This window comes from Desmodus rotundus, chromosome 12 (genome assembly GCF_022682495.2).
Source record: "Desmodus rotundus isolate HL8 chromosome 12, HLdesRot8A.1, whole genome shotgun sequence".
NCBI lineage: Eukaryota > Metazoa > Chordata > Mammalia > Chiroptera > Phyllostomidae > Desmodus > Desmodus rotundus.
This window is the reverse complement of record NC_071398.1, coordinates 43,443,909-43,515,111: the sequence shown is the minus strand read 5'-3', so window position 1 is coordinate 43,515,111 and position 71,203 is coordinate 43,443,909. Positions and strand designations below refer to the sequence as shown.

The window sequence follows — 71,203 nt, the reverse complement described above, 5'->3', positions numbered from 1 at the left end:
CACAGGAGAGGTGGTTGAAGAGACCCACAGGGGCCTAGAGTGTGCACAAGCCCACCTACCCACTCGGGAATCAGCACCAGAGGGGCCCAATTTGATTGTGGGTGGTGGAGGGAGTGACTGAAATCCAGCATAGAGTGGATCAGTCGCCATTGCTCCCTCTTGGCCCATCCCCCACGTACAGCGTCACAGTGTTACCCCACCCAGGTGAACACCTAAGGCTTCACCCCTTTATGGAACAGGCGTGCCAGGTCAAAAAAAAAAAAAAAAAAAAAGCCCAAATGAAAGAACAGATCAAAGCTCCAGAAAAAATACAACTAAGCAGCGAACAGATAGCCAATCTATCAGATGCACAGTTCAAAACACTAGTAATTAGGATGCTCACAGAATTGGTTGAATTTGGTCGCAAATTAGATGAAAAAATGAAGGCCATGCTAAGAGAAACAAAGGAAAATGTACAGGGAACAGGGAACCAACAGTGATGGGAAGGAAACTGGGACTCAAATCAATGGTGTGGACCAGAAGAAAGAAAGAAACATCCAACCAGAAAAGAATGAAGAAACAAGAATTCAAAGAAATGAGGAGAGGCTTAGGAACCTCCAGGACATCTTTAAACGTTCCAACATCCGAATTATAGGGGTGCCAGAAGAAGAGGAAGAACAACAAATTGAAAACTTATTTGAAGAAATAATGAAGGAGAACTTCCCCAGTCTGGCAAAGGAAATAGACTTCCAGGAAGTCCAGGAAGCTCAGAGAGTCCCAAAGAAGCTGGACCCAAGGAGGAACACACCAAGGCACATCATAATTACATTAGCCAAGATGAAACAGAAGGAGAGAATCTTAGAAGCAGCAAGAGAAAAGGACACAGTTACCTACAAAGGAGTTCCCATAAGACTGTCAGCTGATTTCTCCAAAGAGACCTTACAGGCAAGAAGGGGCTGGCAAGAAGTATTCAAAGTCATGAAAAGCAAGGACCTACATCCAAGATTGCTCTATGCAGCAAAGCTATCATTTAGAATGGAAGGGAAAATAAAGTGCCTCTCAGATAAGGTCAAGTTAAAGGAGTTCATCATCACCAAGCCCTTATTATATGAAATGTTAAAGGGATTTATCTAAGAAAAAGAAGATAAAAAATATGAACAGTAAAAATGACAGCAAACTCACACTTATTAACAACCACACCTAAAACAAAAACAAAAGTAAACTAAACAAACAACTAGAACAGGAACAGAACCACAGAAATGGAGATCACATGGAGGGTTATCAACAGGGGAGTGGGAGGGGGAGAGAGGGGGGAAAGGTACAGAGAATAAATAGCATAAATGGTAGGTGGAAAATAGACAGGGGGAGGGTAATAATAGCATAGGAATTGTAGAAGCCAAAGAAGTTATATGTATGGCCCATGGACATGAACTATAGGGCGCGGGGAATGTGGGAGGGAGGGGGTGGGAAGGATGGAATGGAGTGAAGGGGGGAAATGGGACAACTGTAATAGCATAATCAATAAACATACTTAAAAAAATTTATGGAAGAACCCAGACCTATCTAAATTACAAATTTCTAAAACTAAAATTTTAGATCATAGCGCTGAATGGGACAAACATTTATAAAACTCTAAGCAATGACTGAACGGGCCCTGCATCTGCTGCCACACGTCCTGGCACAGGGAGCCTCAGTCATCAGCTGCACCCACCAGGCAAAACAGAGACAAAATGGGAGACGCAAAAGCATCCCCCGACATTCCCCCCACCCTAGGGTGTCTCCTTGACAATTGGTCCAACCTAAGGGTGATGATCAAGAGAAAAAAATGCCTTATTTTCCTTTACAATGTCACTGGCCTCAATATAAACTCAAGTTCAGAAAAGTCGGGTCTGTAATTGGATCTCTGAATTGTAACTCTATTCTCCAACTAGATTTGTTTTGCAAAAATGAAGAAAAATGGAATGAAATACTTGTCTTCAGATGTTCATGTCCCTTTACCAAAGTAGGAATTTAATAAAGTCTTGTAGCCCTGGCTGGCTTTGCTGAGTGGGTGGCTTGCTAGCCTGTGAATGGAAAGGTCGCTGGTTCGACCCCAGGTCAGGGCACATGCCTGGGTTGTAGGCCACGTCCCCAGTTAGGGGTGTACCTCTCACACGTGATATTTTTACAGTGGAATGAGCAGCTAGAAGGGAAATAAAGGCAGGGCCCTCACCATTATAATCTAATAAAAAACTTAATACAGTAGGCCAGAAGCAAAAGCTCACCCGTTGACCCAATAATGCTGAGCCTGGTCTGACAAGGCTCAAACAAGTGAAGCTATGATAGTGTAGGGGGTGGGGAAGCCCTTGAAAGTCTGTGTGTATCATCTCCACTAGCTGGGAAAAGGAAAACCTTGAGACTGTACATTCATCCCAAGGCCTGGGAGGGAGACAGGGAGGTGGTCCACAGTGCCCAAAGAAAAAAGCCTTAAAACAACTTTGGTTAACTGCCTGCCTCCTGTCATGTATGCAAAATGAACAAATAGAATCTGGAGCAAGATAAAGACTTGGGCTAACAGACACCCACCTATACCTACATTTGGGTAGTCATGTCTCCCCCGGAAAGCTGACACCACCTTTACCCGCCAATCAAAATGTAACTTCTTCACCCCTACTCCACCAACTATATAAGTCCTCAGAACAGAGGATTTTTCTCTCTTGGCCTTATGGCTCTCTTGCCACACAGGGGACCCCTGGCCACCTCTTTTGGCCACCTGAGTGCTGGCACCCTGTCTTTTGCCACCCCTGCTCCAGCCACTCTTGCTTTGCTCTGCCATTAGAACTTAGCACTAATGAACTTTGCTTGCAGGCTAGTAGGCTCTCTGGCCTGTAATTCTTTACTGTGTCGGTGAGAAGAACTGAGTTTCTGGGAGTTTCTCTGTAATAAATGGTGCCGATACTCGGAGAGTAACTCGATCTCACCCTTTGTCTCCAGTTCTTTGGAACGCAGGGAGTCTGGGGTAAAGGAGATGCTGCACTAGGGGGGTGGGTCATTCAAATGTGCTGTGCCTGTGTTTGGAGGTAGAAACAAGGTAGAAACAATGGAATCTGGAATGAGTGTTCAGGCTCTGCTGGGGCTCCGAAGACAAAAAAAAAAAAAAAGGCACTTCCTCCCTCCAGCCCAATTTCCCTGGGGTCCCTACTTAAGCGGGGGCCTTGTGGAGTTGTTTGGGGTCAATTCCTAACACGTACAGTGGTCTCATAATGAACTCCCATCATCCGCCACCATTAACCTTTTCTGCCTCTAAACCTGGCCAGAAAAGTCAGTTTAGATCATTGGCCTGTTATCCGCTTGCAGCATCTCTCTCCCCCAATTGTCTTCTTCCAGCATCTCCTCTCTAGCACTTCAATTTATATCCAAATACTCCTTGCAGGGTTTGCAGGGAGGGACATGTTACTTTTGCCAGGTGAAGGTCTTGTTCTCTCTCTCTCCATACCCTGTGGGCACAGGTCAAGTGTTTGCCTCAACAAAGACACCTGTGAGAGGAAAAGCTGGGACGTGTCCTGAACAGAATGCTAGATTCCCACTACCAGCCCTGTGGTGCATTCCCCACTTAGGTTTAGTTCTCCAGAGGAGAAAGCAGGATTTTAGCCCTCAGTGGGAAATGCTGGCTTTTCCAGGTTCTCTTCTCCTAACTAGGCTTTTCTTTGCTCACATTTGCATCATTCATAAATTTCTCCCTCTTCAACCGGGGTTCTGGGGTTTTCCCACGTAACAATATTTCTCTTCCTCTCTCTCCCACCCTTTCTTCTCTCTAAAAATAAATTAATAAATTATTTTCTTAAAAAGCTTCACATGAGGCACTTTATCACAACAAATAAACAAAGTGAGTTGTGTCCATACAAGGGAACATTATTTTCACTAAAAAGAAGTGGAACTCGGAACAAGGTACAACACAGATGAGCCCTGAAAACCTTACAGGAAATGAAAGACACAAATGACCACATATGGTGTGATTCCATTTATAGGAAATGTCCAGAAGAGGCAAATGCATACAGACAGACAGAAAGCAGATCAGTGGGTGTGAAGGGTTGGGGAAAAGGGAATCAGGGTTACTGCTAGTAGGTGCGGGCTTTCTCATTGGGCTCATGGAAATGTTTTAATGGTGAGTCTTGCACATTATAAACATATATTATATTAAATCAGAAATTCTATGTTAAGGAAATTTTAATTTAAAATAGTAATAAACAACACTTAAAGCTAAGCACTGAAAAAAGAACAGCCATCGATGTATTGCTACATGGCTGTCGTCCAAGTACCACGCAGTCAGGCAGCCTCCACACTTTGCTGGCCCTTAAAAAATCCTGAGGCTCCAGGAGCTCAGCAGCACACATTTTAAAAACTGGGCTAATGATCTAGGCAGTTTGCATCCTAGGGCTTTTTTCTTTAACATTATGTTGTGAACATTTTCCATGTCATTTGAAAGTCTTTGAAATATATTTGAAGAATCAAAAGATGTTGGATTTAAAACTCTTGATACATTCAGACGCTGCACCCATTTTCTGCTGAGAGAGTTTGAGATGAATCTATGGGTCTTCACACCAAAATAGTTCTAACCTTTTTCTTATGTTAAAAAGGCAAAATAATAAAAATTGTTTATACATGTCAGTTAAAACAGAGAAGAAAACAGTTTTTTTTTTCAACATGCACTGACATGTTTAATTTATTCCAGGCACTGTTTTAAATCCTCTACACATATTGACTCATTTTACCTGGTTTCCATCATCATTTTACAGACAAGGAAACCGAGGCACAGAGGCCATCATCACTCCCAGAACAACACAGTGAGTAGCAGGTCAGGGTCTCACCCGGGCCCTGCAGCTGCAGAGTTCCTGCTCCCCCAGCACCTGCTGCCTCCATCGTGTCTGTGCAGACATGCACAGAACCTTCTGGAAGGTCACATTGACACTGTCCATAGTGTGCTTTGGAGCTGAGGATGACAAGGGCTGAGGATGGGGAGGAGCTTTGCCTTTTGTTCGACCTGCATGCATAGGCTTCTGCAAAGTGGTAGGTGTGGGTTTAGTGACACAAAGTAGAGACAAAGGTCCGACTGGACAATCCCCAGGGCACTGGGCCTCCTCCTCAGAAGAGGGACTGACTCTCAGGACCACCCTCAGCCAGTGGCGGTGGCCGGGGGACCGAACAACACGGGGAAGGTTGAACCTTCAACCAAAGGCCATTTCAGCTCAGGCCCCTCAGTCTGGGCTGCACTCACAACACCAGCATTTTTGGAAGGTTTGTGACACCAGCTGGGAGTGGGAAGGGGCCTGCTCATGAGACCCTACTACAGTGACTCTGAAGTCCCTGCCTTTTCTGTACAATTTTCATATGATTGTTTAAATAAAAACTAATACATAAAAGTAGTTTTAACTTCTTCCACAATTTAAAAAGTGTCTGGAGAGGACAGGAGGCATTTGCAACATCTAACCTGTCCCATGGCCCTGTGTTATCTGCAGACCCCTCTTCCTTGAACCCGGTCCCTCTTTCGGGAAGTTCTGCCTCAAGTGTGACCGCGGCTCCCTCCCGTGCATTGTAGTCAGAGAGTCCAGGACGTGGGAAGGAGTTTGTGCCCTCAGTTTAGGGTGAAAGTAGAAAATTAGAAATGCTGACACCTCTTTGGTTTATTCCAAAACAATGTTTTTGGAGGCAAGTAAATTCTTCCTGTCTGAGAGTCCCTACCTCCCACACAAATTACTGGCTTGCTGGGACAAGTGGAGTGTCCAGCCCTGGGATGGGTTGCAGGAGTGGTGCACCTTCTGTACTCAGCGCTGGGGTCTCCAGGCTGGTCCACACTCAGAGCAGCCTTCCTTCCCTGCGCACCCTGCCCTGTGCCTACCTCCAGGCACATGCCAGGGGGCGAAGCCGCCATGACCTCCCTCCCCTGGGGCCAGACAGGTGGGAGGGGGCAATCAGTTTCAGCGCAAAAGAGGCCTCCCTCCCAGTGGATCACATCCCCTCCCTGTCCCAAGCCCTGCTGAGGTTGAAACAAGAACCAGAGCCCTGTGATTGGGGTCAAATTTTTATTAGTGAAACAAGCAGATCATAGTGAAATTTGCATATATTTGGCAAAAGTGGACATACCTTGTGACCTCTGGAAGCTACAGAAGGGACCCCTATCTACCATTTATGCCCCTTCCCAACCGTTCACAAGCCAGGGCAGTATGTGTACAATTGCAAAGTTTTTATAGTGCCTTGTGTTTTGCAGCAGGCAGAGAAAATGGCCTAAGGTAATGAATAAACTGCCTCAGAGAAGGGGCCCCAGTGCCTGGGGATTCTGCTCTGTCAGACCGGCTCTAGGTTTCCGGACCCTCCAACAGCAAAGCAATCTCTCCAGGTTGGCCAGAAGCATAGAGAGAGGACCAGCCACCAGCGTAGGACAGGGTTAGTGTTAAAGGAGAAAGAATAAGACGAGCGATTGAAGCTGAGTGTCTCCTGTCGCCAAACATCTGTTCTACGTCCCAGACCTCTGTCTGCACCAGGGCCCTGTGTCCCGGCTCATCCGGCAAGTAGAACCCAGCAGCCAGCTGGTCACCAGGTCCTCTGTCAGCTGACACTGCAGAGAGAGAGGGCCAGAAATGGAGGGACGGACAGAACATGGGCAGAGGGGTGGAAAAGAGACACGAGAAGGACAGCAAAGAGGGTGAGAGAGGAATCAAAGCAGAAGGAGAGAGAAAGGGACAGGTAGATGAATAGAGCAGGTGGACGGGGACAGGGGGACACTGAGAAGAGGGCAGAGAAGTGGTATCATGGACAGACAGACCCACATCCAGACCCTCCCTGGCCCCTCCATGCCCTATTCCTGTGAAGGGGACAGGACCTTACCTGGAACAAAGCCTGTCGTCTGAGGACTGGGCCAAGGAACACTCCTGGCCTCTCACTTTGACCACAAAGGTATCCTGGCGGATGGGTGGCCAGACACAGCACTGCTCGAAGCAGACCCTGAAGGTGCAGTTCCCGCACTTTTGGGTCCTGCCCAAGGGCACCACAGCGTCGACATAGCAACAGTGCTGCTGGGGGTCGTAGAACTTGTCCCCACACCTTGTGTGTGACTGGCACAGCAGCAGGTGAGCGCCCGTGGGAGACACTGGAGGAGACAGAGCTGGTGAGGCCCCGATGGCAGGGCAGTCAGGGCCCAGCCTGGGGCTCTCTGGGAGTCACAGCCGACCCCCACATGTCCCTGTCCCTCCTGGGCTCACCTGGGGCTCCCTGTGAGCAGAGGAGGGTGACTATGCAGACAGCAGCCAAGACAGCTGTGGGAGAGGATATGGGTGAGTGAGGCTGAAGGGGAGCCATGGGCCCACCTCGGGGAGCCCAGCCTGAGCGGGGGAAGGTCTGAGGGGGTCTCTGTGCTGCCTGAGGCTCAGGGGAAGGTTTGGAGCAGTCCAGGGTGGGACCAAGTCACCTGTGTTCAGCTGTCTAGGGATTATGGACCTGTGGAGGGTGAAGGGTGCGGGCAGGACTCTTGCGAGAAGTGGGTGTAGGGCTCTGGGGAAGGTGGGTGTTCCCTGGGCAGTGGCTGAGAGCAGGAGGCTCATGGGCTGTCAGGCTCTCAGGGGGCTGAGCTGGTGGCTTGTTGTGGGGAGGACCCCCGTGAAAAATTAGAGGATTGGGTTGTTGGGGGGGAGGAAGAGGGATACGGGTGGCATTGGGCATGAGCTTCGGAACTGAATCAGAGATGTGGGTGGAGATGACACTGGGGATGTGGATCAGCTAAGCCCTGGCGCTAGGAGGAGGACGAGGCCGAAGGAGGGATGGGGTGGATGGGGTGAGTTTGGAGTGAGATCTGAGGGAATTGGGGTTGGGTCCCCCTTACCGAGGATGTAGCTTTGAGGAGTCATGGCTCTGGGTTTGCTCCGTCAACACCTGCAGAATCAAGGAAAGGTGTACAGTCTCTACAAGGTGCTTTTATTTGATAAGGGGGTGATGTCATCCAGTTGTCTGACCCTGTCCAGGCCTGCAGAGACACGCTGAGACCTGGGATCAGATCAGGAGGATCCAAATTTTGTCCTGGCACTGCGCATCCTTTGGCAGCAGAAGAGAACGGATGCCCTGCTCACCCGCCATGATTTGCCCTCAAAGTGCCTCCCACTCATGCCCAGCACCACAGCCTTGTCTACAAGCAGGATGGCACAGGGCATGCTTCACAGCCATTCCCTCTTCCAGAATGAATCCACCAGATAGCTTTTTATCGCACCCTATGAGCCTCTTCCTTTCCCCACTTTCTCTTGTGCATTGCCCACCTCTTACACCATCCGGGCCTGGGGGTGTCAGCCCCCGACCAGGCAGTGCTCACTAAGCCACAGCTCAGTGTCCAGGTGAAAGAGAGTAGTTTTCCCATATTTGGAAATTCCAGTTTGAACAAGGTCGTGGGAAGGAGGAGATATGTGGGGAGGCCCTAGAGGAGCCCTGGGGCTCACTCTCCCCTGGGTGCTCTTCCCTGTCTCCCGACAGTCTCCTCATCACCATCATTCATTCAGGAGCTCATGTCCACTTAGCACCTTACAGGGCCCAGGTTTGTTTCAGACAAGGGAGAGGGGCAAGCAGCCCATTCACAAGTCCCAGTTTACATGGAGTTCATGAGAGGGAGGCTGGGAGGCCGGGAGAGAATGAATTTCAGTTTGGTTGCTGTGGTCAATGTTATTATCACTCTTACTTGTCTGTAAAGTTGTGTGAGAGAAATTCCAACACTGTCAATAGATTTTCCAAGGCTTTGATCCTTAACGTGTATGTTTGAGGGAGAAGGATGTGAGATTTCCCCTGAAAAGAGAGCCACATTGGGGTCAGGATGTAAGGACAGAAGGGGAAGGATGGCTCCCCTGAGGGACACTGGGGGCTCAGCTCTGTGAGTTCAGGTCCCCACCCCATGCAGTGTGGACTAGGAGGCCCCTCCCCCAGCTCCTGCAGGAAACCATCCTCAGGGACACCCCAGCACATTCCAGCATGAACAAGGTTCTCTTCGGGGACACAGGAAAGGTGACCTGCACTCTCATAGGAGGCCGTGCCCTTCTACACCTCCTTCCTGCCTTTGAAAGTTCCTGCCTTCCATGTCTCTGCTTGCCCAAGAGAACTGCCAGCCTCACTCTCCCAGACGCCCCTCCCCTTGGAGCTCAAACTCAGCCAGAGGCTCCTCCATGAGGTGCACCCATTTCACACAGAAACCTGGGTGAGTGGATGGTGAGACACAAGTTTCCCAGGACATCGCCAGGAAGCTGGGACCTAGGCTTGATTGCCTCTGCCAAAATCTGGGGTGCCAGCAGGGTGAGGGGGAAAACACACTCCCCAGGGAATGGTTGAGGTTGTGCCTGAACAGAAACAGCCCTGCTCACAGCCCCGGTCACACGGCTGAGTGACAGCATGGTGGAGGGAAATCAGGACAGGGCAGGGGTTTGGGAGGCTGGGTTGATGAGACAGCTGGTTCTGAGATCTGTGGACACTGAGAGCCATTAACCCAACAGCGTGGAGGCTTTGGGGTGAGACACTCTGGGATTTGCATCCTGACGGTATCAGTGAAGCCTTTGCATGTAGCCCTGTCCAAGTCCACCACCAGCTCCCTCAGGCACCCCCTTCCCGTTGTGTCCACTGTGGAACACAAGCCATCTGGGGACAGCTCTGTCTCCTGCATGGGAGCCCCCATCTGGGATACAGGATTGGGCCTGTCTTGGTTGAAGCCATGGTTGGTTGTTGGAATTCTGCCTCTACTAATGGCTAGAAAAGGTGCTGGCTCTGTTGGCAGTAAGTGCAAGATCCTGACCTCAAACAGTCACTGGTTTTATTCTCTCATCCTGCCCCCTGAATCCAAGCAGGACACCGACCCATGGTCATACTGGTCAGTGACACAGTGTGGAACACAACCCTGGACTCCTGCATCCCAGTCCAGGAACCTCCATTCTCCCCTGGCCCAGCACCTCTGGGAAGGACAGGCAGACACCCTGCTCACAGACACCCCTGGACAAGCCCTGGGGTGATGTTCTGGGAGGCCTGGTTGAGACTGACAGAGCCAGGCTCCTGGGTATGAAACCAGGACACTGGCATTTCCAGACTTTTTCCTGGCATTCCTCCTGGCATTCCTCCTGGCATTCCTCCTGGCATTCCCTTGCCCAGGGATTCATTGAAAATATCCCTCCCGTCAGTCGGCATCTGAGTGGTATTTCCATCTGGCCCAGAAAGCTGCCTTTCAGCAACATGCAGGAATGTGGTAGTTTCAGGTGTATAGAAAGAAAGTCAGGTATGCAGGAGGCAGGGCTGGGGCTCCCCAGGGACAGGAAGTCCTCCTCCTTTGGTTGGTGAGGAAGATGTGTCACTCCTTAGCTTTAATCACATCATTAGTATTTTAGTAACTGACCCTCTCCCTGCCAAGGGACATCTGGTGACCAAAGAATGGATGGAAGAATGAATGGTCCCTCCCCACCCCAGCCCTGGTTTGATCCTACAGGTAAAACAGTGAGTTAAGAGCTCATTCGTCATAGACAGGGCTGGAGGGGTAGGCTCTAGACTGTGATCCCAGAATGGCACTGCTGATGGGACTCAGAATCTGGATGTCACTTCTGCAGCCCCAGCAGCCTCGGGCACGCCAGAGCTATTGCCTGCACCTGCAGTGGCTGCTGGGGAAACACCTGGTGGAGCTCTGTGCTGCCCAGAGCTTCACATGCATCCCAGCTGCAAGGCCACCTGGGAAAGGCAGTCTGAGGCAGCCTTTCCTCTAGAGACAGGGAGCCCCTGAGTGGTTGGGAAGGATGCCAACTGCCCTGCACACCTTTCACGGGTCCCCATCAGTGCAACCCAAAATGTTCCCCATGGCTCAGCCCCCATGTCCCACAGCTGTAACCTCACCACTCTCTCCCCACTTTCTGTTTCTCACCAGTGTGTTCCAGGGTCCAGGCCTGATGGTTCTCGTCTGTGTCCCTTCTCTCTTCACCTGCATGCTATTCATTCTCCAGCTTCTGGTTTCAATGCCACCCTCCACAACAGCTCTGAACCCAGAGTTTCAGGGAGTCACCCCATTATATTCTAGATGGCACTTTGGACATCTTCTTCTGCCAAGCACTTCTTACACCTCTTTGTCCCTTTGCCATCAAGGAAGACACTTGAGAATCAGGAGCAGTTGTTGTTTTTGATCATCGGTGAGAAGGTAATGACGGGTTTCAGGGACAAATTAGATCATGGGCTTTAGGTTTGGTTGAACCAGCCCAGCCTCCACTCTGCACAAGCAGGTGGGAATCAGAATCAATCGCACTGTGAAGTATAGATCCTCTGGGGACGTGTCATTCCAGCACCAGAAACAATGATGAATGCGTATGGTCAGCACCAGAGGTGTGGACAGTTCTGCCTGGTCTCTGGACACACACTGCACTCAACACTTTTCCTTTCCTTTCTATGTGTGGTCAAATGCACATATGGTACATTTACCATTTGAACCACTGTAAGTTCAGTGGCATTTAGGGCATTCAAGATGCTGTGTAACCATCACCAGAATATTTCCATTACCTCAAAAGAAAACCCTTTGCTAAGAATGAAAGAGAAATTTTCATACTCATTGAGCAATCACTGCTCACTCCATCTTCCCCCCAGTGCCTAGAAACCACGGAATCTGCTTTCTGTCTCCATGTATTTGCTTATTTCATACAGATAGCAAGTTACAATATATGTACTGTGTCTGGCTTTTTTCACTTATCACAATGTCTCCAAAATTCATCCGTGTTGTCGCATGTATCAGTGCTTCATTTCTTATGAGAAGTAGTTTTTCATTATATGGATATACCACCTTCAGTTTATCCATTTATCAACTGGTGGACATTTGTGATGTTTCCACCCTGTGACTCTTATGAATAATGTTACCGTGAACATTTGTGTACAGGTGATTGTTTGAACATCTGTTTAGGTTATTTTAGTTATATATCAGGAGTAGAATTGCTGCTTCACTTGGTATTTTTATGTTTAATTTTTTTGAGGAACATTTTCCAGGGTGGTTGTACCATTTTACATTCACACTAGCGAAGTATGAGGTTTGCAGTTTTTCCACACCCTTACCAACAGTTTATCCATTTAAAAAATAATGCTCATTCTAGTGAATGTGAAGTTGTAAGTCCTAGGAGTCCTGAATTGATTTTCCCTTTAAAGAATAACTTTGAAGACAGCAGTTCAAGATGGTGGTACAGAGGGGTCCTCACTTACCTCCTCCCATGGGCACAACCATCAGTTAAGAAGTATAGACACTCAGACAAAATATCAAACAGTAAAAACGTTAAACAAGGGGTGGGGAACTTTCAAATGTGTTCGATCTTAACTTGCTGTATACTGAAAATAGCTGGTGTACATATAGGTTGATAGATGTGAGCCTCATGATAACCACGAAGCAAAAATCTACAGCAGAGACACAAGAGATAGTAAGAAGGGAATCTAAACATAATACTAAAAAAGTTATTAAATCAGAAGAAAAGAGAAAAGGAAACAGAGAAGACCTAAAAAACAACCACAAGGCAATAAACAAAATGGCAAAAGGTACATACCTAAGGGGTTGATACCTTCTAACCCCCAGTAACAAAGCCACTTCAGTAAAGGAGGGCTCTTGGAGCCATCCTCGCTTTCTCAAATTGAAACAGCAAACCATGTTTTATCCACGTGACCCCTCAAGTCTTCTACTTTCCCCACATTCTCTTGTAAATTCAAACTCTCCTGAGACAGCTGCCAGCACCGTGACCCACCTCTCATGCCCAGCACAGACCAGAGTGTAGCGCTGCTCACCTAGCCCCAGCTGGTGCTATTCAGTTGAAAGAGACTGTGAGAGACAGTGACCTTTCATGTATAGGTCTGGAAACTCTAGTTCGGATAAATGGGCAAAATGGGAAATTTCTAGTTTGCTGGGGTCACTCCTGAAACCAAGACAGGAGCTCAAATGCCTAAAGGAAACTACGTCCACTTCTGGGTTTTGGGGGGTTTTTTTTAGCTTTTATTCAGTGACACAAAACTTCTACACCTCAGGCGCAGTTGCTCACTCTGAAATTCACACTCAGGCTGCCCTGCAAAAGTGACTGTTTTCATTTGGTTCCTGGAGAGGGAAAGAGAGGAGGGAGGGGGAGGGAAGGAAGAGGAGAGGAGTACATGGAGGGGAGAAGGGAGAAGTTGTGTGGGACACTTGTTAAGTGATTGATGACTTGAAAGGTGATTGATGTAACCAATGTCCTCGTCATACTTACTTGTTTCACTGATGATCTGGACAAACAGTCCAAAGACTCTCCATAGGTCTTTGTGAAGGAAACAAGGGAAAACCTTTCACTCCCCCTCTGAGAGTTGGGACAAGAGGGGGAGTGAAAGGTTTTCCCTTGTTTCCTTCACAATTATTCCTCCTGTTTGTGCCTGAATATGCTTGATCAGTGGGAGAGGCCACAGTTCTCTCTGAGAGATGCCCCGTGGGATCAGAAGGTGAAGGTGCTGACTCCCTGAGGGAGGCTGACCATGCACTTCTCGGTCTGTTTTCCTTTTCACTTTCTTTTGCAACTGCACGCAAGCTGCCTAATGATGCAATACCTGTTTTTTCCAGTAGATGCAGCCAAATCAGTAATATCAATAATTAGTAACATTACTAATGAAGAAGGCTCTGAGCCCTGGCCCAGCTCACTCACTCCAGGAAGGGCCTGGATGTTGGGAGTCTGGATTGGGTCCCACGTGTGTGGCAGTGGGGAGCAGTGGCGAGGAGGCTGGGAGGGAAGTTCCTCTGCAGAGAGGGGCCCTCAGGTCTTCCCATCCCAGGAGATCCAGGGTCCAGATGAACACAAGCACTGCAGGGAGGACAGGGAGGCTGCCTGGAGAGGTTCAGGCTCCAGTTCTCAGAGAGTCCGTATGTCAGGACAGACACACCCTGAACACAGAGCTTTTTTTTTTTTTACATATATACATGGAATATTTATTTCTTTTTTAAAATCATTTTTATTGTTATTCTATTAGAGTTGTTGTATTCTCCCCCCTTTGGCCTCCTCCACCCATCCCACCCCCCGCTCTCACAGTCAATTCCCACATGTTGTCCATGTCCGTGGGTCATTCATACATGTTCTTTGACTCTTTCCTTCCCTTTCTTTCCCCCATTAGCCTGCTCCCCCCTCCCTTCTGGTAACTGTCCTTTGGTTCCTTATTCCTGTGTCTCTCATTCATTTTCCTGGCTTGTTTGTTTTATTGATTAGGTCCCACTTACAGGTGAGATCATATGGTATGTGTCTTTCACTGACTGCCTTTTTTCACTTAGCACAATGATCTCCAGTTCCATCCACGCTGTTGTGAAGCATAGGAGCTCCTTCTTTCTTTCTGCTGCAAACTTTCCATTGTGCAAATGTACCATAGTTTCTTGATCCACTCATCTACTGATGGGCACTTAGGCTGTTTCCAGTGCTTGGCTATTGTAAATTGTGCTGCTATGAACATTGGGGTGCATAGGTTCTTTTGAATTGGTGCTTTGGAATTCTTAGGGTAAATTCCCAGCAGCAGGTTCTCTGGGTCAAAAGGCAGTTCCATTTTTAGTTTTTTGAGGAAATTCCATACTGTTTCCCACAGTGGCTGCACCAGTCTCCCTTCCCACCAGCAGTGCACTGGGGTTCCCTCCCACCCCTTCCTTTATTCATTCAGTCAGTCTTCCATTCACTCATTGAATATTCCCCGAGCACTTACTGTGTCTGTCATCAGCTTTGTTCTAGTTGATACTGCAGATGCAAGGTGACCTAGGGTCAGGCCCTGTCCTCCTGGTTCTGACGTCCAGTGGAGAGCACAGACCACCCCAGACAATGGTGACACAGAGTTCATATGGCTGGAAGGAGGACCAAGGGCATGAGGGGTGACTTCCTGGAAGAGGGGCTCTCTGAGGGTGATCTTAAGAATGAGCAAGAACTCTGACTATTTCAGTGGGCTTCAGCCCTGGGAGGCCAGAGGGTAGGGTAGGGCCAGTCTCCCCGTGGGACTCCATCTGAGTGCACTGGGACCCCCAGTGGGTCCTAAGCAGGGGACGAAAGTGGTAAGGTTTGCATCTGTGGAAGATCCCAATGTGTGTCTCCTGTGAGGAGGGGACAGGGGGTTGAGCAGGAGGCAGGAGAGCAGGGAGGAGGCTTCTGAGAGCAGAAATAATCGTGCAATAGCAGAGCCCCAAGGGCACGGGACAGCACGCTCCTCTCTCTGCTCTTCAGGCCTCCCCTCTCTTACAGCCACAGGGCAGAGAGGCACCCTCCAAACTGGGATCATGACCGTCTTTCCACTTGTGTAGCCAGTGAGTTTGTCTAAATGGATACTTCAAACATTATGAGGGTTTATTGAAAACAGAATACTGCACACTTCTAGAATGTTGACCATTACTGGTAATTCAAGGTGCCTTTGAACTGTGTGCAGCCTGCATAACGATATGGTATGTTTTCTAGTGGGTCACGTACACATATGTAATCAACATGGGAGTGGGAAGGCTCCAGGCACAAACTTGAATCTCCTTTCCGGACAAACTGCCTCATCACGTCTTCTAAAAAAGTGGGTTTGGCTCTCACATCCTCTGCCCCAGGTGTTTCCTGGGGAGACCGAAGGTGGGCCCTGCACGCAGCTCAGTGTCTCTGTCAGTCCCAGAGGTAAACAGGATCCCTGGGGCAGAGTTGAGGTTGGCATCTGTGAGGAGGGAGGAGCCCTTCCGCCCTCCTGGCTTGGATCCTAGTCTCTGTAGCTGTCTCAATCAGGACTTGGCTGGGAAAGGGAGAGAGGTGTGGGTAGGGTAGGGGCGTCTCAGTGGCTGCACATGTTAAATGGGCCCTGAGGGCCAGTCTGCAGACACTGAGAGCCCTGACTGCACAGTGATGAGGGCTCAGGGCCAGACAGTCCTGAGTTAGAATCTTTACACTTTCTCAAAGGACCTATACGCTATTCTCCAGTAGCTCTGTTCATCTCCATGTATAAGAGGAAGATTTGATTTTCCGTGTTCGATTCTGACAGCCTTGAGCCCCACTTCCCTCACTCCCACCACACATCGGAGCTGATCACATATACTTTCCTTAGTGACAGAACAAAAGTCCAACCTTCTACTGTAGCCTGCATATAAGAACTGAACCCTGGCCCAAGGTCTTAGGCCAAAAAAATAAAAAATAAAAATAAAAATAAAGAAGACAATGTCCACATTCACAGTCGTTTCACACTGGAATGAACCTGAACCCAACTCCTCAGGGGAGTCCCGTTACTGTGTCCTGGGCCAAGATAAGCATGATTTCATATTCAGTGGTGCCTGAGCATCCCTGTACAGTACCTGAGCTGGCACCTGCACAGTAGACAACTGAAAGCCCATACGTGTTGAAGGAAGGAAGGAAAGGAAGGAAGGAAGGAAGGAAGGAAGGAAGGAAGGAAGGAAGGAAGGAAGGAAAGAAGGCAGGAAAGAAGGAAGGAAGGAAGGAAGGAAGGAAGGAAGGAAGGAAGGAAGGAAGGAAGGAAGAAAGAAAGAAAGAAAGAAAGAAAGAAAGAAAGAAAGGAAGGAAGGAAGGAAGGAAGGAAGGAAGGGGGGAAGGGGGGAAGTGGGGAAAGGGGGAAGGGGGGAAGGGGGGAAGGGGGGAAGGAAGGAAGAAAAGAAAGAAAGAAAAAGAAAGAAAGAAGGAAAGAAAGACCACTGAAAGACTATATAAACAGTACCCAACAAGCTGCCTCTACACCCCCCATCCCTGTGCTGCCCATTCTGGCTTGCCCATCTGGGATGAATCTGGCATCTCTGCTGGACTTAGGGCTCCATGGGGATGCCCTAGGCCCCATGATGAGAAAGAGTCTACTGGAAGCCCCATGGGCTGTATTCTCTCTGCCCAATTTTCTCAGGAAGACCCTGGCATGAAGCCTCCCTATATGCCACAGACACAGTCTAGACTGGACCCAGACAGCCCAAGTCTCAGCCAGGGAGCCTCCATCTGTCCCGGGGCCAGCCCCTCTGGGAAGGGCACCCCTGACACAGACCCCAGATAGGATATTCCCACAGTGCCCTGGTGGTGCTGGCAGACCTGTGGTTCTGGAATGTGAAACAGACCAACACTGCTATTTCATGATGTCACAGGCTTCCCTTTACCACCAGGTGCTGAAGAACTTCCTCCTGGTTGCTCGAGTGCTATTTCCATCTGGCCTCGGGGAACTCCTTCCAGGGAATAGGCAGAAATTTGGTGGAACTTCCTATTTTCAAAAGGAATGTCAGGTATGGAGGTGCCGAGAGCGAGAGCGGCTTCAGCTGCCACCAGGCGGAGGTTGAGGGTGGGGCTGGGTGGAAGAATGTTAGGTATGTGGGATGTGGCTTGAGGAGGAGGGTTTAGCCCCTTGGTGCCAGAGGGCCCATCCTCCAAAGTCTGCTTAGGTGGAATGGTGCCCTTTGCTCCACCTGTGTACTTCAAGCTTAAAGGCAGGCTCTGTTATAGGCAGAGTCTATTCATTACATGCCAACACCTGATGGTCAGGCTTCAAATGCTCTGCAGCAGTAGCAAGAACTTCAGAAAAAAAGAACGTACTATAAATAGAAGGAGCTTTAGCACCGGAATAGGGTCTGGTCAATTCCATGTCAAGGCTACATTGCTGGGTTTATGCCAGTACCCCAGAAATGACCTCTAACAACACCTCTGAACTGGAAACTTAACTTTTTTTTTTTAGTAAACAGTGTAAGTGGACTCTATTCAGCATACACAATACAGAAGTGCCTCAAATACGTGGGTAGTCCTGCCTTCAAATTTGAATAGAGAATTTCCAGTTAGATACTAGACTTAGGTAGAAGATCTACCACATGTGGATACTGGGATGGCTGAGCTCCTCTTCTTGGGGACACTTCTCTGAAGTGGCCACATCATACACAGGTCCAGGTGACCTGCAGTCTCCCCATCATCTGGTCTGTGCAGAGAGGTTCCAATTCCCTCCTCCCAAGGAGACACAGAAATACAGTAGGAGTGAACAGGAATGGTGAGGAACACAGGCAGGTGATGATCTCAGCGATTTCACCAAAACTCCTCTTGAGTCATTAGGTGAACTTGGTTCTTTATTAACGTAAGTCCTACTACCACCCCCCTGGACAGGGTATATTTTGTGAGAGAATACACTACCTGTACAGGTTCTCAATCATTTTTAAAGGACAGAAAGTCCAAGAAGTTGCATCCACAAAAGTTGCACCTGAAAATAACTAGCAGGAACAGTGTGGAAGGCACTGGGGGAAATGTAGGGGCAGTGGACACAGCGCAAGAGAAAGAGACAGGCTTTTAGGGTCCAGTGTCACTGGGCGCCCAGTGACATATAAGCTGACTTGGCAGCCTGGATATCAGCAAACCATGACTAAACATGAGAGAGAGAGAGAGAAAACAGTTGACCCTTGAACAAAGAGGGCTCAAACAACTGTGGGGGACCACTTATGCGCAGGTTTTTTCACTAAATATGCAGCCCCTCCTTGTATCCCTGGGATGCTCATCTGCAGATTCAACAAACCGTGAACTGCAAATAGTATTTTCGATCCACTTTCTCAAACCCAGTTCTGCATCCAGGGCATAACCTCCCCTGGGACAAGAATCTGGAATACACAAAACGTCCCTCCAGAAACCTGGTGCAGTCTCCGCACCCAGACCGGGAATGCATCACTAGCGTCAGACCTTTGGGTCCCCACCCCAACACCTGTGGGTTTGCATGCAGTATCTGGGGGAAGAGGGATTCCCTCAAGGACAGGAATCCCTCCCTCACAGAATCACTCACTCTGCTTTTAAAAGTGTGAAGTCAATTGGAAAAAGATGAAAAAGCTGCTAAACTCAGCCACGTTTAGTGGCATATCAGATATCTTACTGGCTGCAGTTGGTGAAGCAGTGAGTGAGTCTGTGTCTGAACAAGCGTCGGGGTGGGTGACCCTGCATCCCCATACCACCCCACGACTTACAAGGATCACCTTAATCCTCACAGTGGCTCTGAGCGATGAGAGCGAATCACATTGGACAGAGGAGGAAGCGGAAGCCCAACGTGGTTCCTGCATTCCCCACACTTGTCCAGGACTCCCACTTGAGCTGTCCTGTGGAGCTGGAGAAAGTCCACATTTCCTCCACAGCCTCTGGGGGGTGAAGGGCGCAACACACTGGGACCAGAAACATTAGTGAGAGTAGTAATGGGGGTGTGGATCGATGACCAAGATCTGGTCATTCTCAGTATTATTTAAACTAAATAAAGTAGCCCTGGCTGGTGTGGCTTAGTGGACTGAGCACCAACCTGTGAAGCAAAGGGTCACTGGTTCGATTCCCAGTCAGGGCACATACCCGGGTTGTGGGCCAGGTCCCCAGTAGGGGGCACACAAGAGGCAACCACACATTGATGTTTCTCTCCCTGTCTTTCTCCCTCCCTTCTTCTCTCTAAAAATAAATAAATAAAATCTTTTAAGAAATAGATTATAACCCAATGAGTAAAATAGAATTCTAAAAGTTCATAATGATATACATAATGAATTAAAACATAAGTGAGAAAAGGGATATTTTTCTTACAGTGTAATGGCAACTAATAAACGTAGAAGAAAAGACAGAATTAGAAAATTGTCATGTGGCAACTTTCATAGTAATAATTAATTCAGCCAAGAAACATTAATGAACATTATAAATAGGGGTGGAAGTTTGATGAAGAAGGAGATATTTACACACTGTCAATTTTTCTCTCCACCAAATATTTATTAATTCCAAAAGGAAAAAGAGCCACTGCACACAGGAGAAGCCTGGTAGGCATCGCCTTAGCCAAGTGATCAAGGTGAATCTCATGGTTAATGGGGCAAATCATAGCCCCATATATCATGAAAGGATGTGCGAGAAGACCACTGCATCACTTGTGTGGCATCCTGCAAGAGATGCGAATATTGAAGCTAGTCACGAGAAAACACCAGCAAACCTCACCTGAGGAATGTTCTATAAAATGATACAAAAATGTGAAGGCCATGAAAGTCAGAGTAAGATGTGATGATGAAATGTGACGTGTGGTTTGTTTTTTATTTTTTAATATTTTATTTATTTTTAAAGAGAGGGGAGGGGAGGGAGAAAGACAGGGAGAAAATCATCAATGTGTGCTTGTCTCTCACACGCCCCCTACTGGGGACCCTGCCTGCAACCCAGGCATGTGCTCTCACTGGGAATTGAACTGGCGACCCCTTGGTTTGCATGCCAGCACTCAATCCACTGAACCACACCAACCAGGGTGAAATGTGAGGTGTGGTTCCGACTTTGGCCCCTTTGTTATAAAGGCAGCTTTGGAACAACTGGTGAAGCCTGAAGGAGCTCTGAAGATTAGATGGCTGCGCTGTGTTATATGAATTTCCTGACCTTGGATTTGGTTATGCAGGGGAGGTGTCCTTGTTTACAGCAATTATACTCCGAAGTATTCAACAGTGAGGTGCCGAGGCGTTATGTTGGCCACTTACTTTCAAATGGTTTCGGAAACAAAAGCAAGGTAATAAAATTTATCTCACAGGATAGATGTGAGGATTAAATTATACGATGTGAAAACTTATAACATTTCTTGGCGCATGATGTTTTAATGAACTGAAGATGTTATCATGTAAAATCAAGACACTAAAAATATACAACAAATGTGACATTTATCTGTATGTGGCTATTTCTTCACAAACACAGACCCGAACACTCATTTTTAGGCAGGTATTTCCACGGCCAGAGGGAGCCTCAGGTTTGTGTTAGGGCTTGACTGGTTTTTAGTTTAAATGGACCAGTGGTGCTCACTTGTTTTGGTACCAGGAATCCTTTATGCTCTTAAAAATTATTAAGGATCCACAAAGACTTGTTGTTTGTGTGGGTTACATACAACATGGTGTCCTTGTGAACCAGCTCTCTGAGGGAAAACAACCCCAGCTACCGTGTTGCTGTGGCATGAAGACTCCCACCACATCCCATTTCAAGCTACCAAAGGTTTACCAACCAGCTCACCTGCCTAAAACTTGACCGTTTGGCTCTCTGAGGCCAGTAGGGGTCAGCACCAGCACACCACTGGGTAGCTATCCCTATTTACCTTATGTAAATTCAAACTGAGCAAATGTTTAAAGATTTATTTATCTACTTAAAATAGCAAGACTAAATCCATCATCCATTACTATCAGAGCAATGACATCATCACAGATCACGTGGCCCTGGAAGACGTCACTTACACTGGGAGAAGCAGTAAGGAAACTCACCTCTCACCATCATTAGGAGACTGGTTCTCACCTTGTGGGCCCAGGAAAGGACCTCAGCGGCCCCCGGGGGGGGGCGGACCACACTTCCAGAACCACTGACTCAGACTTTCTGTTCTTAACTCTGTTCCAGCCAGTGTCCCCCCTTTAACAAATCAATGTTTTACAATATTTCTTTTATTGCTATGAAATGCAATGCATACACAATATAACTTACTTCTACTGTATATAATCTCTCATGTAAAAAATTACTGCAGTACATTATCTGCAATATAGGAAAGAAACAAAAGAAAATACAGTCTACAGTCCTTTACCAGACAAGAGGGTATAAGCACCGAGGAGATGTCTGGACTTTAGAGAGGCAGCAGGTGCCCTGGCCCATGTGGCTCCATTGGTTGGAGCATCGTCCCGTAGACTGAAAGGACATGGGTTGGATTCCCAGTCAGGGCACGATGCCCAGGTTGCGTGTTTGATCCCTGGTCAGGACGTGTGCGAGAAGGCAGCCAGTTGCTGTTTTTCTCTCACATCAATGTTTCTCTCTCTTATACATGGAGATGAACAGAGCTACTGGAGAATAGCGTATAGGTCCTTTGAGAAAGTGTAAAGATTCTAACCCAGGACTGTCTGGCCCTGAGCCCTCATCACTGTGCAGTCAGGGCTCTCAGTGTCTGCAGACTGGCCCTCAGGGCCCATTTAACATGTGCAGCCACTGAGACGCCCCTACCCTACCCACACCTCCCTCCCTTTCCCAGCCAAGTCCTGATTGAGACAGCTACAGAGACTAGGATCCAAGCCAGAAGGGCGAAGGGCTCCTCCCTCCTCACAGATGCCAACCTCAACTCTGTCCCAGGGATCCTGTTTACCTCTGGGACTGACAGAGACACTGAGCTGCGTGCAGGGCCCACCTTCAGTCTCCTCAGGAAACACCTGGGGCAGAGGATGTGAGAGCCAAAACCACTTTTTTAGAAGACGTGATGACGCAGTTTGTCCAGAAAGGAGACAGAAGTTTGTGCCTGGAGCCTTCCCACCCCCATATTGACTACTTGTGTATACGTGACTCACTGGAAAACATAGATATCATATCGTTATGCAGGCTGCACACAGTTCAAAGGCACCTTGAATTACCAGTAATGGTCAACATTCTAGAAGTGTACAGTATTCTGTTTTCAATAAACCCTCATAATGTTTGAAGTATCCATTTGGACAAACTCACTGGCTACACAAGTGGAAAGACGGTCATGATCCCAGTTTGGAGGGTGCCTCTCTGCCCTGTGGCTGTAAGAGAGGGGAGGCCTGAAGAGCAGAGAGAGGAGCGTGCTGTCCCGTGCCCTTGGGGCTCTGCTATTGCACGATTATTTCTGCTCTCAGAAGCCTCCTCCCTGCTCTCCTGCCTCCTGCTCAACCCCCTGTCCCCTCCTCACAGGAGACACACATTGGGATCTTCCACAGATGCAAACCTTACCACTTTCGTCCCCTGCTTAGGACCCACTGGGGGTCCCAGTGCACTCAGATGGAGTCCCACGGGGAGACTGGCCCTACCCTACCCTCTGGCCTCCCAGGGCTGAAGCCCACTGAAATAGTCAGAGTTCTTGCTCATTCTTAAGATCACCCTCAGAGAGCCCCTCTTCCAGGAAGTCACCCCTCATGCCCTTGGTCCTCCTTCCAGCCATATGAACTCTGTGTCACCATTGTCTGGGGTGGTCTGTGCTCTCCACTGGACGTCAGAACCAGGAGGACAGGGCCTGACCCTAGGTCACCTTGCATCTGCAGTATCAACTAGAACAAAGCTGATGACAGACACAGTAAGTGCTCGGGGAATATTCAATGAGTGAATGGAAGACTGACTGAATGAATAAAGGAAGGGGTGGGAGGGAACCCCAGTGCACTGCTGGTGGGAAGGGAGACTGGTGCAGCCACTGTGGGAAACAGTATGGAATTTCCTCAAAAAACTAAAAATGGAACTGCCTTTTGACCCAGAGAACCTGCTGCTGGGAATTTACCCTAAGAATTCCAAAGCACCAATTCAAAAGAACCTATGCACCCCAATGTTCATAGCAGCACAATTTACAATAGCCAAGCACTGGAAACAGCCTAAGTGCCCATCAGTAGATGAGTGGATCAAGAAACTATGGTACATTTGCACAATGGAAAGTTTGCAGCAGAAAGAAAGAAGGAGCTCCTATGCTTCACAACAGTGTGGATGGAACTGGAGATCATTGTGCTAAGTGAAAAAAGGCGGTCAGTGAAAGATACATACCATATAATCTCACCTATAAGTGGAACCTAATCAACAAAACAAACAAGCCAGGAAAATGAATGAGAGACACAGGAATAAGGAACCAAAGGACAGTTACCAGAAGGGAGGGGGGAGCAGGCTAATGGGGGAAAGAAAGGGAAGGAAAGAGTCAAAGAACATGTATGAATGACCCATGGACATGGGCAAGATGTGGGAATTGACTGTGAGAGCGGGGGGTGGGATGGGTGGAGGAGGCCAAAGGGGGGAGAATACAACAACTGTAATAGAATAACAATAAAAATGATTTTAAAAAAGAAATAAATATTCCATGTATATATGTAAAAAAAAAAAAAAGCTCTGTGTTCAGGGTGTGTCTGTCCTGACATACGGACTCTCTGAGAACTGGAGCCTGAACCTCTCCAGGCAGCCTCCCTGTCCTCCCTGCAGTGCTTGTGTTCATCTGGACCCTGGATCTCCTGGGATGGGAAGACCTGAGGGCCCCTCTCTGCAGAGGAACTTCCCTCCCAGCCTCCTCGCCACTGCTCCCCACTGCCACACACGTGGGACCCAATCCAGACTCCCAACATCCAGGCCCTTCCTGGAGTGAGTGAGCTGGGCCAGGGCTCAGAGCCTTCTTCATTAGTAATGTTACTAATTATTGATATTACTGATTTGGCTGCATCTACTGGAAAAAACAGGTATTGCATCATTAGGCAGCTTGCGTGCAGTTGCAAAAGAAAGTGAAAAGGAAAACAGACCGAGAAGTGCATGGTCAGCCTCCCTCAGGGAGTCAGCACCTTCACCTTCTGATCCCACGGGGCATCTCTCAGAGAGAACTGCGGCCCCTCCCACTGATCAAGCATATTCAGGCACAAACAGGAGGAATAATTGTGAAGGAAACAAGGGAAAACCTTTCACTCCCCCTCTTGTCCCAACTCTCAGAGGGGGAGTGAAAGGTTTTCCCTTGTTTCCTTCACAAAGACCTATGGAGAGTCTTTGGACTGTTTGTCCAGATCATCAGTGAAACAAGTAAGTATGACGAAGACATTGGTTACATCAATCACCTTTCAAGTCATCAATCACTTAACAAGTGTCCTGCACAACTTCTCCCTTCTCCCCTCAACATTCTCCTCTCCTTTTTATGTCTTATTTTTATTTTCTTCTTCTTTTTTCTGAAAACATCACAAATGTCCACCAGTTCATAAATGGATAAACTGAAGGTGGTATATCCATATGAGGAAATATTATTTCTCATAAGAAATACAGTACTGATACATGCGACAACATGGATGAATCTTGGGAACACTGTGACAAGTGAAAAAAGCCAGGCACAGTGCATACGTTGCATCTTTCAATCTATAAGAAAAATCCAAAATAGGTAAATACTGGAGACAGAAAGCAGATTCCGTGGTTTCTAGGGACTGGGAGGAAGATGAGTGGGTAGTGATTGTTCAGTGAGTATGAGGATTTGTTCCCCTTCTCTCTCTCTCTGTCTCTTTCTTAGCATAGGGTTTTCTTTTGGGGTGATGGAAATATTCTGGTGATGGTTACACAATGTCCTGAATGTCCTAAATGCCACCAAACTTACAATGGTTCAAATGGTAAATGTACGGTATGTGTACTGGACCACACATAGAAAGGAGAAGGAAAAGCATTGAGTGGAGCAGGGGGGAACTGTCCACACCTCTGGTGCTGACCACACGCATTCATCATTGTTTCTGGTGCTGGAATGACACGTCCCCAGAGGATCTACACTTCACAGTGTGATTGATTCTGATTCCCACCTGCTTGTGCAGAGTGGAGGCTGGGCTGGTTCAACCAAACCTAAAACCCTTGATCTAATTCATCCCTGAAACCCGTCGTTACCTTCTCACCAATGATCAAAAACAACAACTGCTCCTGATTCTCAAGTGTCTTCCTTGATGGCAAAGGGACAAAGAGGTGTAAGAAGTGCTTGGCAGAAGAAGATGTCCAAAGTGCCATCTAGAATATAATGGGGTGACTCCCTGAAACTCTGGGTTCAGAGCTGTTGTGGAGGGTGGCATTGAAACCAGAAGCTGGAGAATGAATAGCATGCAGGTGAAGAGAGAAGGGACACAGACGAGAACCATCAGGCCTGGACCCTGGAACACACTGAAGTGAGAAACAGAAAGTGGGGAGAGAGTGGTGAGGTCACAGCTGTGGGACATGTGGGCTGAGCCATGGGGAACATTTTGGGTTGCACTGATGGGGACCCGTGAAAGGTGTGCAGGGCAGTTGGCATCCTTCCCAACCACTTAGGGGCTCCCTGTCTCCAGAGGAAAGGCTGCCTCAGACTGCCTTTCCCAGGTGGCCTTGCAGCTGGGATGCATGTGAAGCTCTGGGCAGCACAGAGCTCCACCAGGTGTTTCCCCAGCAGCCACTGCAGGTGCAGGCAATAGCTCTGGCCTGCCTGAGGCTGCTGGGGCTGCAGAAGTGACATCCAGATTCTGAGTCCCATCAGCAGTGCCATTCTGGGGTCACAGTCTAGAGCCTACCCCTCCAGCCCTGTCTATGACGAATGAGCTCTTAACTCACTGTTTTACCTGTAGGATCAAACCCTGGTTGGAGTGGGGAGGGACCATTCATTCTTCCATCCATTCTTTGGTCACCAGATGTCCCTTTGCAGGGACAGAGGTCAGTAACCAAAATCATGATGATGTGATTAAAGCCAAGGAGTGACACATCTTCCTCACCAACCAAAGGAGGAGGACTTCCTGTCCCTGGGGAGCCCCAGCCCTGCCTCCTGCATACCTGACTTTCTTTCTATACACCTGAAACTACCACATTCCTGCCTGTTGCTGAAAGGCAGCTTTCTGGGTCAGATGGAAATACCACTCAGATGCCGACTGACGGGAGGGATATTTTCAATGAATCCCTGGGCAAGGGAATGCCAGGAGGAATGCCAGGAAAAAGTCTGGAAATGCCAGTGTCCTGGTTTCATACCCAGGAGCCTGGCTCTGTCAGTCTCAACCAGGCCTCCCAGAACATCACCCCAGGGCTTGTCCAGGGGTGTCTGTGAGCAGGGTGTCTGCCTGTCCTTCCCAGAGGTGCTGGGCCAGGGGAGAATGGAGGCTCCTGGACTGGGATGCAGGAGTCCAGGGTTGTGTTCCACACTGTGTCACTGACCAGTATGACCATGGGTCGGTGTCCTGCTTGGATTCAGGGGGCAGGATGAGAGAATAAAACCAGTGACTGTTTGAGGTCAGGATCTTGCACTTACTGCCAACAGAGCCAGCACCTTTTCTAGCCATTAGTAGAGGCAGAATCCCAACACCTAACCATGGCTTCAACCAAGACAGGCCCAATCCTGTGTCCCAGATGGGGGCTCCCATGCAGGAGACAGAGCTGTCCCCAGATGGCTTGTGTTCCACAGTGGACACAACGGGAAGGGGGTGCCTGAGGGAGCTGGTGATGGACTTGGACAGGGCTACATGCAAAGGCTTCACTGATACCGTCAGGATGCAAATCCCAGAGTGTCTCACCCCAAAGCCTCCACGCTGTTGGGTTAATGGCTCTCAGTGTCCACAGATCTCAGAACCAGCTGTCTCATCAACCCAGCCTCCCAAACCCCTGCCCTGTCCTGATTTCCCTCCACCATGCTGTCACTCAGCTGTGTGACCGGGGCTGTGAGCAGGGCTGTTTCTGTTCAGGCACAACCTCAACCATTCCCTGGGGAGTGTGTTTTCCCCCTCACCCTGCTGGCACCCCAGATTTTGGCAGAGGCAATCAAGCCTAGGTCCCAGCTTCCTGGCGATGTCCTGGGAAACTTGTGTCTCACCATCCACTCACCCAGGTTTCTGTGTGAAATGGGTGCACCTCATGGAGGAGCCTCTGGCTGAGTTTGAGCTCCAAGGGGAGGGGCGTCTGGGAGAGTGAGGCTGGCAGTTCTCTTGGGCAAGCAGAGACATGGAAGGCAGGAACTTTCAAAGGCAGGAAGGAAGTGTAGAAGGGCACGGCCTCCTATGAGAGTGCAGGTCACCTTTCCTGTGTCCCCGAAGAGAACCTTGTTCATGCTGGAATGTGCTGAGGTGTCCCTGAGAGATGATTTCCTGCAGGGTCTGGGGGAGGGGCCTCCCCACCCCACACTGCATGGGGTGGGGACCTGAACTCACAGAGCTGAGTCCCCAGTGTCCCTCAGGGGAGCCATCCTTCACCTTCTGTCCTTACATCCTGACCCCAATGTGGCTCTCTTTTCAGGGGAAATCCCACATCCTTCTCCCTCTGAACATATACGTTAAGGATCAAAGCTTTGGAGAATCTATGAAAGTGCTGGAATTTCTCTCACCAAACGTTATTGATTTATTTTTTTAAAGATTTATTTTTAGAAAGAGGTGAAGGGAGGGAGGGAGAGAAACATCAATGTGTGGTTGTCTCTTGTGCACCCCCTACTGGGGAGCTGGCCCACACCCAGGCATGTGCCCTGACTGGGAATCGAACCAGTGACCCTTTGATTCGCAGGCTGGCACTCAACCATGGAGCCATACCAGCCAGGGCTGGGTATTTACTTTATCTGTGTCCTGCGGTGTCAGCTCCATGACCTCCCAGCCCTGGACCAGGCACTGCTCACTAAATCACAGCTCACAGTGTCCAGGTGAAAGAGACTAGTTTTCACATATTTGGAAATTCCAGGTTGAACGAGGTTGGGGAAAGGAGGAGAAATGTGGGGAGGATGCTGGGGTGGCTCATGAAAGGACTGTGGGGAGGGTCTGGAGGAACCCTGGGACTCACAAACTCCCAGGTGCTCATTCCCATCTCCTGTCTCTTCATCGCTGTCATTTATTCAGGAGCTCATGTCCACTTAGCATCTTACAGGGCCCAGGTTTATTTCAGACACAGGTGAGAGAGGGGCGAGTAGCCCATTCACAAGTCCCAATTTTCAAGGAGTTCATGAGAGGGTGGCTGGGAGGAAGAGGAAGAATTTTAGTTTAGTTGTTGTGGTCAATGTTATTACCACTATTTCTTGTCCTTCAAGTTTGGTGAGAGAGCCCTGGCAGGTGTGGCTCAGTGGATTGTGTGCTGGCCTGTGAACTAAAGGGTCACAGGTTCGATTCCCACTCACGGCACATGCCTGTGTTGCTGACCAGGTCCCCAGTAGGGGGCGAGGGAGAGGCAACCACACACTGATGTTTCTCTTCCTCTCTTTCTCCCTCCCTTTCTCTCTCTAAAAAATAAATAAGATCTTTAAAAAATGGAAAGAAAAGAAAATCATCAAGGACACAGGATGCAGATAGAAAATCATCAGTCAGAGGAAGAAAGGATGTTAGGGGAATTGCCGACTGCAGCTTCTATCTGATGAACCTCTTTCCTGAATTCCACATCCCTCAGCTACACTTCTCTTCCCTTGAATTCCAAATCCCTCCCCTCCCCTTTTTTCCTCCTTATAAAAGGCTGATGTGAAAGGAAATGTAAGACCATCTGTTAGAGTACAAATCCGCCATCTTCTCAGATCGCCGGCAATCTGAAATAAGCACCCATAAACATCCAATCCCTGTCTCTGCTTATTGGTTCTGGTTGTGACAGGTAACCTTAACACTGGCTTTTCCAGCTTCAAAATCATCCTGGAAGACTGGGGATGGCTGTTAGGCATGCCCTGTGCCATCCTGCTTGTGGACAAGGCTGTGGTGCTGGGCATGAGTGGGAGGCATTTGGACCCATATCCCAGCAGGGGAGCAGGGCATCATCCTCTCTTGGCTGCCAAAGGATGCGCAGTGCCAGAACAAAGTTTGGGTCCTCCTGATCTGATCCCAGGTCTCAGCGTGTCTCTGCAGGCCTGGACAGGGTCAGACAACTGGATGACATCACCCCCTTATCAAATAAAAGCACCTGCTGGAGACCGCAGACTTTCCTCTGATTCTGCTGCAGCCAACCCAGAGCCATGACTCCCCGAAGCTACATCCTCGGTAAGGCGGACCCAACCCCAATTCCCTCAGATCTCACTCCAAACTCACCCCATCCACCCCATCCCTCCTTCGGCCTCGTCCTCCTCCTAGCGCCAGGGCTTAGCTGATCCACATCCCCAGTGTCATCTCCACCCACATCTCTGATTCAGTTCCGAAGCTCATGCCCAATGCCACCCGTATCCCTCTTCCTCCCCCCCAACAACCCAATCCTCTAATTTTTCACGGGGGTCCTCCCCACAACAAGCCACCAGCTCAGCCCCCTGAGAGCCTGACAGCCCATGAGCCTCCTGCTCTCAGCCACTGCCCAGGGAACACCCACCTTCCCCAGAGCCCTACACCCACTTCTCGCAAGAGTCCTGCCCGCACCCTTCACCCTCCACAGGTCCATAATCCCTAGACAGCTGAACACAGGTGACTTGGTCCCACCCTGGACTGCTCCAAACCTTCCCCTGAGCCTCAGGCAGCACAGAGACCCCCTCAGACCTTCCCCCGCTCAGGCTGGGCTCCCCGAGGTGGGCCCATGGCTCCCCTTCAGCCTCACTCACCCATATCCTCTCCCACAGCTGTCTTGGCTGCTGTCTGCATAGTCACCCTCCTCTGCTCACAGGGAGCCCCAGGTGAGCCCAGGAGGGACAGGGACATGTGGGGGTCGGCTGTGACTCCCAGAGAGCCCCAGGCTGGGCCCTGACTGCCCTGCCATCGGGGCCTCACCAGCTCTGTCTCCTCCAGTGTCTCCCACGGGCGCTCACCTGCTGCTGTGCCAGTCACACACAAGGTGTGGGGACAAGTTCTACGACCCCCAGCAGCACTGTTGCTATGTCGACGCTGTGGTGCCCTTGGGCAGGACCCAAAAGTGTGGGAACTGCACCTTCAGGGTCTGCTTCGAGCAGTGCTGTGTCTGGCCACCCATCCGCCAGGATACCTTTGTGGTCAAAGTGAGAGGCCAGGAGTGTTCCTTGGCCCAGTCCTCAGACGACAGGCTTTGTTCCAGGTAAGGTCCTGTCCCCTTCACAGGAATAGGGCATGGAGGGGCCAGGGAGGGTCTGGATGTGGGTCTGTCTGTCCATGATACCACTTCTCTGCCCTCTTCTCAGTGTCCCCCTGTCCCCGTCCACCTGCTCTATTCATCTACCTGTCCCTTTCTCTCTCCTTCTGCTTTGATTCCTCTCTCACCCTCTTTGCTGTCCTTCTCGTGTCTCTTTTCCACCCCTCTGCCCATGTTCTGTCTGCCCCTCCATTTCTGGCCCTCTCTCTCTGCAGTGTCAGCTGACAGAGGACCTGGTGACCAGCTGGCTGCTGGGTTCTACTTGCCGGATGAGCCGGGACACAGGGCCCTGGTGTAGACAGAGGTCTGGGACGTGGAACAGATGTTTGGCGACAGGAGACACTCAGCTTCAATCGCTCGTCTTATTCTTTCTCCTTTAACACTAACCCTGTCCTACGCTGGTGGCTGGTCCTCTCTCTATGCTTCTGGCCAACCTGGAGAGATTGCTTTGCTGTTGGAGGGTCCGGAAACCTAGAGCCGGTCTGAATCCCCAGGCACTGGGGCCCCTTCTCTGAGGCAGTTTATTCATTACCTTAGGCCATTTTCTCTGCCTGCTGCAAAACACAAGGCACTATAAAAACTTTGCAATTGTACACATACTGCCCTGGCTTGTGAACGGTTGGGAAGGGGCATAAATGGTAGATAGGGGTCCCTTCTGTAGCTTCCAGAGGTCACAAGGTATGTCCACTTTTGCCAAAGATAAGCAAATTTCAAGGTGCCTGTATTCCCCGTGATCCGCCGTTTTCACTAATAAAAATTCCATGTCATCACTGGGCTCCTGTTTTTGTTTCCACCTCACCAGTGCATACGACAGGGAGAGGGACGCGATCCCCACGGAAGGAAGGGGTTTAGCGTCTTGCCCCAGGGAGGGAGGTTGTGGCAGCCTCGCCCCCTGGCGGGCAGCGGGTGTGTGGCAGCGGGCGTTCTCAGCGCTGGGCAGGAAAAGTGTGCAGCCCCTGCAACCCAGCCTGGGGCTGCACTTTCTCCACTTGTCACTGTCAACAGCAAGATGTGCTGTGGAGGCAGTGACACTCAGACAGGAAGAATTTACCTGCCTCTCTAAAAATTGTCTTGGACTAAATAAACCAAAGAGGTGTCATCATTTCCAATTGTCCACTTTCACCCTAGACCAAGGGTACAAACTCCTTTCCCACGTCCTGGACTCTCCAACTACAATACACAGAAGGGAGCCCTGGTCCTGAGCGGAGGCAGAACTTTCGGAAAGAGGGATGGGTTCAGGGAGGAGGGGACGGTTCCGGGAGGAGGGGCAAGCCGATCACTCCAGGCCATGGGGACAGGGCCGGGCAGGTTGGGCAGACCTAGAATAGAGGTTGCAAATACCTCCTTTCCTTTCCAGGCACTTTTTAAATTGTGAACGAAATTAAATCTATATATTATGCTTTAATTTTTCTTTTAAACAATCATACGAATATTGGACAGAAAAGTCAGGGGCTTCTGGGTCACTGCAGTGAGGTGTCCCGAAATGGATCTCGGTTGAGGAGACCCCCACCCCCCACTTTGTGTCCCAGACTTCCAGAAATGCTGTTGTGAGTGCACCCCAGACTGAGGGGCCTGAGCTGAAACGGCCTTTGGTTGAAGGTTCAACCTTCCCCGTGTTGTTCAGTCTCCCTCCCACCGCCACTGGCTGAGGGGGGCCCTGAGTGTCAGTCCCTCCCCTGAGGAGGCCCAGCACCCTGGGGATTGTCCAGTCAGATCTTTGTCTCTACTTTGTGTCACTAAGCCCACACCTGCCACTTCGCAGAAGCCTATGCATGCAGGTCGAACAAAAGGCAAAGCTCCTCCCCATCCTCAGCCCTTGTCATCCTCAGCTCCAAAGCACACTATTGACAGTTTGTGACCTTCCAGAAGGTTCTGTGCATGTCTGCACAGACACGATGGAAGCAGCAGGTGCTGGGGGAGCAGGAACTCTGCAGCTGCAGGGCCCAGGTGAGACCCTGTCTTGCTATTCACTGTGTGGTCCTGGGAGTGATGATGGCCTCTGTGCCTCGGTTTCCTCGTCTATAAAATGATGGAAACCAGGTAAAATGAGACAATATGTGTAGAGGATTTCAGACAGTGCCTGGAATATATTAAACGTGTCAGTGCATGTTGAAAAATAAACATTTTCTTCTCTGTTTTAACTGATATGTATAAATAACTCGTTATTTTGCCTTTTTAACATAAGAAAAAGGTTAGAACTATTTCAGTGTGATGAGCCATAGATTCATCTCCAACTTTCAAATGCCAGAGAATGGGTGCAGCGTCTGAATATATCAAGATTTTTAAATCCACACGTTTTTTTTTAATTTATTTCAAAGAATTTCAGATGACAGGGAAAATGTTCACAACATGATGTTAAAGGGAAAAAACCCTAAGATGCATAACTGCCTGGAGCAGTAGCTCGGGTTTTGAGAACCTGCGCCCCTGCGCTCCCGGAGCCTTAGGTTTCCTTTAGGGCCGGCGGAGAGCAGAGGCTGCCTGGCTGCGTGCTACTCGGACGACAGCCGTGTAGCAACACATCAATGGCTGTTCTTCTTCAGTGTTTAGCTTTAAGTTTTTATTATTATTTTATTTCCAGATTTTATTTATTTATCTTTAGAGAGCAGGGAAGGGAGGAAGAGAGGGACACATCAGTGTGTGGTTGCCTCTCATGCACCCCTTACTGCGGACCCGCCTGCAACCCAGGCATGTGCCTTGACTGGGAATCGAATTGGCGATTATTTGTTTTGCAGGCTGGTGCTCACTCCACTGAGCCACATCAGCCAGGGTCAGTTTTTATTATTATTTCAAAGTAAAATTCACTTAACAAAGACTTTTTGATGTAATTCATCAGTGGGTTTAAAATGCATAGATAGATAGATAGATAGATAGAATGTTGTGCAATACACTAATTCTTAAACATTTCCATGAGCCCACTGAGAAAGCCCGCACCGACTAGCAGTCACCCCAATTCCCCTTTCCCCCACCCTTCACGCCCACTGATCCGCTTTCTGTCTGTGTGCATTTGCCTATTTGGACATTTCCTATAAATGGAATCGCACCCTATGTGGTCATTTGTGTCTTTCATTTCATGTAAGGTTTTCAGGGCTCACCCGTGTTGTACTGTGTATCCATGTTCCATTTCTTTTTAGTGAAAATAATGTTCCCTTCTATGGACACACCACATTTTGTCTATTTGTTGTGGTAAAGGGCCTGACTGAAGCTTTGATATAAAGGAATTACCTGCCATGAGTCATCGAAACCCAGGACAACCAACTCCAATAAACCAAACACCTGATCTGACAGAGCTGCTGGCAAAACAAGCAGATGAGGAGCAGGCAGCTGGCCCCATGACGTTCCCCTTTCTGGAGCCCTAGGCTTTACATTCGCCAATCAAGAGCGAAGCCTCCAACCCTAGACACCCCACCCCTGGACCCTAATAAAGGTGGAGCCCCCTGTCCTTACCTCCTTACCCTCCCTGTACTCTTGGGGGGGGGGACCCTCTGGCATGCTGTGTACCCTCCAGGATCTGTGAGAAATGCATCTTTTAAAAAAAGATTTTATTTATTTTTAGAGAGAGGAGAAGGGAGGGCAAAGAGAAGGAGAGAAACATTGACATGAGAGAGAAAGATCTACCGTCTGCTTGTACATACCCTGACCTGGGGCTGAACCTGCAACCCAGGCATGCGCCCTGACCAGGGAACAGGCAAACTTTCGCTTTGCTGGATGATGCCCAACCCACAGAGCCACACTGGTGAGGGCTGTGAGTAATAAATCTTGTGCTTACAGGTCTCCTATGGTTTCTGCTGACACGCATGCTGCAATCATAGTAACAACTACAGGGGCTGGTCCAGCCACAGCGTGACTGCGACCAGGAAAATGCCTGTGGGTGTCACCACAAGGGAAAGTGGCCCAGGCGGGGCCCCGGGCATTCCACCCTGAGCATTGCTGTGAATGAGCAGAGACCCACACACCATTCATCATTTGGTAGGCTTTTGGGTAGCTTCCAATTGAAGGCTATTACGAGAATTCTGCTGTGAATATACTTGTACAAGTGGGTGTGAAGAGGATTTGTGGTTTGGATTCGCATTTCCCTAATGACTTCACATGCTGGTCCTGCTTTCATGGGCTTAGTGGCTACTTGTGTATCATCTTCGGAGAAATGTCTTAAAATCTTTTGTCAACTTACTTGGTTGTTTGGCTTTTTATTGTTGACCAGCAAGCATGCTTCTTACTTTCTGGATACAATTTCCTTATGAGGCATGGGATTTGCCAATATTTGCTTTCATGTAGGGAATTGCCTTTTCACTTTCTTTCTGAAAAAAAGATTTTATTTATTTTTAGAGAGAGGGGAAGGGAGAAAGAATGAGAGGGAGAGAAACATCAATGTGTGGTTGCCTCTTGCATGCCCCCTACTGGGGACCTGGCCTGCACCCCAGGCATGTGCCCTGATGGGAATCAAACTGTTGACCCTTTGGTTCGCAGGCCAGTGCTCAATCCACTGAGCCACACCAGCCAGGGATCTATCGATCGATCTATCTATCTATCTATCTATCACCAGTTTATAAAATACTGGTAATAAATGTTGTAAGCAGGGTGAAGTCTTGTTTATTCCTTTCTTGTTCCTGGAGGAAAGAAGTGTTAGACAACAAAAGGCAACTTTAAAGGTATTATTAGCTGCCCTGGCTGGGGTGGCTCAGTGGATGGAGTTGCCAGCCTGCGACCCGAAGGGTCACTGGTTCATTCCCAGTCAGGGCACGTGCCTGGGTTGCAGGCCAGGTCCCCAGTAGGGGGCGTGTGAGAGGCCACCAATTGATGTTTCTCTCCCTCTCTTTCTCCCTCCTTTACCCTCTCTCTAAAAATAAATAAGTAAAATCTTTAAAAATAGTAAAGATATTATTGGCTTCATTCAATGATACATAATCGGGCAGCATCCAGTCTAGCAGATAGAAAGGAGCTCCAAAGGCCTCTACAAGGCAAGAGATCTTATCAGTAGAAGGGAATAGGAAGAAGGGAGTTACAGAGCGAAGAGAGGTGAACTGGTTATTGTCAGGCTACTTTCCCTTAGGGGACGGCCGGGGTCTGTCAGGCACATGACTGACTAGTGCAGATCAGGTGATTCCTGACCCTGGCTGGTGTGACTCAGTGGATGGAGCACCGGCCTGTGAACCAAAGGGTGGCCAATTCAATTCCCAGTCTGGGGCACAGGCCTGGGTGGTGGGCCAGGTCCTCTATCTCCAGTAGGAGATGCACAAGAGCCAACCACACATTGATGTTTCTCTCCCTCTTTTTGCCCCTCCCTTCCCCTCCCTAAAAATAAATTAATTAAATTTTAAAAGCATTAAAAAAAAAGGATGCTATTCCTGGAAGAGCCCAGGTAATCATTAAGTATATTACTTTGGTGACATGGGGCTTGGCAGAAGTGACTCCATTTGGGGGCTGTTAGGAGAGTCGGTGATGCGGGCTGTGAAAGAATTCACAAAGAAGAGAAAGTGCAGAGAACAAAGTCTTTTTCTTTTTACTTTCCCAAGAAAGGGAAAGGGCTGGGTGTGGAGAAGTGCACCAGCACCCGCACCGGCCCTGAGGGGTCGGGGCTGAGAGTTTCTGTCGGGCAATGGGGTGGTTGTCGCGCAGGACGTTGCAGTTGGGCTGCCGCTTGTTTCCGTGTTGTGTTGGGTGCAGGGTCCAGTGGTCGTTGGGGTCTGGTGTGTCCTGTTTCCTAAGTGCCCAGGTCCTGGAGCCTCTGCACCTTCAGGGCGCTTGCAGGTATTTTCTAGTCCTGAGGGTAAAGGCTCAAAAAACAGGGTCAGTCACGCTTTGGGGGTCCGGCCAGCTCCGGGAAAGAGGGCCTGAGAAAGGGGCCTATGTCCTATCAGGCCTGTTTCCTGTTTTTAACATGAGCGTGGTCCGCATCACGGCCCAGAGGAAAATCAGATCCGCGCCTCCCACTGCCTATGCGCGTCCCAGCGGGCTCTTCCATCCTCTGTTCCTTCCTCGTCTAGGACTTGGTCACTCACACAACACACCGCCAGAGCAGACACAGCCAGAGGGGCCACCTCCGAGCTTCATGCCCCGGAGGCCACCATGACACGCGTTGTCCCCATACCCAGCGGGCCCTTCTTCAAAGGAGGCTCCTACACAGACTGCGTCCAGAGTCCCGGACCCCGAGGGTTCTCCTGGCTCCCCACCTAAGAGGACAAGAGCGTGTTGTCCCACGTGGCAGGTAAAGCTCTGCTCCTGTTCACGGATGTTCCGAGTGGCCACCCAGGTCTGGTAGAGTCCATCCCCAAAGGTATCCTGGTGCCCGGGATCCCTGTCCTGAAGCCATATCAGGCGGCACCCAGAGGATACAACGACCACAACAAAGAGAAACATTGAAAATAAAAACGAGATAAGAAGACGTTTAGGGAATATTTGTAAGTCTGGGAGAGCCTACTTCTCAACAGAGTGATGGACGGCAGAGCACAGTGAGATGACACCTTTCAGGTGCTGAAATAAAAGAAATGACCTGTCCTGGCTGGTGTGGCTCAGTGGATTCAGTGCTGGCCTATGAACCAGGGGGTCGCTGGTTCAATTCCAGGTCGGGGTACATGCCTGGGTCCAGGTCCCCAGTGGGGGTGCGCAGGAGGCAACTACACATTGATGTGTTTCTCCCTCTCTGTCTCCCTCCCTTCCCCTCTCTGTAAAAATGAATAAATAAATAAATAAAAAGAGGTCCTTACCTGAGAAAATACTTCAAAAAAGGGCAAAATAAACACGGTCTAAAACAACCAAAAAGAAAAACAGTGCGCACGGTCCCTGCCAGAGCATCGACACTGAAGGGAGGGTCTCCAGGCAGAGGGAGTGGGACCCGAGAGTGGAACAGGAAGTGCAGGTGGGAGGGAAGCCCGCATCACAGGGCAGCTGTGGAGCAGACACAGCGAATGTGGAAGGCGCGGAGTAGGTGGACTGTGGAACGTAAAGTGTGTGTACAACCAAACAGTGACAACCGTAATGATGTGAGAGTTGGAAGCGGTAAGTGGACTCTAAAGGGCTAGCAATACTTGGGAACTGTTACAAGTAACAGTTAGTACTTGGCTAAAATGCCGATACACAGTGTAATCTCTGAAAGGAACACTGTGAAAAGAACAAGAGATGTATAATTAATAAATTAAATAGAAGAAAAAGAGTGGAGTATTGAGAAAGCTAGATATCCAAAAGAAGGAAAGAAAGGAGAAAGAAGGGAACAGACAGATTGGCTAAATAGAAAATGTAACGTGAGGTGGTGGATATAAACCCAAATATATCAGTAATTATATGAATGTCAGCAGACTAAAAACTTTATCAAATGTGTCTTTTAAAACATGGAAGCAAATGATGCTGTTTATAAGCATCACGTTTTTAACATAAAGACTTACACTGAAATGGAAAGGCCGGAAAAACAATAGAAATGCAAAGTCTAGCCAGAGAAGGCGGGTGTGGCTCTGCTGCTCGCGGAGGGGCTTTCCCACAAAGGCTTCATCAGAGATGCAGGGAGGCCCGGGCCATAGGGAGATACCCCCACCCTAAATCCCTCTGCTCCGATGACAAAGCTTTACAATAGTGCACACACAGCAACGCTGGCAGAACTAAAACGAGGGATCCCAAACACACGGGGATACTGAGGCTGTCTCCCAGTGATCAGAGTCCGTGCAGACAGCCCGTTGGTTCAGAATCGACAGTGAATGAGATGCTGGAAACGCTGGGCTCAAACAGCCTGCCAGCTCCTCTGGGGAGGCTGAAGACAGGCTTGGCACCCGGCCTGGCTGTCTCTGCAGGGAAGAGGGCGAGGTCGAGCAGGGAGTCAGGCCGAGAGAGAGGAGCATGTTCCAAAGCCAGAGTTCAACTGGAGTTTCTTAGCTGGGACCCAGTCCATCCTCCTGAGCCCAGAGCCGCTCTCCCTGAGCAGCTGAGTCAGACTCTGGGCAGGAGAGAGGAGGGAGATCGGGACAGATGGGGACAGTACAGGGGGTCTGGGAGGCTGTGATGGTTGGAGGGCGGTGGCGTGTCCCCGCAGGCGTGGACACTGAGAGCCTCTAACTCAACCACTTGAGGCTTTAGGGGCAGACTGGTCAGCTTCACTCCCACCTCTGCCTCTTCCCAAGGTTTCAAAAAAAATGTGCCTGGTATTTTCACCCCAGACATCTTGCTGCAAGGATTTGTGCCCCAAATATTTTTGCCCCACAACTAACTGGCCTTAAGGCTACATTTCTGTTAAAAAAAAAAAAAGGATAAAAATTGTGAAAAATGAAAAGGGATCATTAAAACGGACTTAACAAATCTAAAAAGACTTTATTGAGAAATACCTGCCAGAATTTCACCCACAGAGACATGACACCAAGGAAACCAGCACCCTTCACAGAGCCCCTTCCAACCTCCTGTAATGAAGAGGAAGACTCCCTCTCTGATGTTTGACTGACAGCTTCCAAGTCCCATGCCTCCCCTTCAGCCCTACGCCTGTCCAGCTCTTAAAAAAAAAAAAGGCCTGGGGCTCCACCCCTCACCCCTAAGGGAAGGTCAGACCACAAAGAGCAAGACCTGCTCTAGTCCAGGCCAAAATGAAAGCCGTGGCTACCCCACTTCCCCCTGACTCCACCCTGGATGAAACCTGAGCCTTTCCCCTTGGGTACCCTATTCTCTCCCATGTGCATTGTAAGCTTTATTTTATATACATTTGTGCCGTGTGTCATTCCTCCTGACATCCCTAAAATTCCTGCCTGAGGGGCTGCCCTGTATCCAGCCAGCATCCCTAGGCACCCAAAACCACCAACGCCAGCAACAGAAGTCCTAGAGCAGCTTCCTCTGCACGGCCCAGTCTCAGTGGCCGCTGTCAGGGCCAGGTGCCACCTCTACTGGACTTAAAGCTCTGTGATGTCAGGACAAGTGCTGCCAGGGCCACAGACAGGTGCCCAGTTGTTGGGGATGCTGTATCTTCCAGAGATCAGGGGACACTCAGGTTCTCGTGGGAAGTAAGAGATATTGAAATGCCTTTGGCTTTACTCTCTCTGCCCAGTTTCCTGAGTGTGAGGAAGACTTTGGTACGAGGCCCGTCTGCAGGTTACAGACTTGGGGTCTCCATCAGTCTGACCCAGCCCCTCCCAAAGGGAGAGCAGGCCCCAGGGTTAGGCACTGCTGGACAAACCCCAAGGAAGACGTTCGCCCAGGTGGTGCTGGCAGATGGTGCTTCCGGAATGTGGAACAGAGAAGGAAATTGGGATTTCTGCCTGTCATAGGCTTCCCCCCTGGTGTTCTCTGTGGCCCAGCAGCTAAATAGGCTGACTCTCCCTGCTGGCAGCTCTGGGCTGTTATTTCCACCTGGCTGCAGGGAACCCCTCCCTGGGGACAGGCAAGATTGTAGAGGAATTTCGCCTGTGCTCCAGGAATGTCGGTATGCAGGTCAGGCACTCCCCAGTGCCCCAGGTGCTGCCCTCTGCTTGCTGACTGGATGGGCCGGCTGCTCTTTGCTCCACCTGCATTCTTCAGGTGTCAGGCCTGTTTCCAGGTGCCTGCAACAGCTTTACAGGATCCCCACCTGGGTGTGCACACCAGGTCCTCTCCCTGCTTCCAATGCTCAGGGCAGCAAACGGAAACCACTCAACCCAATATCAGCAGAGGGGGCTTTGAAAGTACGGGGGATGAGGGGCCCATAAATTCTCTGGCAGGGCTGGACCTGCTCCACGCTGAGACTCTGGATGTGCCCGAGTACGACACTGTCCAACTGGGAAGATTTAACATTTTTCACTTAAATAATTGGATCCTATCCAGTAAAACCATAGAAGTACTCAAAGACGTGAGTCATCTCACCTGGCCACGTGGATGGGGAAACCACCATTAGGCAGCAGGTGTGATGGATGCCCCAGGTGGAGGCACTGGGGTGACTGGGTGTCCCGTCCTTGGGCACGTGTCTTGGAAGCGGCCACATGATGCTCAGATTCAGGTGATCCCCATTTGTACTATAACCTGAACTCAGCCCGGGTCTGTCCAAAGAGAGGGCCCACCTCCTTCCTCCTACAGGGACATAGGAAATACAAGTAGGATGTGACAGTGATACAGAAGAACACAGGCAGACAGTGACCTTGAACATTTCACCCCAAATCCTCTCAAGCCTGTAGGTAAGCTGGGAGAGTGGAGTCGTGCTACCTGGACAAGGAATAGCCCCGCGTCTAGACCTCAACCCAACCTCTGGATTCCAGGGTTATCTCGGGGGAGGTGATCCCAAGAGCTTCCCGAACTCAGAGAGAATTGGAAGAGAGTGTAGAGCATAGAGAGTGTAGAGTGAAGATTCAAGGACAGATGACACGACTATGGTGGACAAGCTAATTTATGTCCCCAATGCATTTACCTATCAATACCTTCTTGACTATGACAGAAAAATAAAAGTCAGAATAGTTTGTTACTCTTACAGCACAAACGGCAACTTAAATAATGTCATGCGACATATTTTATGAAATAAAACTATTTTGCCATGTTCATGGATCAGATGATTCAGTATTGTTAAAATGGACGTAGTTCCAAGTTGATCTACAGATTTAACATAAGTCCTATCAAAACACAGCTACCTATTGTGCAGAAACTGCAACCTGATGCTAATTCGTAAGGAAATGTAGGGGACCCAGAGCAGCCAACACAAGCTTGACAAAGAAGAAGCGGCTGGAGAACCTAAGTGTCCCAATTTCACCACCCACTGTAAAGCCGTCGTGCTGAGAGCAGTGTGGACTGACAACAACTGAATAGAATGGAGATCCCACGGATACACCCTCATGCGAATAGTCAGTGACTTTTGACAAAGTGCCAAGATAATTCCATGACATAAGGTTCGCAGTTTCAGCCGGTGGTGCTGGGACAACAGACGTGAGCCTGCAAAGGAACGAAGTGGGACTGGTCTCTCGCCCCGCACACAAACTCCCCTCAAAATGATCGCAGACTAAATGCAAAGTCTAACACCACCAAATTCTTCAAGGAAGTAGGAGTAAATCTCCGTGACCTAAAAGAGTAGATTCGTGGTTTCTTAGATGGCAACAAAAGCAGGAGAGGAAAAAGTAAAAACAGAAAAATTAGATTTCATCAAAATAAAAAACTTGAGAGGGCTTCATCAGGCAAGTGAAAGGCAGCTCACTCCGTGGGAGGAGATATTTGCAAATCCCATGCCTGATAAAAGAATTTCATCTAGACTACAATAATAGTCAACAATCAAAAGTAAAATATAGAAGAATTGAAGGATACAAACACATTTCTCTAAAGAGAATATAAAAATGACCAATAAGAGCATGAGATGCTCAGCATTTTTAGTAAATAGGGAAATCGTAATGAAAAACGCAATGCCACCGCACACCACTTGTAAGCAGATGTCCACACGAGCATCAGGTACGGTTTCCACTCAGTGCTATTTTGTGTTGGTGTCAGGGGTGCAGCTTCCTGGTCAGACCAGCACGTACTTTACATACTGCCCCCCCTACTATTTAAAGTGCCCACCTGGGACCATACACAGTTACTACAACATTATTGACTATATATGTTCCCGATGCTGTACTTTACGTGCCCATAATTATTTCGTGACTACCAATTTGTACCTCTTACTCCCTTCACCTTTTTCCCCAAGTCACCCTAACTCCTCTCCCCTCTGGCCACCATCAGTCTGTTCTCTATATCTGTGAGCCTCTTTCGATTTTGTTTGCTCATTTATTTTGCATAGCAGCATTATTCTTAACAGTCACCAGTGGAAATCGAAAACCCCCAATTTCCATCAACTGATGAATGGTAAGTAAAAGGTGGTAAGTCCATGCAGCGGGTGTCACTGACATCAGAAAGAAATGATGGACTGATGCACTGCAGCCTGCATGAACCTTGACCCCCAAGCAAAGTGAAAAACCAGTCCCAAAAGCCCACATAGGATTCCACTTCTATGAAATGTCCAGAAGAGTCAAACCATTAGAGACAAGAAGTAGATTAGTGTTTGCAGGTGGGGACGGTTGAGGTGGGAGAAGGGGGTGTCAGGAATTAGTGGTGATGGTTGCCCAACTATGTAAATACACCTTTCAGAGAACCGCTGAGTTTATATGTTAGATGTTTAAAGTGGTGGGTTTAAAGTTGTTATATAAATTCTAGGTCAGAAAATTCCTATTGAGGAGCAAAGCAGTTGGGGTGGGGAGGGAGAAACCCAGCCCCACACATAGTAGTTTGAAGGCACTGTCATCCCAGCATCTTGGAGTCAGGCAAGTCCCTGCCTTTCCCAGGCGCCCAGAGGAAAACCTAGTCCACGTGAACACACGTACATTGCCGAACACCCGCACCGCTGGGTCCCAGCGCAGATACGCTTGGACCCTAGGTACTCTCCCTTTGCCATGATACCGTGAATATCTTCCATGTCACTGAAATATCCGTGAAACAGAAACAAATTAGGTATCAATGAAATCCGTCTTGGTACAGTCAGACACTGCCTCAGTACTCAGCCATACAAAGGCTGACACGAGCCCTGGCTGGTGTGGCTCAGTGAGTTGATTGCGCCTGTGAAGCCCAGGGCCGCAGGTTCAATTCCCAGTGGGTGGACATGTGAGAAGCAACCACACATTGATGTTTCTCCCCCTCTCTTTCTCCCTCCCTTCACCTCTCTCTAAAAATAAATAAATAAAATCTTTTTTTTTTTTTTTATTTTTAATATATTTATTGATTATGCTATTACAGTTGTCCCATTTCCCCCCCCCACTCCACTCCATCCTGCCCTCCCCCCTCCCTCCCACATTCCCCCCCTATAGTTCATGTCCATAGGTCATACTTATAAGTTCTTTGGCTTCTACATTTCCTACACTATTTTTACCCTCCCCCTGTCTATTTTCCACCTATCATCTATGCTACTTATTCTCTGTACCTTTCCCCCTCTCTCCCCCTCCCACTCCCTTAATGACAACCCTCATGTTCTAGTTGTTTGCCTAGTTTGCTCTCGTTTTTGTTTTATGTGTGGCCATTAATAACTGTGAGTTTGCTGTCATTTTTACTGTTCCAATTTTTGATCTTCTTTTTCTTAGGTAACTCCTTTTAACATTTCATATAATAAGGGCTTGGTGATGATGAACTTCTTTAACTTGACCTTATCTGAGAAGCACTTTATCTTCCTTTCCATTCTAAGTGATAGCTTTGCTGGATAGAGTAATCTTGGATGTAGGTCCTTGCATTTAATCTTGGGTAATGTAATTATGATGTGCCTTGGCGTGTTCCTCCTTGGGTCCAGCTTCTTTGGGACTCTCTGAGCTTCCTGGACTTCCCGGAAGTCTATTTCCTTTGCCAGATGAGGGAAGTTCTCCTTCATTATTTGTTCAAATAAGTTTTCAATTTTTTGTTCTTCCTCTTCTCCTTCTGGCACCCCTATTAATTCGGATGTTGGAATGTTTCAAGGCGTCCGGGAGGTTCCTAAGCCTCTCCTCATTTTTCCAAGTTCTTGTTTCTTCATTCTTTTCTGGTTGGATGTTTGTTTCTTCCTTCTGGTCCACACCATTGATTTGAGTCCCAGTTTCCTTCTCATCACTATTGGTTCCCTGTACATTTTCCTTTGTTTCTCTTAGCATAGGCTTCATTTTTTCATCTGTTTTTCGAATAGATTCAACCAAGTCTGTGAGCATATTGATAACCAGTGCTTTGAACTGTGCATCCGATAGGTTGGCTATCTCTTCATCGCTTAGTTGTATTTTTTCTGGAGCTTTGAAGTGTTCTGTCATTTGGGCCATTTTTTTGTTGTTTGTCTTGGCGCGTCTGTTACTTTAAGGGGCGGAGCCTTAGGTGTTCACCAGGGCGGGGTAATGCTGGTCGTAGCGCTGTGACGCTGTACGAGGGGGAGGGGCCGAGTGGGAGCAATGGCGCCTGCCTCACTCTCCTCCAGATTTCAATCTTTCACTCCGATACCCACAATCAAACTGGGCCCCTCTGGTGCTGGTCCCCGAGTGGGCGGGCCTGTGCACACTCTAGGCCCCTGTGGGTCTCTCCAACGACCTCTCCTGTGAGGCTGGGAGTCTCTCCCGCTGCCGCCTCAACCCCCACGGGCGTTTTCAATCAGAGGTTTGAGGCTTTATTTCCCTGAGCTGGAGCCCTGGGTTACGTGGTCTGCTTCGCTCCCTGCCGTTTGTCCAGTTTCTCTGTGGGCGAATGTGGTGCCGCGGGGTGCTACCCGCTGCTCTGCCTGCCCGGCTCTCCACCACTCTGAGTCCGGCCCTCTGGGTTTATCTGCGCAGATGTGGGGCCGCAGGGTCTGCTAGTGCTCGGACTGCCTGCGCCATTTGTCCCACACTCCGCCAGTCTCAGACCCGCCACAGCCACGCGAGTCCTCTCCACCCCGGTGCCCGTCTCCGCCCCTCCTACCAGTCTGGATGAATGGTTATTTTCTATTTTCTTGGTGTTGGTCCCCCTTGCTGTTCGATTCTCTGTCAGTTCTGGTTGTGCGAGGAGGCGCAGTGTGTCTACCTACGCCGCCATCTTGGTTCCAATAAATAAAATCTTAAATAAAAAGCCTGACATGAATACATGGGCCCCCAGGAAAAAAAAATATTTTCAAATTGCATTTAAAAGGCAAAAGAGTGAAAGATACACGTGTGTACATTGGGCCCCCAGGAAAAAAAAATATTTTCAAATTGCATTTAAAAGGCAAAAGAGTGAAAGATATACGTGTGTACATTTAAAACAAACAAAAACCATTTCTGTTTCAATACGCACTCACACAATGTTTGATATGCTCCAGGCACAGGTGGAAACCCTTTACTATTATAATTCACTTGACCTGGTTTTCATCACCGCTTTCCAGTTCAGGAAACTGAGGCACAGAGGCCATCGTCACTCACTCAGGTCACACAACTAATAGGAGGGTGGGGTCTGACCTGGGGATCCCAGAGCAGAGTTCCTGCTCCCCCAGCACCTGGTACCTCCCATCATGTCAGTGCAGAACCTTCTGGAAGGTCATACAAGGCACTGTCGATATGTGTTTTTTGAAGGGAAGGAGACAAGGGTTGAGAATGGGGAAGAGCTTTGTGTTATATTTTATTCATTCCTGACCTGCTTATATTTACAATTTGCCCTTTGTACTTATACAGTCAATATAAATCCAAAATAAAGTAATGGGAATCATCAGCGATTCCCATATGGAAAGACTAGAAACACTCAAACATTAAAAATGAATCTTTATATGTGATATTTACATTAGTCACTAATGATTACACAAGAATAACAAACACCCTTAAACCAACCTTTGTGTTTCCATCATCAATGACAAAAAAGAAAAATCAAATGACAGCTGGAGAAAAACCCATAAAGAGCAAATTACTCTGCTCATCGAGTCTCCAATCAGTACTGACTTTGGATTTCTATGGTTAAACACTTTTGCCAAATATTTTGTGAGCAGATTTTAAAATATTTTTGAAATATTTCCACTGGAAAAATTTCTAGCGTGTAAAAAAGTATGCACATGAATGGAAGTCAGTTGGGTGCAAAACCCAGTGTTTCCCCAACTGAAAAGTAGTTTGACATCTTCGAGGTCATACTTCCAAGCATTTCCTGTGCCCACTCCGAGAAGTGTGCATATAATCTTATTCAGAAACCAAACCCCGAAACCTCCCTCTGATGATCCCTAAATGCTACACACCCCGTTTACCCAAGGACGCGGGCCAAACCCGCCCTCCGCACCAGCAAATCCGTGTCCCCGCCGGGTCCCACCGCAGCCCTGCCCCCCACCTTCATGCCCCCTAACTGAGGACGTTTCCACTTGTCCGCCTTCACCCCGAACAGTAGTGGAACCCCTTCCCGGGTCCTGGACTCTCCCAGCTACAACTCACGGGGAAGGAACCGCGGTCGCCGGCCGACAGGCTCTGGGACGCCAGAGGCCCGACTTCCGAAAGAGGGACCGGGCTGAGGGAGGACCCCAGGGGCCCGCAGGAAAAGACGCCCCAGAGCCTGGGGGGGGGGGGGTCGGGCCGTGGGCGCCGGGGGGGGGGGGGGGAACGCCCAGGATCCTGGACAGAGGCCCTCGGGGCCCGGAGTCTCCCTGTGGCCGAGTCCCACGGACACCAATAAAAAAGCGTCCCCCTCAGGGTTCCCCTGCGGAGGAAGCCTGAGCGCCACCTGCCGCGCGCTGCCAGCGACACACGCACCGCGCGCCGCTGGGGCCCATTCTGCCTGCGTGTGTCCCCCGCCCCCCGCCCCCCACCCTCCGCAGTACAGAGCTGTGAGAATGACTTCATCTGTGACAAGCACCTGGGAGACACACAGAGCCTCTACCAACCTGGGCCTGGAATCCATTCACTCCAGCGTCTTACCTAGGGCTTCCGGCCCCAACTCGGGCGCATGCGCACACAGTGCCAGGGCATCCCCGCCGACCGGGACCCCGCCCCTTTACAGAGACCCTAGTTCTCCGCCTGATTTACCCTGAAACCAGTCGGGAAAGGACGACAGAACTCTGACAGTCGGTCAAGTTGAAGAAAATGTTCAACCTTGTTGTTGTCTGGCGGAAGCCAACAGGAGAGTCTGTCTGAACGCCTGTCAGGACGAGGGACACTTGCTGAGGTGACCCTGTACCCAGGGGAAGCTGTGTGGTGGGGGGGTGATGGAGATGACGCTGCTGTCACCATGGGGGAGAATGGAAAATAGCCTGGCGTCCCTGGTGCGGAGACACCTCTTCGGTCTGAATTCTTTGTAGAAGAGAGTGAGAAGCTGGGTGAGGTTGGCATGGAGTTTGGAGAGTCAGGGCTGGGGGACCCTTCCAGGCAGGAGCCAGACGTGACCCCACTCTTCTCAGGTGCAGACATGGTTGAGAAACCTGCCGCCCCCAGGACGCCATGCCTCCTCTTCTGTCTACAGCAATGGAGGGAGTGTGGGTGTGCGAGTGTGTCCTCCAAACAAGCGCGGACATCAACAAAGCAGACAGACCTTCACTTACCAAGTGCTCTGCTCTCTGTCCTCAGAATTCGCTCCCGGGTCGCAGGACGCTGTGGGCACCAGCAGCGGTTCAGAAGAAGTGGCCCAGACACCGCTGCCCTCTGAAAGCGTGTGAGTGAGCCCGGACAGGCTGGGGTGGGTTTAAATACCACTGGGCGGGGCCTGTGAGGAGACGGGGTGGGTCCTGGGAGGGAAGGGGCGGGGTTTCACACTCCCTACCGCCGGTTACTCCAGCTTGGTGGGGTTGCCTCTGCCGAGCAGAACATTGCTCTCTTGCATTGATGGTATATGAAAAAATGTCACTGGAGTGGAGGGTGGGGGATGGGGGGAATGGAGACAACTGTACTTGAACAGCAATAAAAAAAATGTCAGACACTGTAAGGCAAGAGTGTAGAAATCCTGCTTGGCAAATTAATGATGTGGTGGGTGTCAGCGTAGGGTCCTGAACTGTAACAAACTGCCGCGTCTCATGGGGGCGTTCACGCCCGGGCAGCCGACGCTTCAGTGGTACAGCCTGTATGACAGATCTCTGACCTGCACCTCAGTTTTGCTACTAACCTGCAATTGCTCCGAAAAAATAATTCTTATTTTTTAAAAGTGGGAAAGAATGGGGTGGTGGAAATAGGGCCGAGCAGTGAATCTACAGTGGGTGCTCTGGAGGAGTAAAATCTGTGTGAATTCTTCAAAAAATTAAAACTAGAAGTACCACAGTAGTCCCACCTCAGGGTATTCATCTTAAAGAATTGAAATTAAAATGTGGAAGAGATACGAGCCCTGCCACGTAGCTCTCACCACTATTCACAATAGTCAAGAGGTGGCAACAGCCTAAATGTCCACGGGAAGACGAATGGATCCAGCCAACGCGGTGTATACACACCATGGAGTTTTAGTCACTCTTGAAAGAAGGAAATTCTGCATTGTGCGACGACATGGGTGAACGTTCAGGGTATTTTGCTAAGTAAATAAGCTAGTCATCAAAAGACAAAAAAGCACGATTCTGCTTAAAATAATGAAATTCATGGAATCAAAGAGTGGAATGGTTGTTGCCAGGGGTTTTGGGGGAGGGGAAATGGGAAGTTATTAATCAAAGGGCATGCAGGTTCAGGGAAGCAAGATGAGTGAGTTCTGCAGATCTGTTGTACAACACTGTACCTGTGTTAACAATACCGTATTGTACTTTCAGGAATGTGTTAAGAGGGCCCTGGCTGGTGTGGCTCAGTGGATTGAGCACCAACCTGAGAACCAAAGGGTCGCCAGTTCAATTCCCATTAAGGGCACATGCCTGAGTTGTGAGCCAGGCCACCAGTAGGGGGCACACAAGAAGCAAGCACCCATTGATGATTCTCTCCCTCTCTTTCTCCCTCCCTTCTCTCTGTCTAAAAATAGATAACATCTTTTTTAAAAAAATGTGTTAAGAGGGTAGATCCCATGGTCAGTGTTCTTACCACAATAAAATAAAATTGAAAAGAATGAGAGAGGAGATGCAAACAGAAGGAGAGATGGAGAAATGAGGAAAGGGAGGGACAGAGAGAGGGGTGCAGACAGAAAGCTCTGGCTTTTTGTCCCTTCTGGGAAACAGCCAGGGGTGCAGACAAAAGCCTGGCCTCTGGCCAAGCAACAGAGGCAGTGATGGATGACACAGAAAAGATGCAGAAGCAGGGAGAGGGCAGAACACAGACAGAGGGAGCAACGATAAGGCGGGAAGATCAAACGAGGGGCTGATGCTTGGAGGCTGCGAGGGCTGCTGAGAGGAGGAGAGGTAGTGCGCAGGGAGAAGCAGGGGACATCAATAACCATCCTGTTTCAGGGCACCAGTAACCAAAAGGATCAGTCCAGCAATGGCGCGGGCACATCACCACCCAAACCTCTGCACTAAAGAGGCTTGACCAACTCCAGCCTAGCTTCTAGAGCATAAGGCTGTGTCCTAGGATGACCCCAGCCAGCCCAGCCCACCCCACCCATTAAAATGCCCACCTGAGGAAGCACAAGGCTGCCAGGGTGGTTTACTATTTGTTTTAGACATCTGATGACAGAGCCCTGACCTCCCTTTCTTAGCACTTTTATCAAAAGGGGTTTGTAGTACCTGCACAACCCACCAATTACCTTTTAGCCATATAATCCCTAAAACACTCTTTGATGTTCCAGTTCCAGTGAACAAAATATGTGCAACTGTATTTCTACCTGTAGTTACCACAGTGCTCCTATAGACCATGTGTCATTCCTCAAAAAACCCTCCATGCTCCTGCGAGGCTTGCGTTCAGTGAGCCCCATGCCCATTTAAAGAAACAAAGCCCCGACGTAACTGATTCCTTTGCAGTTCACAGTGCTCTTACCTTTGCCAAGTTTAATTGTTCGCTGTGGTGAGGCTTTGCATCACCTGAGGTCAGATTATGTGCAACCAAAAAAAGTTTGCTATTTTCTCCTACTTTCATGGAGTTGTATTAAGACTAATTTGAATGCTAAATAAACTGGGTTTGGGGGGAGGGGTCCTGAAAAAAAGGAGCTTGTAATTGTGAATATGTGTCTCTTGCAGCTCAGAAGCATCTCTGTCAAGGACCCGAGAGCCACTCCTTTGAAACGCAATCACAAAAAAGGATGAGGCAGTAATATTATGATAACTTTGCACAGATGTTGGTTGGAGCGTCATCCCATACACCAAAAAGTTTGCAGTTCGATCCCCAGTCAGGGCGTGTATGGGAGGCAGCCAATGGATGTTTCTCTTTCTTCCCATTGCTCTAAAATCAATACGCATATCTTCAGAAGCTGACAGATGGTTACCAGACTTAGCATGGTGATCACAACATCGTATAAATGCCAAATCATCGTATCGTACACTTCAAACTAACACTGTATGGCAACTATAGTTTTTTTAAAGCGGAGAAGGCCTCTGTCTCTGGGGCAGGATGGGACCCTAACTTCCCTAAGTGCCAGCTGACAAACACAGCTGGCCTCACATATTTACACTCGTCAACCCTTCGAATTTTTTTTGGCATCTTTAACTCCACTGCCACCACCCCTCCTCCAGGCCCTTCCCTGATTCTCCCTTTAAAACACTCCCTCACCTCTTCACGAATCAAAATGGAGCTCAGTTCTTTCCCCCACTGTCATCATTTACTGAATAAAATCTGTTTTTGCCTCTTTCGCTAACATCTGACTGTGTCTATCTTTGTCACCTGGTGCCTCCACTGGATCCGAGTCACCACTGTCACTGGGCATCCGGACCTCGCAGCCCACACAGTGGCCTCTGTCTCATCTCCAGTCAGCTGGCTCCTGTAGTTACTCGCATAGTTACCCAGCGGTGAGTCTCGCTCAGAATCCAGCCATCTGGGCAGATGTCCACTGAAGCACAGCGAGGGCAGAGTTTGATTTTTTGATGATTCTGAGCATGCTCTCTGCAGCTCAGTTAGAGTCTCACCTGGGTTAGAGTCCCAGGCTTTTCTGAAAGGTACCTCCTGGGCTGGAAGGTCTTCCTCGTGGCTCTCTGTGAGGTCTCTGTTCTCTCCCCTGGATCCTGCTTCGCCCTGGGACCGTTCCAGTTGACTGAAATTCCTCCTCCTCCAACCCCTGCTGACTCCATGACCGCCCCCCAGCTCCTGATAACGTCGTTTTCTTTTCCCAGGTGAAATTTTTACTAAAGACATTCTTGAATTACAATGCCCCTTGGGACTCCTGGGCTATCCCCAAATGAGTCCCCCTTAGGGGACCCCTAAGGCAGAAAGGCACAAAAATCTGGGACACGAAATAGACCTGCTGTGAAGAAGCTGAAAAACAGCAAAATAATTCAAAGCTCACTCAAACTGCTGAGGCTCTTTTTCTATTTAATCCTCACCCAAGGATATGTTTATTGATTTTAGAGAAGTGGGAAAAGAGAGAGAGAAACATAGATGTGAGAGAGAAATATCCATCAGTTGCCTCCTGTACACGCCCTGACCAGGGATCGAACCCACAACTTTTGGTGTATGGAACGACGCTCCAACCAATTGGGTAACCCGGCCAGGGCAAACTGCCGAAGCTGTTAAGCAATGTCTTCAGAAATATTTTTCTGTTCAAGTAAACCCCACAGCGAGCCCATATGCTTCTCCCAGCTCTTCCCTGCATCTTCTGTCCCAGAATGTCCTCCGCTGATGGAAGAAGTCCCAGCCCCTCAACTCCCTGTAACCCAGAGAATCACTGGGCCCCCACCTCCTGCAGATGAAGCCCAGGTGCACCTGGCACCAGTTCCCAAGTGACACTCACAGAAGAAATACCACTTAAACCTTGGTCTGGCCCAAATTTCATGACATCACCAAGGACTTTTCTGTCTTCAAAAGGAAAGGAAACAATTGACCAGACAAACTAGAGTGTCTCTGGAAGGCACACTGTCCAGGATTCATCGATGTTTATCAACGTAGCCACTGATTGGTTGCACCTGGAGATGCTTCCCTTTGCTTTGAAAAAAACAAAGGGACCTACCACCTTCCCTGAGGAACTTCAATAGCTCCCCCTGACTCCCACTGAAGATAGAAACAAGAGACAACCACCCCGGCTGGTATGGGTTAGTGCATTAAGTTCAGACCTACAAACCAAAAGATTGCCAGTTTGAATCCCAATCAGGGCACATGTCTGGATTGCAGGCCAGGTCCCCACTGGGGGGTGCGTGAGAGGCAACCACACATTGGTGTCTCCCTCTCTTTCCCTTCCCTTCTCTCTAAAAGTAAATAAATAAAATCTTTTTTAAAGAAAGAAGAGAAGATCTAGCACCCACCTGCCTAAGGATTTAGATAAACTGTAAGACAATAATCCTCCTTCTCTGTGGTCAAAACACTCCACAGATATTGGACCTCTGTGGGACACAAAGCTCCGTAAGGTAGAAGAAGGGCCTTCCATGCCCCTCCTCAAGCTTTGCCAATGTCATTTAAAACTGGAGCAACTTGAGCGGCTCCGCCCAAAATTCAAGGTTAATGAGACAACCAAGTTCGAATCTCCATTTCCAGTCTGTGCAACACACCCATTCTGGCCACTAAAAGGCCGAATGGAAAAGGATACTGGCTAGTCCATAATCTGAGCTCTACCAATAAACCACCAAGCCCAGATTTCCCCGGGTGCCTCATTCTAACACTCCCCCATCTGTGATTCCCCTCAACACTCCGTATCTCACAGGCATCAGTTTGTGTTCAGATTTTTTCAGTATTCCCATTTGTAAAGATTCTAAGTAATTATTTGCCTTCACTTGGGAAAATCAGCAACATATCTGAATTTTATGCTCCAAGGACTCACTGATACCCCAACCCACTTGCAAACTTGAGGGACGTGAAATTTCCAGGAAACTCCACTTTAATCCAGTAGGTGAATGATCCCGTCTTCTGTTCTGGCAGTTCTGCCAGCTCCCTTGTGGGCCTGAGTACATTCTTAAGGTAATGGCAGCAAATGGCCACAAGGGGGCCGAAGATTACGTTCACACACTCTCACTCTGGCTTGCTAAGAACCGAAGGAACGAAGGTTAGCATCTATAATAAGGACAGCCCAGGCCTTGAGGGTAGTATAGGACTTTGGTTACAGCTCTAACCAAGGCCAGCTGGAGACCTTCTTGCTCGCCTCCCAGAGGATGTCCCTCAAAGCGGCATCCTCAGTTCCCTTCCTCCTCGCAGCTGCTGTCCGCATCCTCGCCCTCCTGTGTGCACTTACAGATAGAAACACAAGTGAGGACGGTGGGGAGTGAGGAGACAGGAGGTGTTTCTAGAGAGGGAGATGGGCCCACTTGGGGGTTCTCCCCCACATGGTCACTCAGCCTTCCGGAGGCTGGTCAGAGAGTGTTCATGTTATTTTAGTTTCCTGAGAAAGAGAGGAATCACCAAGGTCTTGTGATCAAAGTTTATGCTTAGACTGACACTCCACTGGGTTCTCTGGCCCACCAGTTAGAAGGACAGCTGAGATTCAAGGGCACAGAGAAATCGACGACAAATCTTTTCATTTGTTCAAAAACACCAAATCTTCATGGGAGGAGATGCAAAGTCACATTGCCATGGTGTGACTGAAGGAAATAATGAGGACCGTACCTGTAACCTACCTATCACAGACCCTCCCCGCCCTCTAGTGCCAAGTATTCCCATTTGTACAGGATATTCACAGCACTCCCTTCTGATTCCCACATTCTCCCCTGCAATCTAAGCGGCTTTACAATATGCCTCTCCCCATTCCTCCAACAGCAGATCGAAACAAGCCAGACCTTGTTCAGAGTGCCCCGCCCTCTCCCAAGCCCCCTTGGCCCCACCATCCAGTAAGCAGTGGTGTTGGGGGGATATACTTGAGGGTATTGAGAGTCTCAGGATGCAGTTCAAATTTTGGTTTTTTTGCTTCCAAAAAGGGTTTGACTTTGAGGAGACCAGAGAGGTATAAGGTTTACGGGATCCCAGAAAATCATGGATCTCGATCTAGTAACACAAATGGAAGGGAAAAAGTCAGAGAAAACAATCCATATGTCTGGTCTCCTCCAAGAAGGAGGCGTGACTATGCAGGAGTCAGGTCTGGTGCCAGGCAGGCCCTGAGAATATTGGGGATGAGCGAGCCTTCTACCCACACCCCATCTCAGCTCAGGCTCCGGGTGTCACCTCACCATGACAACACCACTTCCCAAGGGGCTGGAACACAAAATGGGGGTGAGAAATGTATTTTTCTGAGGCCTGTCCAGAGTGAGCCCATTCTAGATATCCCAGAGGTACCTCACTTTTCCTTCCAAGTTTAAAATGAAATTGATTGGAAAAAACCCAGACAGCTCAACAGAGAATATCTACAGATGGCAAATAAACCTATGAAAAGATGCTTAACAACACATGCCGTGAGGGGAACGCAAATTCAAACAGTGAGACGCCACTACACACCTATTAGAATGCACACGACTCAAAATAACACCAAATGCTGACGAGGATGTGGGGTAACAGGCCCTGTTAGTCATTGCCGGTGGGAATGCAAAACGGCACAGCCACTTTGGAAGAGAGGCAATTTCTTACAAAACTAGACATACTCTTACCGTGCAATCCAGCAGTCGCGCTCTTTGGTATTTACCCAAGGGAGCTGAAAACTTCTGTTCACACAAAAACCTGAACGCTGGTGTTTATATCAGTTTTATTCATAATTGCCCAAACCTGGAAGCAACCAAGATGTCATTCAGTAGGTGAATGGATAAATAAACTGTGGTACATCCAGGCAATGGAAAGAAATGAGTTGTCAGGCCACGAAAAGACATGGCGGAAACTTAAATGCATGTTACTAACTGAAAGAAGTCAATCTGTGGGAGAATTAACATCGTCAAAATGGCCATACTACCCAAAGCAATGTATAGATTCCACACAATCCCTATTAAAGTACCAATGGTGTACTTCACAGACATGGAGCAAACATTTCAAAAATTTATATGGAACCATAAACAACCCCGAATAGCTGCAGCAAGTTTGAGAAAGAAGAACGAAGTAGGAGGGATCACAATACCTGCTATCAAATTGTGTTACAAGCCCACTGTAATCAAAAAAGCCGGGGACTGGCATAAAAACAGACACCTAGACCAATGGAACAGATTAGAGAGCTTAGAAATAAATGCAAGTCTCTATGGTCAATTAATATTCGAAAGCAAAATTTAACCAGAGACATTGAAATTAAGAACAAACGGACAGTAACCAGAGGGGAAGTGGGAGGGGGTAATGGGGGGAAAAGGAAGAAGGGTTTTCAGGAACAACTATAAAGGACACATGGACAAAATCAAGGAGGGGTGGAATCAGGGGAGGGAGGTGGGTATGACTGGGGTTGGGGGAAGAGTCAGAAAACTCTACTTGAACAGTAAAAAAATTTTTTAATGGAAAAAAAAATAAATTGAATGGAACTCCAAAAAAAAAAAAAGAAGGAAAGAAAATAACGTCAATACATGATCCAAGAGACCCCCCAACTTACCTTATTTGCCTACTACAAACTCACTCTTACTTTTAGCCATTTTGTTTGAACTGTGATGAGGCTCTTCTAGAAAAGATTAAAGGAGGATTCAGCCCCAAGAGTGACTTTTTGCATCTTCTGTAGCTACTGATGGATATGAGCACTCAAGGAAACAGAACGCCCTCACTCCTGACCTTGATGGAGAATGCTTTGTCTCCCTATCCACTTGGGTTCACCTGTGGGTTGAATAGCTATCCTGTGCTCTCTTAACACAAAGTAAAAGATGCTCTGTATCATTTGGTTTCTGATAACACATCACAGACTTTGATGCAATATTATGGGGTTATAGTATCTAATTGGTTCAGTGCATGCTTCTGTAATAAAAGGTGCATTAAGTTTGCTTTAAAAAAATATTCGACAAAAGGGAAGAAGCATTAAATGGAGTAAAAATAGCCTCTTTAACAAATGGTGTTGGAACGTCTGGACAGCTAATGCAATAAAATGAATCTCAACCACCAACTTACACCATGCACAAAAATAAACTCAGGGTGGATAAAAGACTTAAATATAAGTTGTGACACCGTAAAAGTCCTACAGGAGAACATAGGCAGGAAAATCTCAGATATTCCATGCAGCAATATTTTCACCGATATGTCCTCTAGAGCAAGGGACATAAAGGAAAGAATAATCAAATGGAATCTCATCAAAACAAAAGCCTTCTGCACAACTAAAGAAAACAGCATTAAAATGAAAAGAGAACCAACAGTATGGGAAAATATATTTGCCAATGATATCTTGGACAAGGGCCTGATCTCCAAAATATATAAAAGAACTCACAGGACTCCACTCCAGGAAGACAAAAAACCCAATTAAAAAATGGGCAAAGGACTTGAACAGACACTTCTCCAAGGAGGACATACAGAGGGCCCAGAGACATATGAAAAGATGCTCAGCATCACTAGCCATCAGAGAGATGCAAATTAGAACCACAATGAGATATCACTTCACACTGGTCAGAATGGCCATTATAAACAAATCAACAAACACGTGTTGGAGAGTTTGTGGAGAAAAGAGAGCCCTCGTGCACTGTTGGTGGAAATATAGACTGGTGCAGCCACTGTGGAAAACAGTATGGAATTTCCTCAGAAAACTAAAAATGGAACTGCCTTTTGGCCTGGCAATTCCACTGCTGGGATTATACCCTAAGGACCCTGAAACACCAATCCAAAAGAACCTATGCACCCCAATGTTCATAGCAGCACAATTTACAATAGCCAAGTACTAGGAGCAACCTAAGTGCCCATCAGCAAATGAGTGGATCAAAAAACTGTGGTACATTTACACAATGGAATTCTATGCAGCAGAAATCGTATGGTATTTGTCTTTCTCTGACTGGCGTATCGACTACACTTGGGCCTAATGAGCTCCATCCATGCTGTTGCAAAGGGTAAACTTTTCTTTTTTTTACAACTGATGGACACTTGGGCCGCTTCCAAATCTTGGTTATTGTAAATAATGCTGCAATGAACACAGAGGTGCTTATATTCTTTTGAATTAGTGTTTCGGGTTTGTTCAGATAAATTCCCAGAAGTGGAGTTGCTGCGTCATAAGGCAGTTCCATTTTTAATTTTTTGAGGTAACCCCGTACTGCTTTCCACGGTGGCTGCACTATAAAAGCCCACAATAAACAGATGCTCATTGAAATGTAGAGTTAAAATATGTTCATGTGAAGTTTTGGATAAATCAATTACTAACAATAAGTTTAATTTAAAAATTATTTTTTTTTGTAATTGAAGACACAATAGTTAAATACATAAGATTTTTAAATTATATACAAGTTAGGAAGCCACATTTGGTTTCTTGGACAACTCCCCAAGTTACATCTGATGAAATATTGCATGAAACATTAAAATACTATTGTATATATTTGCACATAGTAAACCCAAACTTACACAAAACTGATTCGTAAAGTTAAACCTAGTCCTGACTGGTGTAGCTTAGTGGATTGAGCACGGGCTGTGAACCAAAGGATCGCCGGCTCGATTCCTAGTCAGGGCACATGCCTGGGTTGCGGACCAGGTCCCCAGTGGGGGCACGTGAGAGGCAACCACACATTGATGTTTCTTTCCCTCTCTTTCTCCTTCACCTTCCTCTCTCTCTCTAAAAATAAATAAATAAATAAATCTTTAAAAAAATATAAAGTTAAATCTTTTTTAGAAAAACTGTCCTGAAAGAATCATCTATTCCAGAACTACTAAAATTTACATTTAGAAGTGACTTATCAGCAAGTTACTGCAATGTTGTCATGGACTATATACTACTGTTAAAAACCCCATAACAAAATGAAATATTATCACAACTGTTCGTGAGTTTGTATTTTTATAGAAATTGAAAATAAAGTTGCAAAAATATACATTTTATGACCGTCGTTGCAGAGAAGCAAGCTGGAAAAATCTTATAATCAATCAAGATGTCCCATGAATAAAACAATTTTTGGTTATAATAGAAAAACTTGACACCACAGTGGTGGAGGTGGGGGCCTTTCCCTCGGCCCTCTCTAACAGCATCCCTGAGAGGGAGCCAGGGCTCTTCCTTATGGGCAGGAGAGGGTGGAAGTCTGGGTCTTCACTTGGCCTTTGCTGGTGGGGGTGGGGTGGGACCACAGTTTTGGGTGGTATTTGCCTGGAGTAGAGAAGTTATTGTCTAAAAGTGCGTGTATTTCTAGGCTGCCCCTTTCCTGGTTCTTCAGGTAGAGAGAAGATGGGGGCCTCTGTTGGCCTTCTCTTATTGGTGTTTCTTTTTCCCCCCTTTATTTATTTATTTTAAAAATTTTAAATACTAGATCGTTTATTGACATGATATGATTTAATCTTTAATTTCATGATTCCATCAATTTTAAAATTTATTTTTTATTGTTGCTCTATTACAGTTGTCCCAGTTTTCCCGCCACTGCTTTCCCACACCCCACTCCCACGGTCAATCCCCACCCTGTTGTCCATGTCCGTGGGTCATTTATACATGTTCCTTGATTAGACCCGTCCCCTTCTTTCCCCCCTTCCCCCCGCCCCCTCTGGTCACTGTCAGTCTGTTCTTTGTTTCCATGACTCTGGTTCTATTTTGCTCATTTGTTTTGTTCATTATAAAATTTATTTTTAATTATAGTTGACATACAATATTCTATTAGTTTCAGGTGTACAACATGGAGATTCAACATTTACATACCTTACAAAATGATCAGCACAATAAGTCTAGTAACCATCTATCACTGTTGATAGTTATGACATTATTATTTTTCTCATGCTGTACATTACATCCTCTTGACTTATTTTTAAAAAATATTGTATTAATTATGCTATTAGAGTTGCCCCCATTTTTCCCCTTTGCCCTCCTCCACCTGGTACCCCCATTCGCTTCAGCAATCTCCCCACCTTAGTTCATATCCATGAGTCATACATATAAGTTCTTTGGCTTCTCCATTTCCTATACTATTCTTAACCTCTCCCTGTCTATTTTGTACTGTGCTGTTAAGGGGCATGTGTGAGATCGTGGCCACTTAATTTAAAGGTTCGGATTCACAGACAATAAAGACCCCAAGTCAAAGGGAATAGTTAAGCACTTTATTAAGCGAGAGCAAAGAGAAAGCAAGAATCAAGAGCATGCACCGCCAGATGGGAAATCACCCACACCTGAACACAGATGCTGGGGAATCCTGGAGGCAGCTTTCAGTGTTCATCTGGGAACAGTTCTGAGCGAAGCGTCCTTCCCTCGGGTGGGATTCCAAAGTCTCACTTTGAGGGCTATGATTAAATATGTTTTAGGCAAAAGTGGCTAGTGCCAAGGGCCTTGCGTGATTTTGACTAACTAACTATTTCCTCCAGACAATAAACAATTTCCCCTAGACAATAGTTTTCAGAACAGTTTACCTGAGAATAGGATTAGATGCTTTCTATAATTGAGCATCAGGGTCCATGGTCCATTAAACACATTACAATGTTGGCGGGCGGGACAAGTAAACTTATCTTGTTGTCGTGGCTGGCTGGTGCTGATCCGTCAAGAATGACTGATTTTAGTCCAAAAGAGTCGCAGGTGTGGTGTAGGACTGGCAAGAAGAGTTCCGGGTGTCCAGGCTTTGACCATTCATAGCATCTACTATCCAAGGAGAAGCCCTAAAAAACACCGTGATTCCCACAGGAACAACTGATTAGTAGGTCGAATTTCAATATTGTCCTGTCCTGTATAAGTAACTGGTAGGGTGTTCAGCAACAGCCTCTGCGGCCCTGGGCCTATCGTGAGGACGTTTCTTGCACATACCACAGCTCCGGTTTTCATATGGGTAGATCCGAAGCCTCTCCCTCTGGTGGCGGCATCAGGGGCCTGGGGAAGCTGTTGCCATTCCCCCTTGCGATAGGGGATAATGCCCACATGAGCCACCCGTTCCTGGGCTTGCAGTTGTACAGGCTGTGAGGACACGTCATGCGGTAGTACTTTCATTTCTCCCACAGAGTCTGAATCAATAACTCCAGCCATAATTTGCAATCCCTTTAAAGCTAGGCTGAGTGGCGGGAGAATATGCCCAAAATGTCCTTTTGGGACTGGTATACCTCATCCTGTTGGGATAGTGTGAGTAATATTAGGGTCGATCCAGAGCTCCCGCAGTGTGTAAATCACTTCCTGCTGATACTAAAGTGCCCACATATGGGGCCTGAGCATTAGGATCGATCGCCCACCATTTTGAGGTAGTAGGACATTGCTGGCTACGAATCTGCAAATTGGGAGTCATCATTCATGACAAAGGCACGGGATTGCCTAAAGGCCGATTATTCAATTGCTGCAAAGCGAGGAATAAGTGACCTTCCCAGTTTTTATAAGAATTATTTCCTAATTTTCTCAGCTTCTCTTTGAAGAGACCACTCATTCTTTCAATTAGGCCTGCAGCCTGTGGGTGACAAGGAACGTGATATACCCATTCGAGATCATGTTGCTGGCAACGTCTCAATTTCCTTTCCTTTAAAATGAGAGCCATTATCGCTCTGAATTTGTAAAGGGGAACCATAATAAAGTGTAATGATGTCAAGGGTTTTTGCATGTGTTTTTCTGGTATGCACAGGCAACCAACACTCCCAAATAGGTGTCTACACAAGTACAAATAAATTGGCATCCCTGACTTACAGGCAAATCTAATCTATTTGCCAAATTTGAGCAGGAAGTGTACCTCTAGCTAATCCCCCCATTACTATCTTGGGATTCTTCTGACAGATTTCATACTCATCCTTTTGATGTGGATCTCGTCCCGCAAGATCTGCTGTTGAGGTTTCAGTATTCAAACACACATACACGTGGACTATAGAAATCCGGTGGGGGAAAAGGGGCTACGTGGCCACTCTCCAAGTTAGAGAGAGACCCCTTCACCCCCACCTGGACAGGCTTTATTGTTTTTCTAGGCCTCCTACATCAAAGATGGTCCTCATTTATTATTCATAGGTTTGTTTGGGGTGGTTATCTTTGCAGACACAGGAGAGGAAATCACTGAATACATCAAAGGAGGACATTTGCAATGTAAATGGTCGAAAAGGCTTTGTCCCATACCTGGGGGGTCTAGCCCAGATTCTGGGAAGATAAAGATACTCAGTAAACATTTGCTTCCTCAAGTCAGGGTGAGGGAGTATTTTAGCAAGAGCAAGTCTCATAGCAGTCTAAGTACAATGCAGGCCTGATTTCCCACTGGAGAACTTATCCATGGACGTGGGTCCTGCCCGCCTACTTCACTCCCCACTGGTTTTCCAAGTGGGGGCTGAGCCACATTTCCCATGCTTGGAATGGTTCCCCACATCCTTTATCTGCCTCAAAATGGAGAGAGAGACATCTATTCCTCGGGCCTGTGCCCACCTGTGCGTAGCTTGCGCTCCTAAATGTCCCGCTTGATGCTGTATCCATCGGGCAAGGGAACAGTCATCTTTAGAGGTGGTGGCAGCAGCTATTTCTGCCAGAGCGTCCGCAGTGGCGTTATACTCACACTCAGTATCCTTCTGAATCCTGAATCCTTCTGAATCCATACTGAATCCTTCTCAGTATGTGCGTGCGCATGGAAAACAGGGACATTAATGCACCGAACAATATCCCAAATTTCTTCCCATAGAGGTTTTCCCCAAAGTTCCCATCCATGATTTTCCCAATTATTACATTTCCAAGTGGGCATCCATGTAGTCAGTCCATTGGCTACTGCCCAGGAGTCAGTAAATAAATGACACTCTCTCCCCTCTCCTGTACAAGGGCTTGGTGAGCAGCTTTCAGCTCAGCCAGTTGGCTGCTGCCATGTTTTCTGGTGGTTTCTAAAGTGACTTGAGTATGGGGGTTATAAGCAATAGCCTTCTGATGCCTTTCTTGACCAATGTACTTAGCTGTTCCATCTGTAAACCAAGCATGCTGTTTTGGGGCAGGGGTTAGGGAAGTATGTCCCACTCCCCAACAGACAGGGAAATTAAGCTTTTCCTTAGTACGGGGGAGTATAGCTGCCCCGCCCCCAGTTGTCCTCCACCCATTACCAGTTTGTGGAGACGCACCACCCCTGATTTGCCAGCCTTCACCCTATTCCAAATGTACCATTTCCATCTAATTATACCGGCTTCTTGGGCATGTCCAATGTTACGGGATGCTGGGGCACTCAAAATCCAGTTCATAATGGGGATTCCAGGTGGTAGTAGGACATCATATCCCACAGTTAACTGTTTTGTTTTTGTCAAAGCCCAGTAAGCAGCAAGAAGTTGCTGTTCAAAGGGAGCCTATGACTCCCCAGCATTGGGCAATTTTCTAGACCAGAACCTTAGAGGCACCCGCTTTCCTTTTTGCTGCTGCCATAAACTCCAATTTGCATACTGGTCTTGTACAGTAACATGAGTTTCCAGAGGGCCTTCTTTCATGGGCCACAAGTCTAAAGCAGGCTGTATAGCTATTTTAGTCTCCTCAAAGGCATCGGCCTCTTTGTCCCCCTCTCCCTTCTCTGCTCTTGCCTCTTCTTTCTGGTCTCTTCTTCTTCACCTCCTCTCTCTCTCTCTATGCTTCTCTCTATGTTTTCCTTGGGACTCTGTCCCTCCAGGACTTCCAGCCCTCCTCCTCTTCCCATGGGGAGTCCTGGTTCCCCTAATACCGAGCCAGCAGGGGACTGAGATCCCCCAACCCACTCCTCTCCATCATCCTTATCCATCTCACCCCAGACATCCCCATCCCATTTAACAGGGTTCATTTTTTATGGTCTTGTGGATTCTGCAGATGGCCCAGTGCTGGCCTCCGTCCCACACCTTCTAGCCTAGTGGTCTGTAGACTCTAAAGTCGCTTGATCATGCAGGGACTTTTATTTCCTGGACCCAAGAGCGTGAGGTCCCTACCACTTCAGGTTGAGAAATTTGTAAAGATGTTTTCCTCATCTCTCTGACCCCAGCTCTACAACTGTGCCTGCACCTAGCAGATCTCTGAACACATTTGCTCCCTGCATGAAGCAGTCGTCTCCAGCTTTCAGACAGTAAACGGAGGCTTACATTTGACAAGAAAGCTTTAGTGCTAGCAGGAAGACTGAGTGCTGAGACCTGCCTTTCCCACATTTTTTTAAAGCAAATTTCACATTGGATTTTTTTTTAAGATTTTATTTATTTACTTTTAGAGAGAGGGGAAGGGAGGGAGAAAGTGAGGGAGAGAAACATCACTGTGTGGTTGCCTCTCACGGGCACCCTACTGAGGACCTGGCCGGCAACCCAGGTATGTGCCATGGCTGGGAATTGAACCGGCAACCCTTTGGTTCACAGGCCAGCACTCAACCCACTGAGCCACACTAGCCAATGCATTTTCCATTTTTATGAGGCTAACTATTACAATGTGGGTGCGTAACAAAATCGAAATATAGGGAAAAAATATCCTTGCAGCAAAAAAGCTCACCTGGGAGTTGACTAGCTTTTAACATCCATATCCAGAGTAAGACCCAGGAGAAAGGCAATATGCCCCAGAGGAAGACCTCCTTAAAAGTCACCATCTCCCCTGCGAGTCTGGTAAGATTCTTCTGTCATTTGAATATGTTTTCTCAAGTATTATAACTTGAGTGAATTGAAAAATGGGGACTGAGGAATAAGATTCTAGAACCCGTAACCAAGATGCAAACTTTCTTAGTGGTAAAACAATGACTAGGCTGAAGCTGGTTGCCACTCAAGGATTTATGAGGAGGAGGAAAGAAGGCACTTCCTTTGTCAACATCAGCCAGCCAGAAACACAGCTGGATGGAGCAGGGTGAGTGTGTCGCTCGGTGCAGTGACGGAGACGGCACACCCTGGGGACTGTGGCGTGTCTGAGGAGAGGCTGTAGAAAGGACTCTGTAGGCATTGGGCCTGTGTCAGCCTACTTTGAGGAGGGTTTAAGGAAAGAGTATTTGCTTTGGGTCGGGTGCTGTCAGGAAGCTGGGATAGTTCAGTGACTGGTCTTCTTAACAGGTGCCAGCTGGAAGGAGCAGGACTGGAGTGGGGTTGAAGCTGCGATTGGGGAGGAAGCAGCAGTCACTCATCTTGGCCAGGACGGGGGGATGATTGCTTGTTGTCGTGGTTTGGAGAATATTCATGTTTTCATTTTTCTTCAGACACGGCTCCAGAGGGGCCTGATTTTTGCCTTTTCCCATCAGAGCCTCAGGGCGGCGTTGCCCGACAGTGAGGTTCTGTGAGATTGTGGGTGTGTTTCTCCGCAGAGCACCGAGGCTGGGCTGGGGGTACTGGTTCAGCTCCTGGGGGTCAGAGGATGCAATTATCTCTCGCCCTCTCAAAATTACATTAAAATTAGTAAGAATAGGTCCTTTCCAAACAGTGTTGGAAATGAAGGACATAAGTCTCTGAAATGTAGTGGAACTCCTATTTGCTTTAGGAGACTCCAAGTGTAACGTGCTTATCCAAGTCCCAGAGAAGGAATATAAGGACACCGACATAATTTGAAGATTGAGTTTCCATATATAGGTATTCCCACCCTGGCTGGTGTGGCTCAGTGGATTGAGTGCCACCTGCCACCCAAAGGTTCCTGGCTCAATTCCCAGTCAGGGCACATGCCTGGGTTGTGGGCCAGGTCCCCAGTAGGGAGCACATGAGAGGCAACCACACAGAGCTGTTTCTCTCCCTCTCTTTCTCCTTCCCTTCCACTCTCTCTAAAACAAGTACATAACTAAAATCTTTAAATAGATATTTATTTCCAACAAAATCCTTATAAACCTAATTGGTATATATTCACTTTACTGTTAAAGATCAAAGGCATCCTTGATTTCATTGGCTGCCAACCATCACCTGTAATGCTGCCTAAACACTATCAAATGACAATAGTTACTGAGTGGTCTCTGCTGACATGGAAGTAGTTTCATGGGGCAGGTGGTGGCTTTGCCAGATGGGAGATCTTCATCCTTATCTTCCTTTGGCCAGGTGCCAATTACAGAATCCTAGGTTCAAGGGTGGCCAGCCCGCTACAGCTTCCATTGCCCGTTAGCACCTGGGAAATTCACACTGTCCCTGCTCCTTTACAGCAGCTTCCGGACTAGGAGAAGGACCTAAAACATTGTAAACATTCATGCTGTTGGATGTGGGGGAACCTCACAAATTTAGCAAGAGTCTCTGACGTAAGCAAAATCTGTGAGATTTAACAAGGATCCCCCCGTGCAGCTTGATTTCCTGTACAAGCTTTCCTCCTGCGGTTTCTTCCGTACACACTGCACCGCCAGCAGCAGTGCTATGTGGGCAGATATTAATTAAATATCAGAGGCAAGTTTGCCTCCTGAGATTAGGGACTGGCATATAAAAGTAGCTGAATGGCTACACAGCCTTTGAGCTGAGTTAGAGTTTGGGACTCCTTAGCAAAAGCTATTCTAAAGATATGTTCTAGAAAAATTGAAGGAACCTAAAATGATAATTGTAAACAAAATAGAGAAGAGCAACCTGGTGTCTATGGGGAAAGCTTGAAAGACAGTTTGAGGGAAACTTGGAAAGTGACATGTTCCCAAGACTCTTCAAAGTCATGGGTGATGTCCCTTCCACCCCCTGCTTTGGTGCCAGAGACCCACAGTCCGTGGAAATCAGTTGGACCAAGTGAGGAGCACTGAGCAGGGTGCAACACTAGCACCCCAGGACTCAGGGTCACACGGGGATGGAAGGAAGGGAGGGAAGGGAGGGATGGGGGAACCAAGGTAATAAGAAAGAAAGTTAGAAAAAAGATATACTCACTGCACTGAAATAAATTCGAATCTTCCAAAGAGGGTGGGAAAACCATAGGTAGAGAAGGAAGAAATTTGTGGAAGAGAGAGCAAAATTTACAAATCTTGTTGATGCAGATTAGGACAAGGAGGCAAACGGGAAAGTAGTTAATTGTCCTTACACCAAATGCACAGTGGACGGTGCCCGAGGCATTTCAAAATGCCTCCAGTAGGTGTTTCCTGCTTTGCTCACCTTTTTTAAATTTAGTTTTTTAAAATTACACTTTACATGCAATCTTATTCTGTACTAATTTCAGGTGCACAGCTGAGCGGTTAGACAATCACATGCTTTACTAAGTGCTCTCCTGATACTTTAGGTACGCACCTGGCTTCAAACATCGTTGTTACAACATTGTCGACTACAATCACCTCACCTTTTTACCTAATCATTCAACCCTCAGTCTATTCTCTGTATCGATTAATCTGTTCCTGTTTGTTCATTTGTATTGTTATTTGGGCTCCACATTCAAGTGAAATCACGTGCTATTTGTCTTTCTCTAAGTTATTTCACTGAGCATAATCTCCTCTAGGTCCATCCACGCTGTCACAAACGGTAAAACTCCGGGGCGGGGCGTTTATTGCAAGTAGTATCCCACTGTGTAAACGCACCCCTGCTCCTTATCCACGCGTCTGTGGTGGGCACTCGGGCTGCTTCCACAGTTTGGCTATGGTAAGTAACGCTGCAGTGAACATAGGGGTGCGCATATATTCTCGAATTAGTCTTTCCGCTTTCTTTGGACACATACTCAGGAGTGGAATCTCACTGGGTCATAAGGCAGTCCCATTTTTAATTTTTCAGGAAACTCCAAACTGTTCTCCTCAGTGGCTGCACCAGTGCGCATTCCCACCAACGGTGCACGAGGGTCCCCTTCCCCACATCCTCGCCAGCGCTTGTTGTTCACTGATTCATTGATGACGGCCATTCTGACAGGACGGTGGTGATGTCGCATTGCGGTTTCAATATGCACTTTTCTGATGATTAGTGATGCTGAGCATCTCTTCACACGTCTATCTGCCATCTGTATGTCTTCTTGGAGAAGTGTCTATTCGGGTCCTTTTATCCATATTTCAGTTGGATTTCGGGGGTGCTTTTGGTGTTGATTGGTATGAATTCTTTATAGATTGTTGATATTAACCCCTTGTCACATGTATCATGGGGAATATGTTTTCCCGCTCTACAGGCCGTCTTCTCATTTTGTTGACGGTTTCTTTTTTTTTAAATATATTTATTGATTATGCTATTACAGTTGTCCCATTCCCCCCCCCCACTCCACTCCACCCTGCCCACCCCCTCCCTCCCACATTCCCCCTATAGTTCATGTCCATGGGTCATACTTATAAGTTCTTTGGCTTTTACATTTCCTACACTATTTTTACCCTCCCCCTGTCTATTTTCCACCTATCATCTATGCTACTTATTCTCTGTACCTTCCCCCCCTCCCCCTTCCACTCCCCTATTGACACCCCTCCATGTGATCTCCATCTCTATGGTTCTGTTCCTGTTCTAGTTGTTTGCCTAGTTTGCTCTTGTTTTTGTTTTAGGTGTGGTTGTTAATAACTGTGAGTTTGCTGTCATTTTTACTGTTCATATTTTTGATCTTCTTTTTCTTAGGTAACTCCCTTTAACATTTCATAGAATAAGGGCTTGATGATGATGAACTTCTTTAACTTGACCTTATCTGAGAAGCACTTTATCTTCCCTTCCATTCTAAATGATATCTTTGCTGGATACAGTAATCTTGGATGTAGGTCCTTGCATTTAATCTTGGGTAATGTAATTATGATGTGCCTTGGTGTGTTCCTCCTTGGGTCCAGCTTCTTTGGGACTCTCTGAGCTTCCTGGACTTCCCAGAAGTCTATTTCCTTTGCCATATTAGGGAAGTTCTCCTTCATTATTTCTTCAAATAAGTTTTCAATTTGTTGTTCTTCCTCTTCTCCTTCTGGCACCCCTATAATTCGGATGTTGGAACTTTTCGAGATGTCCTGGAGGTTCCTAAGCCTCTCCTCATTTTTCCGAGTTCTTGTTTCTTCATTCTTTTCTGGTTGGATGTTTCTTTCTTCCTTCTGGTCCACACCGTTGATTTGAGTCCCAGTTTCCTTCCCATCACTATTGGTTCCCTGTACATTTTCCTTTGTTTCTCTTAGCATAGGCTTCATTTTTTCATCTACTTTTCGAACAGATTCAACCAATTCTGTGAGCATATTGATAACCAGTGCTTTGAACTGTGCATCCGATAGGTTGGCTATCTCTTCGTCGCTTAGTTGTATTTTTTCTGGAGCTTTGAAGTGTTCTGTCATTTGGGCCATTTTTTTCTTTTCTTTTTTTTTTTTTTTTTGGTCTTGGCATGTCTGTTACTTTAAGGGGCGGAGCCTTAGGTGTTCACCGGGGGCGGGGTAACGCTGGTGGCTGTGCTGTGATGCTGTATGAGGGGGAGGGGCCGAGAGGGAGCAATGGCGCCCGCCTCACTCTCCTCCAGATATCAGTCTTTCACTCCACTACCCACAATCAAACTGGGCCCCTCTGGTGCTGGTTCCCGAGTGGGTGGGCTTGTGCACACTCTAGGCCCCTGTGGGTCTCTCCAACGACCTCTCCCGTGAGTCTGGGAGTCTCTCCTGCTGCTGCCCCAACCCCCAGGGGTGCTTTCAATCAGAGGTTTGAGGCTTTATTTCCCGGAGCTGGAGCCCTGGGTTGCTCAGTCTGCTTCGCTCCCCGCCGTTCGCCCGGTTTATCTGTGTGCAAATGTGGGGCCCCAGGGTGCTACCCACTGCTCTGCCTGCCCTGCTCTCTGCCACTCTGAGTCTGGCCCTCTCGGTTTATCTGCGCAAATGTAGGGTTGCAGGGTCTGCTAGTGTTCGGACTGCCTGCCCCATTTGTCCCACACTCCGCCAGTCTCAGTCCTGCCACGGCAACGTGAGTCCTCTCCACTCCGGTGCCGTCTCCACCCCTCCTACCGGTCTGGATGAATGTTTATTTTGTATTTCCTTGGTGCCGGACATTTGATTTTCTGTCAGCTCTGGTTGTGCGAGGAGGCGCAGTGTGTCTACCTACGTCGCCATCTTGGTTCTCCCGTTGACGGTTTCTTTTGCTGTGGAGAATTTTTTGTTTGATGTGGTCCCATTTGTTTATTTTTTCCTTGGTTTCCCCTGACTGAGAAGATATGTCAGAAAAAATATGACCAAGGGAAATACCCCAGATTTTACTGCCTATGTTTCATAGTTTTGAGTCCTATACTTAAGTCTTCAATTCATTTTGAGTTTATTCTTGTACAGTGGTGCTAGAAGGTGGTCTAGTTTCATATTTGTGGAATGTATCTGATTTTATCAACACCAATGACTGAATAGACTGCCTTTAACCCATTGTATGTTCTTGCCTCCTTTGCAAACACCTCCTGACCAAACAGGTGTGGGTTTAGGGCTCTCCATTCTGTCCCACTGGTCTGTGTGTCTGTTTTCCTGCCTGTACCGTGCTGTTTTGATTACAATGGGCTTTTAGGATACGTTCACATCCGGTAGCGTTATCCCTTCCACTTGGCTTTTTTCTTTCTCTGAATATAGTACGTATAAGAAAACTTTTGTGGTTCCTTCTCAGAAATGTCATCTTCCCCATTAATTCCAGGGAAAGACGCTGTCAAAGAAGAAAACAAAACACAGGACATGTAGTGAATGAGCGTGGATTCTGTGGGTCGGGAAGGCCTCCTGGAGGGGGACACATTGATGCTGAAGCTTCTGGAGTGGCCCAGCAGGAGAGATGTTCAGACGAGAGAAATGACAGGAGCTCAGGCCCTGAGGCAGAGAGACACCCGTCCTGCAGTAGAACTGACAGAGGCAGTGAGGCTGGGGTGGGTGGAGGGGGGCACGGGAGGCGGACCCAGAGTTACATCCCTCAGGATGAGGACCTGGTGGGGGTGGTAATGGTGAGCAACGCTGAGAACTTGCTGGGTCCCGTCTGTTCTCAGCCCTTTGTGTGCACCCAGCCTTTGAGTCATCTCAACTTCCCCACGAGTTTAGGAATTGCTGGCCCCCCTTTCCAGCTGGGCAAACGAGGCACATAGGGGTTAGAGTAACTGGCCCAGATTCACCCGGATCACCCAGGTGGGACCTGACAGAGCTGGGACTTCAATCCGGGATGTGTTTGGGCCCAGGGTCAAGCCCTGACAGCTACCTGTCCCGCTCAGGGCCTGACACCAGCACAACAGCAGGCCTTGACCCCAACTCTACAACTGTGCCTGCACCTAGCAGATCTCTGAACACATTTGCTCCCTGCATGAAGCAGTCATCTCCAGCTTTCAGACGGTAAGTGGAGGCTTACATTTGACAAGCTCATCCCTTCACACTGCCTGTCAGCTTCCCAGTGAGGCCTGTTGGCCCTACAGCGCTCAGTGCCTCGCTTCCCATGGGGCCTCCAGATGCTCGTGGCCAGACACGCAGTAGGGAGCAGACTGGCCCACGAGTCTTTCTCTTCCTCTCTGTCTCCATCTCTGAATCTATTTCTGTCTCTCAGTCACTCACTCACACTCTGCATCTCTCTCCCTCTTTCATGACAGACCTCAGAGCATCCACAGAAGGACAGAAGTGTTGGGAGTGGGGGAGTGAGGGGGGTGTGTGGGGCTCAGAAGAAGGAACTAGCCCATCACAGGGAGGCAGAGGTCCTCTCCCCTCCCCTCTCCAACCCCTCAGGGTGGCTTCCACCCTCCCCACCTCCCATAGCAGCTGCAGGAGCAGGAAGCATGAGGGGCTCTGGGGCCAGGGCCTTCTCCACCCCATGGGGAGGGATATCCCACTCCCCAGGCTCACGCCCTCCCCACTGGTGGAGAGAAGCCTGAGCCCAGAGTGGAGATAGGAAACTTAGGCTGACTGAGGAGACACTGATTGCTGTGGGCGGGTGGGCATTAGGAGAGCAGAGAAACATTCCTCTGGAATCATTTCTCAGCAAGTTGCCTCAGGAAATTCCAAATGAACACACTTAACTTCAACAGACATTAAGATATGTTTTTATCATTTGACACCATGCCAACCACCCATTCCTCCTCATATACCAGAATGTGACCTTAGGAATGGCCTGGTTGTCCCTCATAACTGCACAAAATGAGAGGGACTGAGACCGAGCATTTTAGGAGAGAAGTAGACATGGAGAGAGATGGGGAGATGCAGACGGGATCCCCATCCAGGAGGGCCCCGGCCTCCAGTGTCTGTCCCTGCCAAAGTCCCCTCTGCCTAGTGTCTCCTTGAGTGAGGCAGGGTCCTTACCTGGCACAGACCCTGGAGATGGGAGAGGAAGGGCACCGGGACTTCACGCCTTGAACTTTCAGTCTCACGACAAACCTCCTCTGGGGGCCAAACGACTCGGGACAGCAGAGCTGAAGGCAGGGCCAGAAAGTACAGTTGGGGCCACAGAGGCGGGTCCGGTTCAGGGGCAGGATGGTGTGATCGTCACAACACTCTTCCAAGGGGTTGTACATTCGGTGCCCACACATGGGCGCTCGCTGGCACAGCCACAGGCCAGAGTTCATGTGGGTTCCTGGACAGAAATTACTGGTGAGTTCAAGGAGGACCGGGCACAACCCCCAAATGAGGAGCCTTCCATGAACTATAACCTTCTTCCCAAAGGGTAGCCTCATCCCCCTTCATTCTTCCCCACCCTGCACTCACCTGTGCCTGCCATTGCACACTGGACGAGGAGGAAGAGTAAAATGCAGGCAGAACCTGGAGGGAAGGAAAGGGGATTGAGGATGAGGCTGGGATTGTGGGCCTCAGTGAGGGCAGGCCA

The 71,203-nt window shown here is 48.2% G+C and overlaps 2 protein-coding genes and 1 long non-coding RNA gene across 3 annotated transcripts in view; 1 reads left to right on the top strand and 2 right to left on the bottom strand.

Annotated features, from left to right (window-relative positions):
* The first annotated feature begins 29,304 nt into the window (after positions 1-29,304).
* IGFL1 (IGF like family member 1) lies at positions 29,305-30,599 on the top strand. The gene is made up of 4 exons (XM_053915856.1): positions 29,305-29,329; positions 29,893-29,946; positions 30,059-30,320; positions 30,590-30,599. Exons 1-4 carry the CDS (start codon positions 29,305-29,307, stop codon positions 30,597-30,599), a joined length of 351 nt encoding a protein of 116 aa, XP_053771831.1.
* A 5,206-nt stretch (positions 30,600-35,805) lies between these two features.
* Positions 35,806-46,671, bottom strand: LOC128779800 (uncharacterized). The gene is made up of 3 exons (XR_008425873.1): positions 46,627-46,671; positions 40,176-40,379; positions 35,806-36,541 (listed from the first exon to the last, which is right to left on the bottom strand). It is a non-coding gene; the product is annotated as an uncharacterized lncRNA (long non-coding RNA).
* A 24,008-nt stretch (positions 46,672-70,679) lies between these two features.
* The window catches only part of IGFL3 (IGF like family member 3), a 6,083-nt gene continuing 5,559 nt past the window's right edge, over positions 70,680-71,203 (bottom strand). The window contains exons 2-3 of the mRNA XM_053915855.1: positions 71,086-71,139; positions 70,680-70,954 (exon numbers count right to left, since the gene is read on the bottom strand). Coding sequence (XP_053771830.1) covers positions 70,680-70,954; positions 71,086-71,139 — 329 coding nt within the window. The remainder of the gene's footprint in view (positions 70,955-71,085; positions 71,140-71,203) is intronic.

What these genes read in the sequence shown, in the direction of transcription:
- IGFL1 (XM_053915856.1), top strand. Translation starts at nt 29,305, where the DNA reads ATGACTCCCCGAAGCTACATCCTCG. An exon ending in TCCCCGAAGCTACATCCTCG is followed by an intron (nt 29,330 to 29,892) that starts GTAAGGCGGACC and finishes CCTCTCCCACAG; the next exon opens with CTGTCTTGGCTGCTGTCTGC. An exon ending in CTGCTCACAGGGAGCCCCAG is followed by an intron (nt 29,947 to 30,058) that starts GTGAGCCCAGGA and finishes TGTCTCCTCCAG; the next exon opens with TGTCTCCCACGGGCGCTCAC.